Source organism: Lepidochelys kempii, chromosome 4 (genome assembly GCF_965140285.1).
Source record: "Lepidochelys kempii isolate rLepKem1 chromosome 4, rLepKem1.hap1, whole genome shotgun sequence".
NCBI classification, from domain to species: domain Eukaryota; kingdom Metazoa; phylum Chordata; order Testudines; family Cheloniidae; genus Lepidochelys; species Lepidochelys kempii.
In genome coordinates this window covers 110,132,097-110,204,185 of record NC_136383.1, presented here as the reverse complement: position 1 = coordinate 110,204,185, position 72,089 = coordinate 110,132,097, and the positions used below count along the sequence as shown (strand labels likewise).

General features: G+C 41.1%; 1 protein-coding gene across 1 annotated transcript; it reads right to left on the bottom strand.

Annotated features, from left to right (window-relative positions):
• Window positions 1-52,746: 52,746 nt before the first annotated feature.
• On the bottom strand, window positions 52,747-60,276 carry FAM200B (family with sequence similarity 200 member B). Its single transcript, XM_073343204.2, is given in 4 exon segments — window positions 52,747-53,385; window positions 53,388-54,027; window positions 54,109-54,638; window positions 60,172-60,276. Coding segments are annotated over 4 exon segments (1,914 nt in total).
• Window positions 60,277-72,089: the final 11,813 nt, after the last annotated feature.

Here is a 72,089-nt window from a genome sequence, read left to right as displayed (position 1 = left end):
TATTGTTGCAAAACTTTTAACTTCTCTGTCACATGTTCAAATACAACTCTGAGTTCCAGCAGAAAGGGGGACTGGGTTGTCAGGAAACTGGTATTGGCTCCTTGATTCTCTGGGCATCCCAGCATGCAGGCTGCTCCAACATGTACCAGCTGGCAATGGTTCCAAAAAGACTTCTTCAACTAGGGACTGCCAGACTTCATTGTCTGGCATTTTCACTCCCTGCCTTCAGAGTTGCAGGGAGGAGAATGGAGGAGCCAGTTCAGTCAGTTCTATGCCAACTAGGGACTCTCCAGCATTGGGGGTATCCCCAAGTAAGTGTTTACCGCCAATCTGTGTTTGCTTTGTGTGACAGACTGATGGTTTCCTGCAACATCCTGAATGGACTTTATTGAAATAAGTTAAACTTCATCAGATTAAGGTTAATACCTTTGGGGTCCATTGTATTAAAATGTGATTGTGTGTGTTATTGAGGAATTGGATGTATTTCCATGGGAAGGGTAAACAGGAGAACAGCAGGGGGTGATTAGGCAAGTTCATTCAGGTTGTGACATCCCCAGAGAAGACACCCTTCCCAGAGAGGTGCATATATTACAGGTGCAAATTGGATTCTCCAGGGAGCAGCAGACAAAGCAAGCTTTTATAGATAAATAGCTTGGTTATAAATTGGCTCATGGCCTTCTTCCTGATCCAGCAAATGGACAGGAGCCCAGTCCACAGATGGTCCCAATCCTTAGGGTAGAGTTGGAAGGACTGGGCCTGCCAGAATCCATGTTAGGGTTGGTGTTAATTCTTGTAAGCTTTTTAGTATTCATGTAGGATTCTTTTATTCGTTTGTAATGTTTTGTTCTGTAATGGTTTTATCTTAAGAATAAAATTAGACTTGGATAGAAAGAACTGTGTGGTACTGATAACTGTAGCAATTACACCTGTTAACTGTCATTGAAGAGAAAGCAAGCAAGTGTCCTTGGGCAACGTGTCTGTGCTGGGACTAACAAAGTGAAGGCAGGGAACTATACAGCTTGGAAAAAATCCTGGCTGCATGGGAGCAAGACACGGATCTCCACCCAGAAACACAATGGCTGGGGGTGGAAACCTGAGAGTGGGTGTCCTTGCTGGGTCACTAAGGGGAAATATGGGCACAGTTGTCCTGAAATGTGACACTTGGTACTACCAGAGAACCTGTTCCAGGTCATTTTGAACATTAAAGTCATTCACATTTGAAAAACATGAGAATTTACAAAATGTAACCTTTGTCATTACTACATAGAGGTGACAGGGTTCCTTCCCCACTCTGAACGGTAGGGTACAGATGTGGGGACATGCATGAAAACCTCCTAAGCTTACTTTTACCAGCTTAGGTTAAAACTTCCCCAGGGTACAAACTATTTTACCCTTTGCCCTTGGACTTTCGCTGCCACCACCAAACGTCTAACAAGGGTATTATTATTATTAGGGAAGAGTTTGTTTGGAAACGTCTTTTGCCCCCAAATCCTCCAAATCTTACCCCCTTTTTCCTGGGGAAGGTTTGATAAAAATCCTCACCAGTTTGCATAGGTGACCACAGACCCAAACCCTTGGATCTTAAGAACAATGAAAAAAGCATTCAGTTTCTTAAAAGAAGAATTTTAATAGAAGAAAAAGTAAAAAAGAATCACCTCTGTAAAATCAGGATGGTATATACCTTACAGGGTAACTAGATTCAAAACATAGAGAATCCCTCTAGGCAAAACCTTAAGTTACAAAAAGACACAAAAACAGGAATATCCATTCCATTCAGCACAGCTTATTTTCTCAGCCATTTAAACAAACAGAATCTAAGGCATATCTAGCTAGCTTACTTACTAAGTTCTAAGACTCTGTTCCTGGCAAAAGCATCACACAGACAGACCCAGACCCTTTGTTTCTCCCCCGCTCCAGCTTTGAAAGTATCTTGTGTCCTCATTGGTCATTGTGGTCAGGTGCCAGCGAGGTTATCCTAGCTTTTTAACCCTTTACAGGTGAAAGGGTTTTTCCTCTGGCCAGGAGGGATTTTAAAGGTGTTTACCCTTCCCTTTATATTTATGACAAGAGGTTACTTATATTGTAATGCATTTTATTATGTAGGTGTATGCTATAGGAAATTATCCCACTGAAACAGAAAAGCTTTGCTTTTAGGGACTAATTTCAGAACCATAATTTTCACTATGTGGCTACAAAATAATACTCAAAGTAACCATCAGTGATATTATTAAAATAGGCAATAAAAAATGGTAATTGCATTAGCTATATTTGCAAGGTTAACAGAAACAAACACCTTGTTTGCAACAATAATAGGGCCACATTCAGATTTTGGTTGTAAATGCAGAGTAATGTCATTGATTTCATGGAGTTATCCAAAATTTATACCCTTGTCTTTGAGATTGCCATCTGACCCAAAATTCATTAATCTAGAGTCAGTTTTGTAGTTCTATGTGTAGTGCACCTAAGGACAATGTCGATAAAAGCTTAAATGTGGGGGCTTTTATAGCTGTATATTTCTTTGAGCAAAGCATGTTTTTAAGATTGTAAGCTCTTTGGGGGTAGGGGCTGTTATTTACTATACATTTGTATTGTGCCTACCACAGCGGAACTCCCACCTGATCGATATAGTATGATGACTGGAACTGGAGAAAGAGCTTCAGGTTTCAGGAAGAACCTCGTTTTGTGGGACATCAGGGGCTCTGCAATGCAAGCTGGGGTTAGGCTGCTATGAAATAAACACAGGCTTCTCAGTATATAATTCTGGCCTCATTGCCTGCTCAGAAAAGATCTTCACCTACAGCTTTCCCTACTTGCTGCATCACTTATTGCAAAAGAAACAGTTGAACTCTCTCTGATATTGTAGTATAAATAACTAAATAATAATGATTTCAGGAATACATGGGCCATTATGTTCCATCAGAGATGGGGCTAATGAAGATCTCCCTCTGTGGCTCCTTCCTCAGGCCTGGGGAAGTTATGGTCCCTTCATCCCTCTAATCCTGGAAAGGGATAGATCATGTGCAGACCAGCTTCTCCAAGCAGACACCAGTGGAAGTGGTGAAACTGGAGAAAATGACGTAGCATGTGAATTTTGGGAGAAGAGAAAAGCATGTGCATGAGGAGAGAGAGTGAGAGAGACTGAGGTCAGAGGAGTGAGAGTGGGAGACAGGGAGCCCGAGGATAATGACAGAGGAGATGAAGGAGAGGAACAGCAAGGTAGAATGAGGCCTTGGCTACACTTACAGATGTACAGTGCTGTGAGTTAAACCTGCCTTCGTACAGCTGAGTAGGGAAAGCTGCCGTCTGTCCACGCTGACAGCGCACTGCCGTAGCCACATTTGCAGCGCCATTGGGAGCGGTGCATTATGGGCAGCTATCCCAGCATTCAAGTGGCTGCAAGGTGCTTTTCAAATGGGGTGGGGTGGAGTGTGACAGGGAGCGTGGGGGGAGAGAGAGTGGGGTTTTGGGGGTGCTGAGAGTGTGTCAGCACGCTCTCTTGTAAGTACAGACCCCTCTCCCTCCCCTGCCTCTCTCTCACTCACTGAAAGCAAATGGCAGCTGTTTCTTTTTTTCTCATAGACATGATAAGCAGCCGCTCGCCAAAATGGACTCCCAACCCCCTCCCGCGCCGCCTCTCTCTTCAAGCAAACATTAGCTGTCGGCACTCCCAACGGAGCCCCCCTGCCTGCCTCTCAGTCATTCAAAGCAAACAGTAGCTGTGTTTGTTTTTTTGAGAAGCAGCCCCTGGGACTTAGAAATGGCACTTCAGCATTCGGAGTTCACAACAAAACAAGAGAGGACGCTTCAGTTAAAAGGATTATGGGGAGTTTCCGGAGGTCAATCAGTGCGTAATAACGTTACTCCCCGTTTACACTGGGGCTGGAGTGTCTCAGCCAATGCGCAACAGCTGTTAATCCTCCCGAGGAGGTGGAGTACCAGGAGCGCTCCAGCCAGGGAGTCAGAGCGCTCTATGTGCCTTGCCAGTGTGGACGGGGAGTAAGGTAGAGCGCTATGGGAGGCTTTATTGCAGTACAACGTGCAAGTGTAGCCAAAGCCTTAGATCAGGAAGAAGAGAAAACTGAGGTGAGAATTAGGAGGAAAATGAGGTGAGAGAGAAATTAGGCAAATGGAGTGGCCGTAAGAGAGGAGAGAAACTGACTGAGGACAGTTAGATAGAATTTGCAGGAGACAGTGGGAGAGAATGAATGAGTAGAGTGAATAAAGCGAGAGGGAGGATTGTGATTGGGAGGAAGATGAAGAGACTGCAGTGATCAGTATTAAACTTGCACTCATTCAGCCTGACAGTACACATACAGAAGAAATATACTACAGGGAACATTGATTAAGAGCAAGGGATGGTGGTGTCTGGGTGGACCAAAATCACTACTTCTCCAGTTAACCCTGCCTGACATCCACTAATTTGTATGAGACAATGACAGCATTGCACATAGATTCATTATGTTCATTTCCCCACTTCATCTGCAGCTCTGGGAATTTGGTCACTGCTGGTCTGATTTGCTTGGGCAAATTGTATGTCCCTGAGTCCCAAGCCTGGGAATGACCGTGAGTTAGAGACATATTTTATTATTTAATAATGTACTTTTTGTATCTTTCCTTGTTGCCATGGTAGCTGCCACTTCAGTTTAGCTATACTCTCTTAAACACCTGTTAATCCCCTGACCTTTTCTGCAGGCTTCATCCCTTGATCACCCGGAGAGCAGGCAGTTAGTTTACAGAAGGATGACATCGTTCACTGTTCAGAGTATGGCAAAGCCTGCTGATCCCTCCCCCACGCTTCTAATTATTTTGTGCCTTTGTATAATGAGAGCATTGTTAATTAACTTCCCAGAAAGATGCTAACCTTGTGAATCGAAGGCGAATTGCTTTGTCTAAACCAGATGCTGATTCCAAAGTGAACCACTTCTTTCTTCTTCAACAATTAAAGGTTACCTTGATGAATGCCACGTCCTTGAGCAGCACAGCCTTGTTGGTTAGTGATTTTTATAACCAATCAAGTGTTGGACTCTGTGCACTGTATGTCACTGAGATACTGCTATGAAACTCCAGTTGCTCAATGATTGTTAAATGCTACCCAGTTCTTTCCCTCCCATGCCAGTACCTCCAATTGCCTGGAGTCAAATGTTCCCTATACTTTATACCTGTAACTCCTTTTTCATAGAATCATAGAATATCAGGATTGGAAGGGACCTCAGGAGGTCATCTAGTCCAACCCCCTGCTCAAAGCTGGATCTAATCCCCAACTAAATCATCCCATCCAGGGCTTTGTCAAGCCTGACCTTAAAAACCTTTAAGGAAGGAGATTCTACCACCTCCCTAGGTAACCCACGCCAGTGCTTCACCACCCTCCTACTGGAAAAGTTTTTCCTAATATCCAACCTAAACCTCCCCCGCTGCAACTTGAGACCATTACTCCTTGTTCTATCATCTGGTACCACTGAGAACAGTCTAGATCCATCCTGTTTGGAACCCCCTTTCAGGTAGTTGAAAGCAGCTATCAAATCCCCCCTCATTCTTCTCTTCTGCAGACTAAATAATCCCAGTTCCCTCAGCCTCTCCTCATAAGTCATGTGCTCCAGCCCCCTAATAATTTTTGTTGCCCTCTACTGGGCTCTTTCCAATTTTTCCACATCCTTCTTGTAGTGTGGAGCCCAAAACTGGACACAGTACTCCAGATGAGGCCTCACCAATGCCGAATAGAAGGGAATGATCACATCCCTCGATCTGCTGGCAATGCTCCTACTTATACAGCCCAAAATGCCGTTAGCCTTCTTGGCAACAAGGGCACACTGTTGACTCATATCCAGCTTCTCGTCCACCATAACCCTTATGTCCTTTTCTGCGGAACTGCTGCCAAGCCATTCGGTCCCTAATCGGTAGCAGAGCATGAGATTCTTCGTTCCTAAATGCAGGACTCTGCACTTGTCCTTGTTGAACCTCATCAGATTTCTTTTGGCCCAATCCTCTAATTTGTCTAGGTCCCTCTGTATCCTATCCCTACCCTCCAGCATATCTACATCTCTCCCCAGCTTAGTGTCATCTGCAAACTTGCTGAGGGTGCAATCCTCCAGATCATTAATAAAGATACTGAACAAAACCAGCCCCAGGACCGACACTTGGGTCACTCTGCTTGATACCGGCTGCCAACTAGACATGGAGCCATTGATCACTACCTGTTGAGCCCGATGATCTAGACAGCTTTCTATCTAGCTCATAGTCCGTTCATCCTGCCCATACTTCTTTAACTTGCTGGATGCATTCTTTCTTGCATTCATGCTACCTTTGATTTTGATCAGAGGTTTGCACAATTTTGGGTGCTGTATGAAGAGTACATTAAAAAAGCTATAATAGTAGAGAGGAAGAATGTTCTCATGGTTAAGGCACTGCACTAGAACTTAGGAGTTCTGGGCTCTGTTCTTGGCATACACTTCCTATGTGACGCTAGGAAAGTCACTTAATTTCATTGTTCTCCACCTGAAAAAAAGGAATAGCAAATTCCCTCTTACCCACCCTTTGTCTGTCTTGCCTATTTCAAGCTCATTGGAGTGGGAATGGTCTCCCATGGCTTGTCTGCACTACAGTGACACAGTTATGGTGCTGTAGCTATTGCTGTGGGTCATTACACCTCCCCAAGTGGTGGTAGCTAGGTTGACAGAAGGATTTTTCCATTGACCTAACCATGTCTACAATGATCAACAGGTCAGCATATATACAGTACTCAAGGGGGTGACTTTAGCGACGTAGTTATGTCAATCTCAATGTTAAGAGTAGACCAGGCCTATGTGCATGGACAGCCTTTGACACAGTTGGGCTCCAATCTCAGTTTGAGCCTCTAGATTCTCTTGTAATACTTCCACTACTACTACTAATTTATAGATCTCAGTCTGGCATCCCTGCTACCTGTTAAATTCTCTAAAACAATTTTCTTTCATTTCTCGAGCTGAGTGGATAATTCAATCTCAATGGCCAATTCAGTCACTGGTCTGTTTGATGGACACTATCAATACCAACAAGGATTCCAAATTAGTGCCAAATGTGCTGGTGGCTTTTGTTATATGGCTTCCTGTTCCCAGTTAGATAAGTTCATGGTAATGGCATTTGGCCAGTACCAAAAGTTTAAATTTATTTTTAAACTGATGACATGATAAAAATATTGTCTCTTGCAGGTAGAATTATATGAACCCTGAGCTAATCCCAGATTTGTTCTGTATTCCCCCTTTAACGAAGACAGATGGGAATCACTCAATACATAAATAAATTTTAACATTTTTTTAATATAAATTCTTTATCCCCTCTCTGAAATCCTCCTAGCACTTTCTGCTTTACTAAAATAGGCCAGAATGCATCATTCTGTAAAATCTCTGAGCCTATAAATTGCAATAAAATGTTTGGAATCAGATTCCTTTTTGAGAGTCTTTATTTTTAACTTAAGTTTCTTTAGAGCAAACAGATTGTCTCAAAAATAGAAATTATATCATTCCAAAGTGACAATCATGGGTATAATTTCTTGAACTGATCTCATTAGTATGAAATGTCGTGTCCATATACATCTAACCTTAACTTTATTAAACTAAATTAAATGTATATGAATGTCATATTCACCTTCTCCTTCAGAGCCTGTGTTCCATTCCGTTAGGCTGACATGTAGTTTCTTTGTGCTACTGCACTCACAATCCCATTTTTATTTATCAGACAAAGAAAAAACTTTAGGGTGGAGTTAAAGATGAGAATTTATATCAGTAACTTAAGGGCAAAAAGGACAGTTCATCATAAAACAATATTTAGAAACCCAAAGTATTCAAAATAAAGGCTCAATTTAAAAGAAATCACAAAAGGTAAAAATCAGAAAATGCATAATTTGATCATCCAAACAACCTTAGCTCTACCACTGTAATAAAACCAACTTCAGATCTTCCTTGCTTTACCCTTTCATACCTACTTAATATGATAATATTTTTGGATCTTTAAATTTTTCAAAGGACTTCAAATTTGGAAAAGTCACTGTACTGACGCAAAAAGAAAAGGAGTACTCCTTTTCTTTTTGCGAATACAGACTAACATGGCTGCTACTCTGAAACCTGTACTGACACAATGGCCATGATGTCACAGTCCTTCCTTCATCATTTTGTCTTCATAAGGGTTTAAAGAAATCTAGAGTCTCAAGCATGCTTCTTGTACAGTTTGTGGGTGGAATATTGAAATATATACTACAAAGGATTGGCTTTGTGATGTGTCAAAGCTGAAGATCCAGGAACATGGAGCTTTTATACAAATAATGCAATGCCCCAGTTTTCATATTTGGATATATGGTAGCTCAGGACTAAATTTGCATATGTGTCTTGAGTGATAAAGTTGTTTTTTATTTTCTGCTCCCTCATCGCAGTATCACTGTTCTGCTGCAATGATAGGAAGGCTATAAAGGTAATTTTAAAATATATTAATAGACCTAAAAGACTCTTTACATGCTAGTGAAACTGAGCATACATAAAAAGAAAAGGAGTACTTGTGGCACCTTAGAGACTAACCAATTTATTAGAGCACAAGCTTTCGTGAGCTACAGCTCACTTCCTCAGATGCATATCGTGGAAACTGCAGCAGGCTTTATATATACACAGAGAATATGAAACAATACCTACTCCCACCCCACTGTCCTGCTGGTAATAGCTTATCTAAAGTGATCATCAGGTGGGCCATTTCCAGCACAAATCCAGGTTTTCTCACCCTCCACCCCCCCACACAAATTCACTCTCCTGCTGGTGATGTCATGCACATTGTGTAAAGAGTTGTCACTTTGGATGGGCTATCACCAGCAGGAGAGTGAATTTGTGTGGGGGGGTGGAGGGTGAGAAAACCTGGATTTGTGCTGGAAATGGCCCACCTGATGATCACTTTAGATAAGCTATTACCAGCAGGACAGTGGGGTGGGAGTAGGTATTGTTTCATATTCTCTGTGTATATATAAAGCCTGCTGCAGTTTCCACGATATGCCTCTGAGGAAGTGAGCTGTAGCTCACGAAAGCTTATGCTCTAATAAATTGGTTAGTCTCTAAGGTGCCACAAGTACTCCTTTTCTTTTTGCGAATACAGACTAACACGGCTGTTACTCTGAAACCTGAGCATACATACAAACTGAACCTAAATACTGGATTTATGATTTTAAACATATTACTCACTAACAATATGACAGGGTCTCTCCTGCTGCAAGTGCTGTAGGAACCAACTACGGGCCGTGCTCCTCTTGACCTGCAGCTCAAGAACAGGGAAGAATTGGTAGGGGAAGTAGAGGTGGGTGGCAACCTGGGTAGCAGTGACCATGAGATGGTTGAGTTCAGGATCCTGACAAAAGGAAGAAAGGAGAGCAGCAGAATACACACCCTGGACTTCAGAAAAGCATACTTAGAACTCCCTCAGGTAACTGATGGGCAGGATCCCCTAGAAGGCTAATATGAGGGGGAAAGGAGTCCAGGAGAGCTGGCTGTATTTTAAAGAAACCTTATTGAGAACACAGGAACAAACCATCCTGATGTGCAGAAAGAATAACAAATATGGCAGGCAACCAGCTTGGCTTAACAGAGAAATCTTTAGTGAGCTTAAACACAAAAAGGAAGTTTACAAAACGTGGAAACTTGGACAGATGAGTAGGGAGAAATATAAAAATATTGCTAGAGCATGCAGGGGTGTAATCAGGAAGGCCAAAGCACAATTGGAGTTGCAGCTAGCAAGAGATATGAAGGGTAACAAAAAGGGTTTTTACAAGTATGTTAGCAACAAGAAGAGGGTGAGGTAAAGTGTGGGATGCTTACTGAATGGGGGAGGCAACCTAATGGCAGATGATGTGCAAAAAGCTGAAGTACTCAATTCTTTTTTTTGCCTTGGTCTCCACAGGCAAGGTCAGCTGCCAGACTACTGCACTGGGCAGCACAGTATGGGGAGGAGGTGAGCAGCACTCAGTGGTGAAACAACAGGTTAAGGACTATTTAGAAAAGCTAGACATGCACAAGTCCCTAGGGCCGGATGCAATGCATCCGAGGTACTGAGGGAGTAGGCTGATGTTATTGCAGAGCCATTGGCCATTATCTTTGAAAACTCGTGGTCATCGAGGGAGGTCCTGGACGATTGGAAAAACCTGAAACCTACTCTAAAGATTGTGTTGTATGTCTTGTTGTTCTCTGAAAATAGCGGTGAAGTTCTGAATAATTTGGACTTTAGAATGAACATACCAGTGGTTTTGTGCCCTGTGACTTTATTGACAAATAATGCCATGTGTACTTTGTAAGATGTTTGGTTTCTGTCCACAGTTGTACTAGTTAGCAGCGCTACCTATGGTACACCTGTTTTTAACTGTGTGTGTTAAAATGCCTGCTGAGCAACAAACTCATCCCCAAAGTCTTCAGGTGGCTAGCATCTGATCGGTCTAGTTTCTAGGTTACCAGTTACCCAGTTGATTACGAACAGCAAAGTACAAGTAACAATATCTTTTCCTTGCACTTAATTAATTATGTTTTCATATTCTACATCAGATAAGTTAACCTCACTGAAAACAAATATTTCATTCCAGGAAAAAGACTAGGTTTTTTCCACAATGTAAATAAAATACATCTAACAGTTTTATTTAATTGAGATGCAAATTCCTAACTTTGTTAAAAAAAAACAATTGTGCAGTATAATAAAGTCTAATATATGCCACCATATAATTATGCATAATAACTAGTGATCATTGTGGGCTGGGGGAGTGGAGAGGGAGATAAAGGAGGGGAATTGTGTATCCAGCTGGTCCTCTGCACCTGCATAAAGCAGACAGCTTCTTTTACTGCAGAGGAAACAAGATAATGACAACATGATATTAAATACAAACATTAATTTTCTGGAACAAAATACAAGGAAGAGGTCTATCAATTAAGATATGTTATTGTGAACAACTTAAATTATATTTCAAGCCACCTTTAAAGACAAATAGACTGGTGGAATGAAAATCTTAATTCGTTATTTACCACATTGCAGTTAAAGCCATTATTATTACTTTGGAAAAGATTTATGTGGGCTATTTAAGTTCCTGTTTGTGATAAAATATCTATATATGTATGTATGAGACTTAGATTTTGAACTAAATCATAATGAAATTTTCAGCCTGGTTGATGTAATGTTTCTTTTCTTGGAATAAAAGAGCGCTATCCTACTGGGAAAAAAAATACAAGTCCTTCTACTGAGGACTTCTTATTAGCTTTACTAATAAAACTGTGAGTTGGGTCTTCCTGCCAAGCTATTTGAGTTCATATGGGGAAAGAGATACCTGCCTCTTATGGATGGTGGAAGCCAATAAAGTATATATTGGGCCTACTACTGATGGAGATCAACAGAGCCTCCTTCAGAGAAAGCAATCGACTGACCACCCAGAAAAATGGTGTCATTCTCCAACCAGAATTTGCTGCCAACTGTCTTACCATCACTCTCCAGTCTCTAATATCCTTTATTTGGGCAAAATTGCTGAGAAGATAGTGATCAATGCTTGACCTTTGCCAACATTTTACATCCTTCCTAATCAGGCTTAAGACTTGGGACTTGACATGGAGATGGCTTGAGAGCTTTCATGAATGAGCTCCTTGTGGCCATGGAGAGAGAGGTCAATCATCAGGGCTCATGCTATTGGATTTCCCAGCAGCTTTGACACAGTTGATTATAGGTGCTGCAGACCAGAATAAGTGACATAGCAAGAGTGGACGGTGTAACACTAAGCTCCCTGGAATCATTCCCCTCAGGTAGATTGTGACAGTCATGATAGATGGGCAAGGGATTCTTTTCCTCAAGATCTCGCACATGTAGAGACTTCAATGGCGAATTAATTCTCCTCACCTTTTAATACGTATGAGGCCTCAGTGATCATAACATGCCACAGGCTCCAGTGCCCCCAACATGCGGTTCCATCAAGCTTTACATCATCTTAAGAGCAGATGCTACCAGTTAGCTACAATTGGGTTACTCTGGATTTACACAAGTGTCCTGAGAGCAGAACCACAAGTTAGCAGAATGGGATAATTGCTTTTGTTGCTATGTGTGTGTTCTACGATACTGAAGATGTTAAACCCTGCAAGGTGGGAGGGTCTCAGAGCCTAGGGCTGAGCCCAAATGTCTACAATTCTATTTTTCGTCTCACAGCCCAAGCCCCGCTAGTCCAAGTCACTTGACCCGGGCCATGAGTTTAGGTGTCATCAGCTTTTTTGAAGTGTAGACATACCCTAGTGTCACGCAATTGCCACAATAACTGTCTGTGAGAGTGGAGCACATGGTTCAAGTTTAATTCAGATGAGACTGAGGTGATGTTGGAAGCAAGAGGGAAACAGATCAAGCAACTGTCTGACTTCACCCTTAGTATCTAATTGTCAAGGTAGTTTGCAGTATAGAGCTTTACTGGGATCACTGTTTAACATACTCAGTGCTGTTGAAAATGCAACTAGCCTCAAAAGCAATTACCCTGCTCCTGCTAACTTGTAGTTCTGCTCTCAAAATATTTGTGTAAATCCAGAGTACTCCCACTGGAGCTAACTGATTTACCCTGGATTTACACCAATATAAGTGAAAGTAGAATTCAGCCCCTACAAATTCTATTCACCATTATACAATCATGTCTTTTTAGTGCAGGAACATGGCAGAGGAAAGCCGTTTATTGAATTGCCCACCATCTCATAATAAAGAACCCATTAACAATAATTAAATACAGTAGAATCAAGAAGGTGAACACAACTTATGCTCCCATTATACTAGAAGATCATTACTACACAATTAACATTCATATGCAATAATTATCTTCACAAATTGACAATCCCAGTCAGCACTGTAAAAAATATACAATTAAAGCATCAATGTAATTAAGAGCAAAGCATTTTTATACACCAGGATACAAACAAATGACTATAAATTTGAAGAGTGTTCAGCATGACATTAGGTGGCTATAAATCTGAACATAGTGTTATATCAAATCACAAAATGAACAACATATAACTTAGAAGATGCCATGAAATTGCAACTGTGTTACTGAGGTTAGTGAGAACTCATTTTAATGTAGTATACTGCAGCGATCAGGAAATCCTAGTTGGAGCACTTCTTTTTGTTCTTAGACATTTAACTGTGTGCACAGGGAAAATTTACTCATTCAGTCATCTTTATTCTCATAGACTTGCATAGGAGTACATAGAGCGACTCATGTTGTCTGGTTTAAGTCCACCAAGCGGTATAGTCTTTATATTATTCTTTACTGACTTCAAGCCTGGTCCAAAGTCCACTGAAGCCAGTTAGTGTTTCCATTGACTTCAGTGGGCTTTCATTCAGGGCCTTGCTGATCTAAATGAATAGCAACAAAGGGAATCATTTGTTTTCATACATTCTGTCCATCTGTAGATGACTTGGGAACCAACATAAAGTTTAGTAGATTATTATTAGTAGTTCTTGGGCATGAATAGAAGATTTAGTGAATTTTAGAATCTAGAAACTAATCATCAACATTAGGTTAAAGTCTTCCATGAGGCTCATTGACAATTTATTCCTAGCATTCAAGAACTTCGGTTTGGACTCTGTTAGTTCATAGATGTCTACCTTCTGGTTCTGGCTAAGAATAGAATAATACTATAAGGTGTTTATCTCTATTAATGCTGTTGTCCTTGGAGAGATTAGCATGGACATCTCTCATACTGCCATGTGTAATGCTGAAACTTTCTTACTTCCATCAGTTTTATTTTGCCGACCACTTATTCTTGGGTCTTGTTTCCAGTCTCACATCAGTTTTATACCAGTGTACTCCATTGACATCTAGAGAGTTATTACTGATTTACACTAGTGTTTTTAATCACAAAGTTTCATGTCAGTTTGATCCCTTTTTTTCTGTTTTATGGTTACAGCCATCGTGATGCAGAAGTCAGAAGTGGCTAGTGAATACAACAATAAGCATCAGTGACTGTTAATTAGTATGTAAAAATGTAAGGAAATAATGGTAACTTAGAGCGTTTTCCCTCCAAAATGACATTAGCTCACAATGGATTATTTGGACTAATGGACTGTTCTGTGCACTGACAATTTCTGATTTTGATTAGTATTGTAATGCCTCAGAATCCACCTACTTACTCTACAAGAGCTAGTGGGAAACAGGTCTAGTTCTTATCCCTCTGCAAATCATTGTTGGAATTTTTTGGGGTGGACCTGTAGCAAGGGAGCCAGTTCTAGATGGGGTAATACTTGCTTATAGGATGACAGAGATTTATTGGAACTTTGCAAGTGGCAACATCAGCACAAAGGACTGAACTTCTTGCTAATCTACCAGGTCAGATCAACAACATAACAATATACAAGACAACAACTTAACACTAAGATAAAGATACTGCACCATCTATTGGTGGAAGTGCTATCTACACTAATCATTACAATAGTTGGACTTGGAAGGATTAGATTTTTATCGGTAAATGTTGATACGTTGATTTCACCACTCACTCAAACCAATGAAAAAATATTTCCATCAATAATAACTGAAATTTACAGATAGGCAAAGTAAAAATAATGCTGCGGCAGAACTTATTAGTTTGATTTAAGGTCACTTACTTTGTATATTTTGATGTGTGATGTTGACAATTTGTGTTTTAACCAAACACATCACAATTATAAAAAAATAAAAATCAGATTCTTCCAAGCCTAACACTAGTCTACCTGGACAACCACACTGTTGGAGACCTCCAGAGGGAGAGTCTGCTGTGATCTTGCTCCCCTGCAAGTCGTTAGAAAATATTGATACGAATGGTTTGAGACTTTTTACCAAATTATATTACTTAGGTAGTTGCCACCACCTTCCACAGTGGCAGCTAGTTGAGAAATGAAAGGCTGCTGCCATGCTTGTGTTGGAAACATCACAATGTCCCCACATCAGCACTATACCACTGTTTAGATTCATCCAGGGCAGAGGGAAGGATATCTGATTCAGCAGTGTAAAATGTAGTGGAACAATACTGAAGAGATTTTGCTCTCAAGCCCTGTGACTCTAGTGGCTTAGTAGAATTTAAGGACTGAATGGAAATGCATAAGGGTAAATTTCAGTGGCAAAAGTTGGGAGGAAGTTCTGCCTCCTACAGCCAGAATGCTAACTGAGCTGGATAATGTCTGTTAGAAGTTCAAAAAGAAAGTTGATCAGGTGAGAAGTAAGAAGGGGTTTGAAAGGCAGGTTAGTTGGAGAGAAGCCTTTGTCAGGATGAGTCTACTAGGGATGGCTGTAGATAAACTGGACCCTGGTTCCATCAAAACATCAACATGCAAAAATGTCAGGGTCCTTCCTCAACTCTGCAGATCCAGATTCTTCCTCAAAGTCCAGCCACTATTTTTCATCCCAAACACTTTGGGGAGAAACCCTATGGGAAGGCTCTTTGGCCTTGTAGAGACTAAGCTGTAGCCTCAGAAGGCTGGTGCATATTTTTTGCCTGCTGATTTGTCCTCTGGCTGCTGGCCACTACTGAGCAAGTCTCTCTCTAGTGCTTTCTACCTGTTGTTATAGACGTATGAAGCACTAGTGTGAATGATGCTCAGTAGCAGCTGATGAGCAAGGCAAAGCAGGGAAGATGCATTAGCAGCTGGCCACTATTGCATAGTATCTGGGAGGGGAAATGCAAGAGGCTGATGTGCATAGTATCTGCCTCATCCACCGGTGGAGACAAGAGGAGTCTAGAACCTCCAGAGCTGCCAGAGACCATAAAAGGGAAAATAAAGTATCCTGAAATAGGAAGAGCAAAAAACACCCAAAATGAATAAATTGAGTGAAACAAATACATAAGTATCAGGAGTACCAGAAAGTCCTTTCAAGAATTAAGGAAAAATGATTTATACAACATCCAAAATTGTGCCATATTCTTTACAGAGCAATTCCTTATTTCAAGAGTTTATAATCTAATTTGGGGAACTCTTCAGGCCAGGACCCATGTCTTCATACTTCTGTTCATTCTAAGGGAAAGCAGCTAATCTTAGAAGAGGAGGTGGAAAAAAGAAAGTAGTTTAAACCCTTGAAAGGTGAAGAGGGTAATTTACCATATTGGTTTTGTGTGTGATGTTGATCTGTATAGCTCACAGACAGGATAAGGGACTTAATACCACTGCCGGCTAAGGGAGATCTCCTTTATCTCAAATGGTAGAGCAGAAAGCCAAAGTTGCTGATCCTGGTTCCACAGGCACATGTGTAGTAATTATGTCTAGTGTCTGCAACAGATGGATTTGTTACAGTAACCTTACAGAGAAAGAAAAGTAAAACCTCAATTTTTGAAGGCTCCTTTCATACATTTTGTTAGGATGGCAATTCTAGTAGTGATTCTGCTACCTCCCAATTGCTATGCATTAAAGAAACTAGGGATTGGGGAGGGCAAGGGGGGGAAGACAAACTTCATGTGGTCTCCCCTGTTACATTCAAAAGCACAATGAATGTAATCACATTGGCTACTAAACTTTGCTGGTCAGAAAAGCAATGGCAATAACGGGCCATGTCAGAACCAAACCTTCCTTCAAATAGACCCATCGCTGTGAGTTATGCAGCTCAACATTGAGGGCCTTTCCAACACAAAGTACGTTTATATCTCAACAATCCTGCAGATTCAAAACACGATTCTGCAGATTCAGCGATCCTGCAGATTCAAAAGTCCTTGTGCTATAAGAAACACATCTGGAGAGTGAAGGCCATCAATTGAAGATCAGCAGATATGTTCTTGTATCTGCAAGTCGTCACCCTAAATATGGACTTATGACATATGTAAAACATGACCTTAAGGATTCCTCTGGGTCATGACTATCAGGAACCCCTTGCTCAATCATCATCAGGATTGGTGATCTGATAGTTGTAAATGTGTACAAGCCAATGGCAATGAAATGGCCACATCCAGTGTTCCCAACAGCAAGCTATCCTACCATCCACACTGGTGATTTCAATAACCATCATAGCCTATGGGGCTATAACAAGAATGACCATGCTGGAGAACAGCTGACATCTTGGGTTTTCACCAAAGATCAGCACTTCCTCTATGGTGCCAAAGACCATAGCATGTTCAGGTGAGCCCGATGGAGGAAGTGCTACACTCGTGACCTTTGTTTTGTGTTGCGCAACATCAGTGGCTACCCAATACCATCCACAATGTCAGTTCTTGATGATATTCCCTAAAACCAATACCACTCAGTTGTGTAGGCCTCCAAGTTTCACTGATTCAGTCCCTCCAGAAACTACACGGGAATCTACAGTCTGCTGACTGGTCTTGTTATGGGACCACTGTAGAGAGCTCAATCAACCAGATTCCACCATATATGGCTAATTACCGCTGCTTTGTAGGCCTACTAATATCAGCCACCAAACTGAGCACTGCAAGGGACTTCAGAAAAGGACTCACTCCTTGCTGCACAGAAGAGAATGAGGCATTCTTCTGGCAATATCAAGCCAACAAAAGCTGTGAAACTGCAACAGCATTGCTTGAGCCTTTGAACTCAGCAAGAAGAAAAAGGTGGTGCGAAACAGTGACAGCTCTTGACTTCACAAGGTCAAACTGCAAAGCCTGGAAGCTCCTCCATCTTTTAGACATTGTGGCTCCAGTAGCCTACAAACCACCTCGAGTAAGTGCAGATGCCATCTCTGCACAGTTAATGGCCAACTCATGTGCAAATGAACAACATCATCAGGGAGCAAGTCCACAAACAAATTTACCATGCACTAAACCAATGTCAGTTGTCTTCACCTTTTCTGCCCTCTAAACAATAGATGAAGTGGACAAGAACTCTCTAACACTAAGTCTGGGAAAGCAGCAGGAATGGATGGAATATAGCCAGAATTCCTGAAGAACCTTGGTCTGAAGGCAAGAAGGTGTCTGGCAGATTTCTTCAGAAACATCCACTCTTCTGACATAATACAAAGAGTGCAGGGTAGCCATGATCTTACCCAGAAAAAGGCCGCTGACCCCAAAAGCTACCAACGCACCTCCCTCCTTAGCTGTTGCTATAAATAGTTGGAGCAGTTCCTACTTCAAAGGTTACAGCTGCTAGTGGAGCACTTGAAGAACAGGCTGGATTTAGAACCAGTTGCAACTGCTATGACCAGGTGCTGGTCTTCACCATCTACATAGAATCCAGCTATCAGTGAATATTAAAAACAACAGCAGCATTCATTGACCTTTCTTCTGCATACAATATTGTATGGTGCAAAAGTCTCCTGCTGAAGTTATCATTAGCTTTCCCATGCCAATCAACCATCAGAGCCATCACTGAGACACTGAGCAACAGAAGATTCACTGTACACCTTGGTGAATCTGCCAGCAGACCACGGAGTTTGAACAACAGCCTCCCACAGGGATCTGTTTTAGTTCCTGCACTATTCAGTCTCTATTCCAGCGACATTCCAGTCACATCATCTTGTAAATTCATCTATGCAGATGACATTGCACTAGCAATGCAAGCATCCTCTCTGAAGACTCATAGAAAAGGTCATTAACAATGACCTCCAGACACTTGAGATGTATTTCAAAGCTTTGGCAGCTGAAACCCAGCACTCCAAAAGCATTAGTCTTTGCCTTCCATTTGAATAACCACAAGGCCAAAGTGCCATTGAAAGTGGACTCTTGTGGTCTGCCTTTATCATAGAACCACAATTCATGGTACCTTGGAGTTAGCCTTGATTGGATGCTGAGCTATCACCAACACCCTGACAGTACCAAAAAGAAGGTAAAGAGACAAGTTAACATCACCCAGAAGCTCACTGGCACATCCTAGGGATGTGATGCACTCATGGTTTGAACATCGGTACAAGCCCCGTTGGTCTTGCCAACAGCAGTGTGTTGCCCACCAGTTTGCTGCAACAGCTCCCACACCAATCTCGTTGATGCTGAAATCAATGCCAGGGTCAGTGTTAGTGGCTCTCTCAAATCAACGCCAATACTGTGGCTACCAGTTTTGGTGAGCATCATGTCAGCCTACCTCAGGTGAGATGCTATTGTGGTCCAGGAGTACAACAATATTCTGGATGCTCTCGACCTGCCGAGACACCAAGGCCTCAGTTTGCTGCCACTCTCCCAACTCAAATCCAGGAAGCCCATCTGCATCCACATGTCAACTCTACAGGTGAATAGAAAGGACACCAGCACTTGCTGGCTTGAATTGTGAGCTGCTTATGATGTCGCGGGCAAAGAGCTGATTGAAGATCTAATGAAAGAAGTTTGGGATTCTGTCTTCCCAGTAGACAGTGGACTGCACTCAAATGCTTTTGAATATGCACAAATGGAAAAACCAAAGAATCAGCACATTGTGATTGTGGTGATGTACAAACTATGTGATACACCATGGACAACTGCCCTATTTACCCTTACCGTGGTTGCCCAAGGGAGATCCACCTAGTTATCCCAGAAGCATTAGAATGGCTTTCAAATCTCAAGATTCAATATCAGTTCCTGCCCATTGTTTTTCAAATGCCAGATGAAAGAAGAAGACAGCAGGGACTGCAAGAAAGGGAGTACCAGTGAGTTTAATGTTTGTTACCTAGTCATGGTGCTATATTAATTCTGCAGGCACATAGCACTTCTGGGTTATGAATGGCTCTGTACCTTGTGGATGCAAAATATTTCCAGGTCATTACAGTTGTGTTTTCAATCATGTGGGTTTACCATTATATAAAGACATAGACAATGTTCTCTGTAGGCAGCAACACAGAGATAAATTTGGGACCATCTGTGTGTGGGGGCAATATTTTCATGCAAACTTGGAGAGAATAATAATAAGCAATACTGCCATCTAATGGTAAAGCTGGAACTCTACAGCCTAATCACTAGACCACAACAAATACTGCACATTTTCCCCTGCGGCTATTCACTGACATTTTTACATAAACTCCTTTTGGCTATGCTCATGCTCTTTTGAAGCTGATTTCCAACAACTTTCAGCGGATCAAATTTTATTGGAACTAATGTTCTGAGTAACTAAAGTTTCAAAACTGTAGGCTTAAATACCCATGAAAACTCCATTTTAAATTCTCGCATACAAATATCTTCCTCGGATGTTCTTGAACGCTCAGTGACCAGAAAAATGCCATGTGACTTATCTGAGCAATTATAACTAAGGAACACTTCCCAGATTTTGAAAGCTAAGTATCAAATATTTGTAAGGAACTGTTCATGATCTAACTAAACTGGAGTATAAATGTTAAATAAAGCTAAGAGTGAAATTATATTTTAAAATAATGTTTCTAATAAATTCAAGTAAATTGTTATCTGCTTGCAGATAGTTTGAGAGCAGAAAAGGAGGCTGTCAAGGTTCCTTCCCCACTCTGAACTCTAGGGTACAGATGTGGGGACCTGCATGAAAACCTCCTAAGCTTACTTTTACCAGCTTAGGTTAAAACTTCCCCAAGGTACAAACTATTTTACCTTTTGCCCTTGGACTTTCGCTGCCACCACCAAACATCTAACTGGTTTTATTTTATTAGGAAAGAGCCCGTTTGGAAATGTCTTTCCCCCCAAAATCCTCACCAGAACCTTGCACCCCCCTTCCTGGGGAAGGTTTGATAAAAATCCTCACCAATTTGCATAGGTAACCACAAACCCAAACCTTGGAACTTAAGAACAATGAAAAAGCATTCAGTTTCTTAAAAGAAGAATTTTAATAGAAGAAAAAGTAAAAAGAATCACCTCTGTAAAATCAGGATGGTAAATACCTTACAGGGTAATTAGATTCAAAACATAGAGAATCTCTCTAGGCAAAACCTTAAATTACAAAAAGACACAAAAACAGGAATATCCATTCCATTCAGCACAGCTTATTTTCTCAGCCATTTAAACAAACAGAATCTAAGGTATATCTAGCTAGATTACTTACTAAGTTCTAAGACTCCATTCCTGTTTTGTTCCTGGCAAAAGCATCACACAGACAGACCCAGACCCTTTGTTTCTCCCCCGCTCCAGCTTTGAAAGTATCTTGTGTCCTCATTGGTCATTGTGGTCAGGTGCCAGCGAGGTTATCCTAGCTTCTTAACCCTTTACAGGTGAAAGGGTTTTTCCTCTGGCCAGGAGGGATTTTAAAGGTGTCTACCCTTCCCTTTATATTTATGACAGAAGCTATGCTCTTTGAATAAATTATTCATTGTGCATGATTTGCTCTGCTTTGCTTAACACTCCAGGTCTCATCCTGTTCTCAATGAAGACAAGAAGTGCTTTGCTTCCAATTACAATGGAAGCAACATTGGCTCCTTCTTCAAATATTTAAATGAACACCACTATTACTATGGGGATAGCATTCAGTAGTTTCTGTTGCAAAACCATACTTCTAAAACAAAAATTATTATTTGTTATAGGCTGACGGTATGCTTGGAGCATTCGATGGCCCAATGAGCGTACTATCTAAATAGACAGGCAGCAAAAGCACATGCTTGGAGACCAAGAGGAAGATATTTTTATTTCTTACATTTTAAATACTTGAGCTGAAGGAGAATCTTTGTTAGCTGTAGCAGGACCTATATTCTCTTTGTAGGCCAGCCACAAGACAAGAAAGACCTGATCAGACACACTTGAACAGGTCTGACCGTCTGATGAAGGCAGAGTTATATATACAGTAAGTCTCCCCAGTTAGTCAGAACTTGCCCTGTAGAGTCTGGAGTTCACAGGAGTTAAAATCTAACAATAACATGCCAATTATAATGATTCCATGGCTACATGAAGTTTCACAATCATTATTTCTACTGTACAGGACTTAACAGTTATCAGCAGGATAGAACCCAGAATCTTCTGCTTCAGCCCCACCGATCCCTACCACTTGAGATAGAAATAAAGAATGATCTCTCTGGTAGCTGTAATAGTTGAACAGGTAGATATCCTCTCTCTATGCCAGCTATAGATTTATTTTGTCCATGGTAAGACCCAAAACACTAAGTCTCGCTAGTCAATTGCCATCTACAATGCTTTCTTCTTTAAGAGAAAGGGAAAGATAGGAATGTGAATGGATATAATTTTAAACAAAAATCCCCACCCAAACAAAAACATACCTTTTATAAGGTAACAGGCCCACTCTGTGTCTTGTCTTCGATCTTAAATGTCACCTGGCAGGCATTGTTTTATGTGTACCAAGCATATTATAAGGCCTTAACAAACAGTAACAATTATTGCTGTAAACAGCAACAAATATAAACAGAGTGTGACACTATATATATATATATATATATATAATTCATATTAGGAAGTGGAAATCAGAAATTTATTTCTCCCTCCCCCCCACTAGTTTAATTACTGGTCCTATTCTAGTTAGTCTGTACTGAAAGCTTTTAGAATATGTGCAGACCAAATCCAGCAATCTTCCCTCCTTCCATCACCCATACTGGAATTTCAATGTAATTAAAAAAAAAAAAAAGAGAGAGAGAGAGAAGCATAATAAAAACATATGGAATATCGGTTTTCAAAAAGCAGCAGTTGGCAAAGCCAAGCTGCTGATAGCTGTCAAAATTTCAAGCTTTTAGCAGGCTTTAAATAGAACAGATTGGAAAAGTCAAAACTGAGAATGGTCTTTCACAATTAAAGCAGTAGTGGAGATTAAATCTGTAATGCATTCTTGCTGGAAGCTATTGTATTTATTTTATGACCTCTGCAGAAGGAATCTTTTCTTGCATACTACCACTTCTGTACAAATAGAGCCCTGATTCCACAAGGGGCTTAAGTATGTGCCCAAGTTTAAGTATGTGATCAGTCCCTTAGACTTCAATAAACATATTATTACTCCCTGTTATTTCAATGGGATTACTCATGTGCTTAAAGTTAGTCATATGCTTAAATATCTTGCTGAGTTGAGGGCCTAGCTGAGGTAATACACCTCTGTAGTGAATTCTCAGGTTTTATAAATGCTGCCTGCAGGAATTCAATCTTCATAATGATTATTGATTATATTCACTGAACAGTGGGTCGTAGATTATACTCTAATGGATCTTTAGGATTTATAGCTGTTGAGCGTGGGGGAATGTGTATGGGGATTCTACCTTCCACGCAAGTAGCACTTAAATTAAACAAGAACAGGTAAGGGGCATGGTTCTCAATTAATTAATTACTACGGATTTATAGCACAGTGTTTCAATTGATGCAAGAGGAAAATATCAAATAAAAGATGTTGAAAACCGGTGATCCTGATTCTGATCTTACACTACTATGACTACATTGATTTCAACTGAGTTATTTCTGATTTACACTGGTGTAAGTGAAAGCACAATTTGGTTCTCATAAGGCATAGAGAACAGTAATATTATGTTTATAGTCTGTGATTTGGGTTGGTTATGGCAACAGTTCTGTATAGTGAAAAAAAGCAGTTGTTCCTTTGATCTGCTTGTTGTAGCAAAGGTGACTTCAACTCTATAAGTGACAAACTTTTACAGTTCTCTCTACACATGGTGTAAGAACCCTCACTAGTTATGTTCCATCTTTAAGATTAAAAAGAAATGTTGACGGGAAAACTTACTGCAATGTACTGGGTTATTGTGTATGTGGCTCAGTGCCTTCTGCTTGCCAGTTGTGAGTATACGGCTAAGGAGGTTGCATATATAATACCTAGGCATATACCGTGAGTTCAAACTCTTAAACAACATCACTTATCCTTGCCAAACAACAAATCAAAATTCAGCTTCAGACAATCCATGTGTCCATGGTAATTTTATAATATGGAATTTGGGTTCCTCCATGTTTGAAATGTCCAGAGCATATTTATGAGGGCCCTGTCCTGTGAAGGGTGAATTTTCTTGTAGGGTGTTCCGTGTCCACCACTCCCACAGATTTCAGTGGAAATGGAGGAGGCTGAACACCTCATAGAACTGGACTATGAATAGATTGCCTTCTTGCCTACAGTGACAAAATGATTTAGTTGACAGCTAAAGGCCCATCGAAAAAGGCGTGGGGGGAGCTAGAAGAATATTGGGGTCCTGAATTCAGAACTCAGTCAAGAGATTTGAAGTGAGTCATGAAGCTGGTTCTAAAGGACATATCTGGTGTGCCAAGGTAGTAGTTAAAACTAGTACTTTCTTGTCCTTAGAACAGAAGAGCTTGCTTTCTGTCGTGGACTTTAGTTTCTTTGTTGCTTAACTGCCTTTCTACTGCTTTTAAAGAACTTTATTATTGTGTTGCAAGTACAGAAAAAGGAAAAAAGGACAAAGGCAATGCTGTCTGGGCAGTGGCAGCAGAGTTGCTTCATGGCTGCTAAGGCAACCTGAGTTCGGCACTTTTGCTGCTACTCTGTCATCTACCTTATTGGCAGGGGAGGTTTGGCTGGCATATTGATGATGGGTAGTTGGCCAGCTGGTGATGCCTAGGCAGGTAACCAGCAGGGATTGCAATTGTTGTGAAGAGCTATCACTTATTTTGTACCTTTAAAAAACAATGTACAATTTTGTGCACAGAGCTAACCTATGCAGTCACATGCACCGATCATTGTTACTCTTCTTCTCCCTCCCCAGCTCCTTCCAGAGGCATGTTACATCCACCTGTCATGTCGTGTTTTGTCTTAACCTAAACTGTCAGTTCTTCAGGGCAGGGACAGTTTCTTACTATGTATATATACAGCCTCCAGTGCAAAGGGACCCCGATCTGATTCAGGCCTCTGCGATCAATGTTCTCTCTAATTTTTGACCGGCCACGTGCGCAAAAAATTTCCTCTGTGCAAATTGTGCTTCTGTGCAAATTTTTGTGCGTGCAGTGTTTCATCATGTGCCTGGGGTTTTGGATCTGTGTGCGTGCGCACACACACACACAGCTTAGAGGGAACAGTGACTGTGATAATAATAATAATAAAAAATAAAAAATGGTTACTGCTTCTTTCACTGCATAATAAGGTATGGGGAGTCCCTGAAAATCACAGCTCAGCAGGGTGCATTTGGTCCATGCAACCTGCCCCACCTGCACAGTAGAAAGCTCACTTATGGCTCTGTGCTCAGAAGTGTCGGGGGGCTTCCCATTGGCCTAGTGGATAGAGTATCGGACTGGGACTCAGGACTGGGACTAGTCCCAGCTCTGCTGATGGTTGCATCCGTTTACCCATCTGGGTGGCGATAGTGGTACTGACCTCCTTTGTAAAGCATTTTGAGATCTACTGATAAAAAGTGCTACATAAGAACTAGGTGTTGTTATTATGGTTCTGTGCCCAGGGAAAGCTAGGTAAAATGGACTCCTAAATGCACTAATAACCTCTACTGAACCCACCAAAGTGTGCCATGGCAGATGGACACAGCTTTCTAACTCACCTGGCCAAAAAATCCCCAATTTTGAGTTCATTCAACAGTAACAGCCTCACCCAGTTTTGTCAACGTGGAACAATGACAATCTCCAGAGCAGCCATTCACTGGAACCCAATAAATGTTTTGTGCCATGGCATAACATTCAGCTTTTCCAAACAAATTTACTTAAATGGGGACTATAAATAGACGTCTCAGAATCAAGAACAAAGGTGAAACCATTACAGGAGAAGCAAAACCTGTTAGGAATGCAATGTGTATCTTGGTGTGTGTGACCTTGAGAGAGCAGCTTTTCCACCACTAATTTCAAAACATGCAGACAAAGCTATCAGGGTATATGGGGGTGGGGTGTGTGTGCAGAGTAACACCCAAAGCAAACCCACCTCCGAAGGAAGAACTTTCTTTTCTACATTTCCCCAGGATCCATGGAGCTTGAAGGCTGCACTCCCCATTACCTCTTTTCTGGTCCCTTAGGCTACTCTGAGGGGAGAATGAGTCAGAAATTCTGCACTGCTCTCAGTTTTCTATCTCTGCTTCTGAAAATGTTACCAGGGGAAGATAACAGCAAGGTCTTTAGTCTTTGAATAAGTTCTCCCAGGACGGGATGATACTGCAATATTTATTATATCAACAAGTGTTGGAGGAAACAAATTAATGTGTATTGAACATCATTTATACTGCATGCTATGTATTTATAAAACACGTGGTGCAACAGAACAGGATGGCATCATTTTGGTTGTTGCTCCCTTCCTTAGACCATATTTTCCCAAATTTTAATTGGATTTCCCTTGACCCTGCAGATAAGGGTACAGAATGGAAAAAAGGCCACAGCCTGTCAGAAAGAGTTATTTTTATGATGTGATATTTGTAGTATCTTAATTAATTTTAAAGTATCTATCGCTGTAGCAACTAAAGGGATACCTTGTATCAAAAAGCTGTCATCACTTCCAAGTGGCCCTGAAGACTGGGACTCAAGGAGCAGGTTGTTTGCGTGTTGGGAGGACAAATGAACATACACACATAATGTATTTTAATACTCCACATGCCGTGAAACCTTTCATCCCATCACAAGACAGTGGTGTTTCCAGTCCTTCATTTACTCATAACACTCCTTGGCATATCATTCCTTCTTGGGGGAGCAGGGCAGTGTGATATTTCCCATATCAGGAAAAAAAAAATCTTCCCTATTCCACACAGTCTAGTTTTGCATCCTTTCCCTTATCACCTTTGTCAGTGATTTGTTTCATTAGATGGTAGGTGAAAGGAATTATCTTCTTGCATGCCTATAAGGCACGTACAATATATTTGAGTGCTATGTAAATAGTAATTATTTATAATAATTTCTGATGTTTTGCACTGCACACTTCCCTTTTTGCTGATGACATATCTGAGGGTAGTTACTATTAGCACCCTCTCTGTTATTTACCATTGCATTGCCCGTACAAACAGTTTGATACTACTGTTGAGGGCAACAGTATCTTTATACTATGTAGTTTTACCATCCATACTTTCTGATAACTCTTCCATAGTAAATATTGTAGCAGATAGTGCTATGCATAGCTTTTCCCAAGTTTCCCCTGGTTATGCTCACCTTTCAAACATCTGCAGAATCAATGAGCATGTCATGTGTGTTCTTAGCCTGGTGGTGTGATTGTGAGAACAAAGAATACATAATTCTGTTTTCCTCTCAGTCTTGTTCTGTGCTCTCTCATACAGATCTTACAGTTGTCCCTTTTGGAATGTGCTGCATAGCTATGTGTCCTATGCCTCTTAGTAAATAAGAACTGTAGAACTGGGCTCAAAGTGTTTTTATTTCACTCTGTAAAATTTGTTATGTTTTTACTGAAATCGTTCGATTTCAGTAAGTGCCATTCAGTAGGTAAATACTACAAGAGTCCTCAAGGACTCTACAGTATATTCTTATAGTATCATTCCAGAGGTATAGATAAACATGAAAATATATAGATGAAGGGGGAAAAAGTCACAGAAGTTGGTAGTTTAATAAAATAACCAAGAATATATCATAACATGTTTTTAGGAAAGGGCTTGTACTTTATCTGAGCTTTTCCTTGAAAATGGAGCTGTTCAAACAGTTCCAATGTGCTGGAGAGACACAAAAGGAAAACACAGATAGTGAGAATCATGAATATTTTTTAATAACCATTTTTTAAGTGTTAGGTTTAGTGAATTTACCAGCATTGTTCTTAGCATATACCTGCAGTACTGTGTAGATATGTTTTCATAGTTCACTTGACAAAGCAGGTCTCACAAAATGCCTACCGAAAGATCAGTTGAACACTCAGTTGATTGGAAAAATCAACACAAAACATTTTAGAAAGCTTGATCAGTGCTCATTGCTTTGTTCACTGGAATGGATGTTAAAGTTCTCTGACACTGAAAATTCAAGGTAAAATAGAAGTGAGAAAAAGATACCTAAGGATCAGAGTTAGAATTTAAGCCATAGGAAATCTACCTGGACTTTCTTTGGCCTTTAAACTTAAATATACTTTAATAGACTGTCCCAAAAGTAATGACACTAAAAATAGTTTGAGCAACCTGTAATCCATGCATAGATAAAGTTGTACAATTTAGCTCAAACTTTTGCATTTTAATACAGTTTATTGTAGAACAAACTCTCAACGGAAATAAAACATTAACAGGAAAAACAGATCTGTGCCAAATGATAATATATGCCACAGTACAGGTAAGTTAATAATTGAAAAAGGAGGGGGTTTTTTGGGGGGTAAAGGGGGGGAGGTTGCACTGAATCATATATATTAACACCCAGGATATTTCACTTTTTATAATTGGTTCGAGAATACCTGCAAATGACCTTAGCACTATTAATTTAAAAACTGAAACTAGAAAGGTTTGAGACCAGAGTCCATTAATCGTACAGTCTATAGAAGTACATATATCCAAATACAAGTCAGGGTTCAGCACTGGGAATACACAAAGCTGCTGGTGTCCATATGTTTTGCGGAGATGAGATATGTTTTGGTAATTGAGGGAGTAGTTTATTCCCAGTGTGGTAGAGTTTGGAAAAACACCAGAAAACCAGGATCTGTTTTGGATACGCTAGTATCTCCCAAGGGAGTGGAACTGAATTTCATGCCAGTGAAGAGTGTCAATATAAGGCCTAACAATGCTTAGACTGCTGGTGTGCTGAGACCACAGCCTATTATGCTGTTTAATATTGTCTCATTGTTTCCTTCTCCTGTTGGTCATTCTGTATTCAGCTGTTGTCTCTTGTCTTTGTGGCAGGGACTGTCTTTGTTCTGTTTGTACAGCATCTAGCACAATGGGGTCCATGCCTGGGGCTACTAGGTGCTATGATAATACAAATAATAAATAATAATAAGGCCCCAAACCCAGTTGAGTCCCACATAAGGCCTGCATTAAAGGCTTATGTAATGCAGTGGGTCTTATGTTGACATTCTGCATCAGGGTCAATTTCACCCTTAATGAAGTTCACCCAAATTGATAGATCTGCTGTTTTTAACTGCTGCTAATCAGTATTCACTTTCCAAATAGTGGACTTGGATTTCATTCCCTTTTAGAAGATTCCATCACACAGATCCTTTTTTATTCCTGTATGAGAAGTTCTGTGGTTTAAATTTAAAGTATTGTTTTTACAGAGCCAACATTGGGGAAATCAAGTCCTCCCCTGACCCTCAACTACACATCTCAACAGTATAGGCTATTGTGTGGGTCTAGCCATTGTAATGACAATTACCACAAACGTTATGTTGTGCAGTGGCATGGCCTAGACTAATGACTGTGCTGATGACATGTTAAGAAAGAAGGAAGCTCTTCAGCACCACCTCCTCCCCATTATCACTGGTGGCACACTTTGCCTCCATCAGAAAGGGCTCTGTTATCTGTGTATCATATTTCGGAGATCTTTGGTCAAGGAACTTTAAGATTATTGTTAGGTGTGACTGTGTGAGATCTGTTTCAGAGTAGCAGCCGTGTTAGTCTGTATCCTATGAGTGCAATTTAAGGTGCAAATAATCCTCTTATGTCATCCAAAGGGACCCATCTCCCCCACATTTCTCTGTGAAATGAGGGAGGAAATACACACATGTGCACATGCCACTACTTCCCTGATATCATCCACTTAAGCCCTGGGTCAAGGGAAGGGATTGACAGCAGAGAAGATGCTATATGACTGTCTGGAAGTAGATTGCCCCAGCCTCCTTTGTGGGCTGGAGCAAGCCAGGCAATCGCTATGACCTGACTCCATATCAGAAAGGTGCAGATGAGGATTCAGTCCCTTTTCTTAAAGCTCATAAAAAAAGAACAAGGACTTGTGGTGGTGGTGTTTTTTTAACTTTGAATGGTAGAAGCTATTGGAACGAACAGGGATGTGGTGGGTGGGAGACAGCATTTATAAGAGAGAGAAACATGAATGGTCCCAATGATTTGTATAGTTTTGACAAAAGCCTGATAGGGCTCAAATGGTTCATGTCTTGCATGGAAGGCTTTGTCTAATTTGTTTAATACATTAAGTGTCTTGAACAATGTAACTTTTGGTCCTGGCATTTTTTTCCCCACAGGACCTTTCCACGTATTAGATTTCTCCTATGAGGCTGAAGCATTACTGGTAGCTCCTACTTGATTTATGTCAGTCTTTAATGGGGGCTGATTATTTTTCTCTCTAGGGGAACATGAGAAATGCTCTTATCTTGCCTTTCACTTAATTGCCTGGAGTGTAAAGTAATTTTAGGAAAACTGCCATCCCACTGGCATCCGTGCACCTGGGGTGAGCCTAACAGATCAAAACAGCCTTGTCAGATATATGTGAACTATTGGGGATAAGTACCTAAATGGGTTGGTCTGCAGTTCACTTTTACTTTACCCCAGTTTGAAATGGTCTTTTGGACACTTTTGTCCCTAGCCAGCACAGTCAGAGAAAAGCATTTGACAAAGGACACTCTCCAAAGCCATATAAATATTGCTGATTTCCTGATTTACTTTACATATCATAATAATGTGAGCACTGAAACTAAACCTCTTTTCTCTGGTTTCACACTAAAGATGTTTAAGCAGTAGGTGGATATTCAGCTATGGAAAATATGGCATGGTTAGGGCCTTAGGTTTGTCATGGTCCAGAAAAAAGTCATAGATATCCTCATTTCCCATTTGTCCGTGTCTCTCTTTTTTTTTTTTTTTTTTTTTGGTATCCGTGACTCGCTCCCAAGTGGCAGCTCTGAGACTCCTGTCCCACAGGATGGGGTTTAGCTGCCTGCTCCGGGTGTTGCAACCTGGCACACGAGGTTGCAGTGCTGCTCTCGTTTGGCCCGGCTGCCCCTCAGTCATGAAGGGAGGGCGAGAGGGCGGGCCAAACCAGAGCAGTGCTGTGACCCCATGTGCTGGGTTGCAACACCTGGTGTAGGGAGTCTGGACCAACAATGGGGGGACACGGAAGCCACCCCTCCCCAGGGTGTGTGTAGGAGGGGCTCATTCTCCAGCCCCTCCAACCCGCTAGGCTTTCCCTCGGCACTTGGCCAGGATTAGGGTTGTTGTGCTGGGGCAGAGGGTGCTGCTGTGGGTAGTTGGTGCCCCTTATATGTCAGGGCATTTGTTACCAAAACCCACGGACCATTCATTAAACCTGTGACTTTCACTACATTTACCATGACTGCTGCGCGGTTTTTGATTGAAAAAAAAAAAAGCTGTAACAAATCTGCAGCCCTGGGTATGGTATTTCGTTAATGAAATATAGTTATGTTACTTTAATTACATTTTATCTTGTTAAAATAATCTGGTCCTGATTCCTAATAATGCATTACAAATGAATTCGCTTTTACTTAATTTGCTTCATGAAGACACCTACCAGATGGGGACAGGTTCTCTGCTGCACCTGGTACAAAAGATCCACTGGTGGCTTCCTAGACATCAGGCCAGTTCCACCTTGGCTCCGGTGTACTCTAGAGCCTCTTGAGGGAGGTAGTCTAGGATCTTAGAACTTTCCAACACTGGGGGAATCCTCAACCAGCTGAGATCTGTCTAGGTCACAAACCTTTTGCATTGCCAGCATAGCAAAACAGCACACTCCCCTGGTGTGGCTTTGTCTTCTCACTGTAGCCCTGCCTGCTGCTGGGAACAATAGTGGCAGAAGGCCTTTCTCTTGTTTTTCAGAGAGGCAGTGGAACGGGGACCAATCTACTGCTTTCTCCCTGCCAAGCCCTCTCCCAGGAATGGCAGCAAGGTCCCTATTCTCCTCAGAAGGCACAAGAGCTATAGCAGGGGTCCCTTTTTTCCCCCAGAGGTGTAAGATCAGTGACAGGGGCATCCCAGTACTTCAAAAGCTGGGGTGATCATGCTTGGGTGGATGTTCTGGGCCTGCTGCAGTCTTCTCCTGCCACAAAATCCTGTGCTGGTGTTGGGGCAAGGGGTCCAGAGCAGTGAGTCTTGGAGTTGATATTGAAATGTATGGGGCAATTCACTCCACTCAAAATTATTATTCAGGCTGTCTGCAGACTCAGGCATGTATTACTGCATTGATAACACTCAGTCCATGTTTTCAAACTTTTCTTTGCAACCCTGGGGGATAGAAACTTCATTTTTTCAATGAAAACCTGGGATTCTGATGTAATCACATGACTCTGAGAGCTGGAGCTCAAGCTTTAGACATATAGTGCCTATCCCTAAATTTGGCCCTTTTAGTAAAGTGATCTTTATAAGTGGGGCTGGTAACATGGCCTGTTACTAAGGTTGCCTAATACTACCCATTAGGGACATGTCTACACTGCAACACTCTGCTCCCCCCCACCAGCAGCAAGTCTCAGAGCCCAGTTGTATGGACTTGGGCTCATGGAATGGCACTCATCAGTCCAAGACACAACTACATGGCTATATTTAGCACAGGAGTGTAAGCCCTGTGAGCCCAAGTTTGTAGACCCGGGCTTCCAGATTCGCTGCCATGGGGACTTTTTTTTGCAGTGTAGATGTAATTCCGACAGACTCTGGTCATCGGGATCGAACCTGGGACCTTTGGAGCTTTGCATGAGCTTCTACCTCATGAGCTAAAAGCCAACTGGCTGTTAGCTAAAGCTGTAGAGCAGACTAATTTTCTCTCTCTCGCTAAGTGGTCTTGGTGCTACTGGATGGGACAAAACACCACACCCAGAAGGTGTGTGGGTTACATAGGCATACTCTATAAGAGTCTGTTTTCAGTTGGTTATAACTTTGCCAGTTATAAATAGCTTTTTTAAAAATATGGCCCTAAAAATCTGATCCAAACCCCACAGGAGTCAATGGAAAGACTCCCATTGACCTCAAAGGGTTTTGGATCAAAGCCAAAATACCTAGAAGAGAATTTTTTTGACAAAGCAACATTAATTCCAATTTAATTTGGATCATGGCCTTTTGGTGTTTGTCAGGCTGAGATTAACAATAGCATAGTTAAAAAAAAACAATTTAAATGCAAAAGTGTAAACTATTAATTGACCTTTGAGAATCTTGCAATGCTGCTCATTTTCATGAGTTGTGACCACAGTTTTATATAGTCTGATGTAAACTGCATGGTGTTAAAGTCATCTTAATTGAACACCAGGCTAATCTTGTGTGCTCTGTAAATCCTTTCCTCATACTCATCAGGTCCTGCATCAATATTACATCATACAAATTATTAGGGCTATGAATAATTTCATTGAAAAATACAGTCAAAATTGATCAAACCTTCTCATGGTTCACATTTATCTGCAACTTCCATGTCTTGTGCAGAAAAATGACATAATAAGTTAAGTAGTATCTAATGCAACATATTTCATGGGCAGCACTTAGGTAAAGGATGGTTCAGTGGTTAGGGCACTAGCTTGTGACTTAGGAGACCTGAGCGCAAGTCTCTGCTCTGCTACAGGCTTCCTTTGTGACCTTGGGAAAGTTGCTGAGTCCTCCTGTGCCTTAGTTCCCCATCTGAAAAGTGGGGATAATCTCTATCTCACAGAGGTGTGCTGTGAGGAGGAATGAGGTGCTCAGAATCTACATTAATGGTGGCCATGTAAGTATCTAATCTAGAGAGAGGCTGTAATGACAATTCCAAAAGAGGAAAAAAATCTTTTATAGGGTTTGGATCTGATATGGGCACTTGATGCAGGCACGCTACTCATTATTTCTAGCCTACTCCATGGAAAATATAGGTAATTAAATTATAACTACTGTCCTTGTTTTGCTGATGGTTTTCTTCTATGACTTATTCCTGTATTCTGATCAGAAAGCTTGTATAATAAAATATCTACCTGTGGTGACCTGCAAGCAATGACCCTCAGATCTTTTTGTGGTTAAAAGACCTACACCCACAGGAAATCTTGCCTGCGGCAGCCACATAACAAAAAGAGATTTTTGACACCATCATTCAAAACATTTGCTTTGAGCTATGCCAGATGATAAGAAATGGGTAGGGTGAAGCAACTACTAACTTGGCCATGGTGTACAGTACTGCTAAGCCTCCTTTCGGTCTGGGAAGAAAGATTTTATGCACAATGGTTGGGATTTTCAAAAGCACCTGTGCAATTTCAGAACACAAGTCTCTTAAATTTTTCAATGCATTTCACATTTCAAAGCACTGTGCAGATATGAAGTAATTAATTTTCAGCACACCCCTTGGAGGGAAGGTGAAAATACTACTACACAATTTTACAAATCAGGGACACTAATGTAGAGAAGTGAAGTTACTGGTTCAAGTGAATCAGTTGTACAGCCAGGGTGAGAATACAGATCCTCCTGAATCCAAACCCAGCCATTAGTCCTCTAAATCACATTGCTTTGAAATATATCCATTTTTTTGACTTTGTAACTGTGCTGGACTGAAGGGTACAGTCTCTCATAGCTTACTTTTCTTTTCCCAATGAGCAGTTCAGACTCCACTTTCGTTTTATATTTTTTGTACTTAGTAAATTTTTTAATCGGACTAGTTTTCATGCATACTGAAAGTAAACTAAGTCAAGTGAGGGCTGAAAATTATTTGCATATTGATTTGGCAAGAGGCTGAGTTTATAAAACTTTTTTTCTCTAAAATTTGGATTAAAATTGTAAATAGATTGCCTTTGAGATTTGTTGCTTGATTTACAAGGAAGCTTTTCAAAATAACAATTTACAAAGGGCATGGGAAAAAAGTACATTTCTTTTAAATATGTGACTCAAAGTGTTATCCAGATGATCCCCAGTAAACTGTCAGGGAACTGGGAGAGGCATAAATTGCTAGTTCTAAAATGTGACTTATGTAAGCAGGGGAATAGTCCCGCTATTGTGGGGAACTTTCCTGGCTTCTGCACTACCCCGGTGAAGTGGGCTAGCGAAAGGATCTCAGTCCTCGCTCCCACTTCCTTTACCCAGTGGCCTCCCTGCCCTTGAGGACTCCCCTTCCACTCTCCTGTCTGGCAGAGTCCTTGTAACCCCAACAAGGCTGTGCCCAAGATTCCTGTGGGGCTCGACCCCCAACCCTGCTGCAGTCACCTAGGACAGGGGCTAGGGTGTCCCCACTCTGGGGTACTCTCTCTGCATTGGGCACTTCTCTGACCTACTGATTATTACATACGATTTGAAGCAAATGCAAGTTATTTAATCAACAATTAATTTTAAAAAGAATAAGGGGAAATGGGAAAGGTTAAAGGGGAAATGGGAAAGGTTCATCAACCCGCTCTGTGGCAGGGAACATCACAAACAGTGTCTCTGGAATGTCCGGGCAGTTCACAGTCTGTTCCTTGTAAGTCCCAGGCCTTCTTCTCAGGCCCTGGCTGTGCTGCAGGGATGCTGTGGGTTGAACACTCGCTCTGGTGGTGGCCACAGGCTCTAAGTGGCAGGGCCCTTCTTCCCAGTGTTGCCCCTGCCCTGTCGGCGTTACCAATCCCCCTTCGAGTCTGGCCTGCAGAGCCTTTCTGGCTGAGGGGTCTCCCTGTGCTGTGCCCACTGCCCAGGGTCCCCCCTCACTCTCCCCAGCTGCTCACGACACCTGGCTCCGGACTGCTCCAGCCCCAGTTCCAGCTCCACTCTGTCTTAGCTCCAGCTCCACTCTACCACAGCATGGCTGCTGTTCTGCCTCCAGCTCCCTGGGCTGCTTCTCGGGCCCCTCTGGCTCTGGTTGCTGCAGCTCTGCTCCCAGGGCAAGTCTGCTCTCTCTGGGCTGTGCCTCTGGCTTTGGGGTTGCAGCTCTGCTCCCAGCACAGGGTCTGCTCTCTCTGGGCTGCTTTTCTGGTCCCTCTGGATCTGGCACAGCTCTGCTCCCCAGCTCAGCTCGGGCCCCAGCTTTCTCCTTAGCTCGGCCCCACTCTGTCTGACCCAGGCAATTCCAGCTCACATGGAGGACGGGACCTCTCTGGCCTCCTGACTCCCTGATTAGCCTGCCCGCCTTGTCATTCAGGCTGACCTGGAGCATTGGCCTCTCCCCATTGTTCCTGGGGACTATCAGTCTTAGGGTCCTGATTCCCCATAGACCCTTCCCCTTTTAGTACTGGGAACTAGCCAACCAAAACATCCCCACTGAATGTTAGTAAGGGGGCAACAGTCCCCTTACACTTAATAAGTAACACAGAGGACTGGAATAAAATCCCAGGATCTAGTAAAATACTTTCTCAAGGAAATTAAAAATCTTTGGAGGGAGCTTTTTCCGCTCTAGTGTGTTTTATTTAAAAGAACACTCCTCCCAAAAGGCACATTTTTAAGGTACTTTGACACGGTATACCAGGGGTTTGCTGTCTCCTGCTGGAAGCCTTGCTGTCTTGGCATGCCCTTCCTGAAGAAGGTGTCCTTTTGGAGAAAAAGACTAGTGAATTCAGACTTCTGAGAGCTGCCTAGAGAGGTTAACCAGGATCAGCTGCTGGTGAAACCATCAAGAATTGGTCCTCCAGCAGCTAGAAAGGCGAAGAGCAGGCAAAAGCCAATCAGGGTCCAGTGGGCAGGATAAAAAGGGCTGGCTGTTTCTCCAATAGTTAATTCTCAGTGAAGCTGAGGTAGGAGAGGAAGGATTTCCCCTGTCTTAACATAAGCTGGTCAGGGACCTTACTTTGATTGTCCCTTTTGGAGCAGCAAAGGACTGTTTCATGTTATGGAATTTAAAGACCAGGTGACCATCCTGAGTTAAATATCAGTTTATTGTTGTAAAATTAATGTGAGCTTACTTTGTGAGATGCCCCACTGGTGCAGGTGAGCCTGTCTCAGGTACAATATGGGTATTTTATGAAACTTAATTTGGCCTCTTAGGAAGAGGCCTTCAGTATTTTGTCCAGTCCTCTTTTATGGTTCCTAGTGTGTAAAGGGAAGTGGCAGACTTCTCTAGACTCTCTTGGGCTGATAGTATACACAGAAGTGAGCCAAGCCAATTTTTATTTAATATAATGCAACAGTGAGGACAAGAAAAATGGCTAGAGCTGCTGGAACACATGCTTGCAAAAAGTTGTCCTGCTTTGTGAGGATAGAGCATTGGATATCAAAAGTATTTATAAAATCAGTGGACCATACAGACAAGTTCTCTACCTGTGCTAAGGTAACTGCAGATATGGGCTAATATGATTAATGTAGGTTAAGCAAAAAGGTTTTAAAACTGTGTTAGAATGCCATTTTCCAGACTAAAGCCCTGAACTTTTGGACACTTATGCATGTACTTAACTATTAGGCTAGTGCTTTTGATTTCAGTAGGACTGCTCCTACTACTGAAGTTAAGCATGTATTTGCAAGACTGAGGCCCACTTATATTGGTGTAAATGAGGGCAGAACTTGGTCCAACATATCTAATAAAAGGTTCATGGAACACAATGTTATAGGAGAACTGTATTTCAAGAAAGCAATTTGAGAGCATATAAGAACTTAGTGAGTAGGGTGTAATCAGGGGAAGAGATATTAAATCTATCTGTGGAAGAAGGTTGGTGTATGTGAAAATGATTAAAGTACAATAGATTATATAATTCCCAAAGTAGCCTCTGTTATTTTATAAAGGACAGCTCAGTGATCTAAGATTAAATGAGACCATGATAAGAACCAAACACTATCACACATGACTTTCAGAGGGAAAAAAAAATAAGGGCAGCCAAAGAGAGGGAGTTAATGCGAGCAGTTTACAGGGATATAGGAGGAAGAAGAAATACTAGGAAGAAAATAGAACAATTAGAGGAGATAAAATCACCTATCATTCTAAAATGGATGAGCTACTGACCTTTTAAAATTGGCCTTTAACAAGAAAAGTAAAGCAAAATGGGTATATGAACCATTAGGGCCATATCTTTTCATTGTTCTCTGCATAAAATTCTCACTGAAGTCCATGGGAGTCTGGCACAAGGATCAGTGACAGTAGATGATCCTTGGAGAATAATGGAAGCCTTTTAAATACTATGTAGCTGGTGATTAAAATAAGGTAAGAGAATACTTGCAAATTTGCACCTGTTCTCTTCTGTGGATAGCAAGCAGAATTTTTAATGCCAATTTGATACCACTTTGGCATGTTACTTCAACACTAAGATCCAAATCCTCCCATCTAGTGCAGAGACTGTGGGTTTTTCTCAAAGGGACTAGGAGAAAGGAATCCTGCCGACCTGGGCATGAAGCAGGTGGAAGTAGGATGGGTGAATTCGTGCAACAACAGATGCTCCAGCCAGGTGCCTTTGTGAAGTTGTGGCAGTGGACAGCTGATTTCATTCTAATTCTTTTAAATACATCTACCCTTTTCACCTTCCGCTCCCCTCAGGCCATTTCTTCCACTTTTCCTGTGCTGGATTTTCTCTTGTTCAAATATAGAGTTGCCTTACTGGCTAAGTCCCCTATTTGGAATAATGCTTAAGCATATGTTTAAATCCATGCCCCTTTGGGAAAATACTTAAGCATGTATTCAAAGGGAAGTGCTTTCCTGAATAGGGATCATTTCCTTTGGGGCCTAAAAAGGGAGTTGAATAAGTTAGAAACAGGACTTGCACTCATATGATATGGAAAAAATGGGCAACATACAATTCAAATATAATCTCATTGCCCACTGACAAACTCACAGCAAAATGTTGTTTAGGTTTCATTTGTCTAAATATTAATGATTACTTATTTGTATCCTGGTAGTGCCTGGGAGCTCTAGTGATGGATCAGGACCCCACTGTAGTTAAGCGCTGGAATAGACTTCCAACCAAGGTTTATAAGAACATGTTACACAAACACCTGTCAGGGGTGATCTAGGTTTCTTTGGTCTTCCGAAGCTTGGGGGGCTGCACTTGACAACGTAGAATCATGGAATTATAGGATGGGAGGGAATCTCAAGGGGTCATCTAGTCCAGTCTCCTGCACTCATGGCAGGACTAAGATAAGAAGTGCGGGAAGAGACCACCCTGGCTTAACCAGGAGATCTTCGATGATTTAAAAATAAAAAAAAGAGTCCTACAAAAAGTGGAAACTAGTTCAAATTACAAAGGGGGAATTTAAACAAATAACACAAGTATGTAGGGACAAAATTAGAAAGGCCAAGGCACAAAACGAGATCAAACTAGCTAGAGACATAAAGGGTAACAAGAAAACATTCTATAAATACATTAGAAGCAAGAGGAAGACCAAGGACAGGGTAGGCCCATTACTCAATGAGGGGGGAAAAATAATAACAGAAAATGTGGAAATGGCAGAGGTGCTTAATGACTTCTTTGTTTCAGTTTTCACCAGGAAGGTTGGTGGTGTTTGGACATTTAACATAGTGAATACAAGTGAAAATGAGGTAGGATCAGAAGAGGCTAAAAGAGGGAAAGAACAAGTTAAAAATTACTTGGAAAAATTAGTTGTTTTCAAGTCACCAGGGCTTGATGAAATGCATCCTAGAATACTCAAGGAGCTGACTGAGGAGATATCTGAGTCATTAGCGATTATCTTTGAAAAGTCATGGAAGACTGGAGAGATTCCAAAAGATTGGAAAAGGCCAAATCTAGTGCAAATCTATAAGAAGGGAAATAAGGACAACCCGGGGAATTACAGACCAGCCAGCTTAACTCCTGTACCGGGAAAGATAATGGAGAAAATAATTAAGGAATCAATTTACAAACACCTAGAAGATAATGAGGAGATAAGTAACAGTCAGCATGGATTTGTCAAGAACAAATCATGTCAAACCAACCTGATAGCTTTCTTTGACAGGGCAACAAGCCTTGTGGATGTGGGGAAGCGGTAGTTGTGGTATATCTTGACTTCAGTAAAGCTTTTGATACTGACTCGTATGACCTTCTCATAAACACACTAGGGAAATGTAACCTAGATGGACCTACTGTAAGGTGGGTGCAAAACTGGTTGGAAAACAGTTCCCAGAGAGTAGTTATCAGTGGTTCACAGTCATGCTGGAAGGACATAATGAGTGGGGTCCCGCACGGAACAGTTCTGGGCCTATTTCTGTTCAATATCTTCATCAATGATTTAGATAATGGCATAGAGAATACACTTATAAAGTTTGTGGATGATTCCAAGTTGGGAGGGGTTGCAAGTGCTTTGGAGGATAGGAGTTAAATGCAAAATGATCTGGACAAACTGGAGAAATGGTCTGAAGTAAATAGGATGAAATTCAACAAGGACAAATGCAAAGTACTCCATTTAGGAAGGAACAGTCAATTGCACACATACAAAATGTGAAATGACTGCCTAGGAAGGAGTACTGCGGAAAGGGATCTGGGGGTCATAGTGGACCACAAGCTAAATATGAGTCAACAGTTGCAAAAAAAAGCGAACATCATTCTGGAATGTATTAGCAGGAGTTTTGTAAGCAAGACACAAGAAGTAATTCTTCTGCTGTACTCCAAGCTGATTAGGCCTCAACTGGAGTATTGTGTCCAGTTGTGAGCACCACATTTCAGGAAGGATGTGGACAAATTGGAGAGAATCCAGAGAAGAGTGACAAAATTGATTAAAGGTCTAGAAAACATGACCTATGAGGGAAGATTGAAAAAATTGGAGTTGTTTAGTCTGGAAAAGAGAAGACTGAGGGAGGGACATGATAACAGTTTTCAAGTACATAAAAGCTTGTTACAAGGAGGAGGGAGAAAAATTGTTTTTCTTAACTGCTGAGGATAGGATAAGAAGCAATGGGCTTAAATGGCAGCAAGGGAGGTTTAGGTTGGACATTAGGAATGATACTTAGTCCTGCCATGAGAGCAGGGAACTGGACTATATGACCTCTCCATGTCCCTTCCAGTCCTTTGATTCTATGATTATCTAGACCATCCCTGACAGGTGTTTGTCTAACCTGCTCTTAAAAATCTCCAGTGATGGAGATTCCACAACCTCCCTAGGCAATTTATTCCAGTGCTTCGCTACCCTGACAGTTAGGATGTTTTTCCTAATGTCCAACCTTGCTGCATTTTAAGCCCATTGCTTCTTGTCCTATCCTCAGAGGTTAAGAAAAACATTTTTTTCTCCCTCCTCTTTGTAACAACGTTTTATGTACTTGAAAACTATTATCATGGCCCCCCTCAGTCTTCTCTTCTCTGGACTAAACAAACCCTGATAACTACTTTTCAAGGTCCCTTCCAGCTCTACATTTTTATGGTTCTGTGATTATGCTAGGTGCTGTACAAGTAACAAACAGATGCCATGGCTTCACTTTCTAAGCAATAATTAATATTATTGCAAACAGTGTGGTAGACACCTAAAAGACAAATTAGGACTAAATGAAATTTCATTGTTTGCTGCTTCCCTTGAATCCACATTTTATTTAATGTTTGCTGCTTTCCTGTACCGTAGAGTAAAATATATTGCATTTGTTCTCAGAGCACATTGTAAGCAAGCAATTGTTTAAAGGGCATTAAACAGCTAAACTAATAACCTCTATTTTAAAATGTTATTAAGCTGTTGATTACAACATTGAGCTTCCCTGAGCTTGTTTCTGTCTTGAGCTTGCTGTCAGGAATTGTTTGAAGTCAGAGCAAAAATTGTTTGGCAAAAACTGATATCCTGTTTAGATTTGGGGAATATGATTTGTTCTTAATCTAAACTTTAAAATGATAGCATTTAACCTGAAAATGAAATAACCTAATCCTAAACCACACTTTAATTTATATTACTGTAATTAATTCTAAAGTAAAGCAGAGGCCTATTAATAGCCTTGTGTGTAACAAATGACGCTCAGAGGAACGGATGTTGAGTGTACACACTCATGCACGTACTTGTTTGTATTATAAATTAATGTGGATGCATTTGATTGGTTAAATGGTAAAGCCAACCATCTCCTATCGCATATAATGCTGGAAGCACTGGTGAAACTAATTATGCAGTCACTAGTATGTAGATGAAAAAGGATTAACTCCTTATGTGCTTCTTTTTTCCCCACTAACTGCAAAATACAGTGTCACTTAACATTTAAAATCTGAAGAAACTTCAGAAAAGAATATTCTGTGTGAAATATCAGATGGAAGAGCTATGAAATACTGTTACATTGTTTTATACTTTCTACATGATGAATAGATCAGTTTGCTGTAAATTGAAATTGCCCACTAGATTGTTTATATACTGATGTAAATACAAAGAGCAACGCTTCGAAGCAATTTTTAAATATCAAAATATGTTTATCAGCCATTTGTATAATCCTAAACTTAAACATCAATATGACCTGTGCCCTTAGCTTGTTTATATGGTTCCCTTAGCAATGCATAAATGTTGCAATGAAAATCTTGAACTTTTCTCATTCTGTCTGGCTTCAGTTTATGAATTAATGAAAATCATCCTTACACCTTCTTGGTTTTCCAGTATTTTTGATTAAAAACAAACATGTACAATTTGTTTCATTTAATGTTGATATATTCAATATTCCTTTCTGATATTATGTAACAAAAATAGGGAATTCTTCTGTAGATGCCCATAGATATATTATAATTTTTCTATCCAAAACAAACATCTTTTCAAAATATATTCTTTAAAATTTTGAACTCAACACTAAATGTGTGTAATTATGATTCTAATATCCACCACTGGCAATTTATGATCCCATATGATACATTGCTGAGAATACTATAAATGATGGCAATTAGCAAATAATAATTGATAGTTATATTGTCTCTGTCTGTGCAGAATTCCATCTATACTGGGCAGTCAGAGTTAATCCCATGATACTTTTGGAAGCAAAGTATGGAGCAGATATGCAGCTGTGTATCTTGGCAAGGGAAAGATTGAGGATGAATAGGGGTGCAATGTGTTTCTGGTGAGAGTGGCACCGGAGTCATAATCACAGGCATAGATTTTGGTGGTCACAGCTAGCTAAGACACCCCTGTGCAATGTAGTGAATGTGCAGCTGTTGAGCACTATGAGGGCCAAGTGTGAACACCATCAAGCAAGGGCAGCCTGTTCGTATAGGCAAACTAGGCGGTCGCCTAGGGTGCCAAGTTAAATGGGGTGCCACATTGGAGGAAAAAAAATCAAAGAAAAAAAAAAGAAAAAAAATGAGAAATGGAAAAAAATACAAATAAAGTAACCAAGATGTCATTATTTCAATTCCCGTGTGCGAACGGAGGGAATTTTTTTTCAATTTACGATGTAGGGTCAAGATAACCCACTCTGCAATTTTGATAAGCAATAACTCAGCCACAATGAAACACATCTGCCAGCAGCAAAAGCTGCAATGCTAGTGACACCTAACTCGAATATACATCAAGTTTGCATAGCTGGAAATTCATGTAGAGCGGAGATATTGCGAGTTGATACATGTCAAACGGTCATTTTAACACATGTCATAGGTAGATGGTTAAGAATCGAGCTAATACTGTGGAAAATTATGTTTCTTGGTCCCAAAGAATAAAGAATAACGTCTTTCAGCATTATAAATCCAAAATGTGAGTATCTTTAAGCATTATTAAACCTTAGCATTATTATCGGGCTGTCTCAGAAACATTGGTTGGACAGACAGATGGACGGACAAACCAAATAATTAAGCCTCTGTTTTTAAAAAAAAAAGGCTTAAAAACATTAAAAGAAAAAAGGGGCAAAATATTTCCCAGTTTACCAAAAACCTCAGCCTACATCTGCCCTTGGAGTTTGGGGGTGAGGTCACCGATGGCATGATTTGCCTAGGGCACTGGTTGCTGGCAGCTAGTCTAGGGCCGCTCCTGCCATCAAGCCAAGTAGCAAGAGAGAGAATATTTCTCTCAGATCCCAACCAGTAGTGTGTACATGCACATATCCCATTCAACAGATACTGGGAGAAGAAGACCTGTCTCTGTATTTTCCTTATTCTCACTGTGGCACAATTACACTGATATCCAATGCTGACTGTTACAATACATTTATTTGCAGTAAATTATTCAACAACTAGGTATGTCTGTGGATGTGGTCTCTGGTATGCAAGGCAGACAAAGGATGGAATGCGAACTGAGTGGAAGCCCATTTATACATCCAGTTATAGCTGTTTTCTTTCATAAATGCCTCTATTTAACAATGATTCGATATTTTGCGATGCTTTGAAAAGATAACTGGAAGGAGACTAGAGTAGTGGGTTTAATTTGGGCTAGGTAATCCTTCTGTCTCCCCTGAATGGCCCTTGCCATGGCCTGCTACTGAGTAAGTCATCATGATACTCCTCTGCCTTCAAGCCGGGAATATCTTCTGAGACCTGCTTCACCCATTATACAGCCTGTAGTCTCCTAGCAGAATCATAAGTACCAGCATTGAGGTGGTGTTCTGTCCACTTCCTACTTTTGACGCTGTCTGTTTGGCCATTCATTTTTATAGCATGCAGGGTTTATTCATGTCTGAACCTGTGGATTAGTTACTCTACTTGTCAGGAAATGTGCCCAGAAGCAGTGTGCATTTGAACTACCTCAGATGTATGGGCACTCTGCCAATACAACTTATTAGTGAATAGACCACATAGTGTGATGTACAAACCATTCAGTGATTGATTCACTGGATTGCGAAAAAGAGTAAGGTTCATATTTTCAATAGTATCCACTAATTTTGGCTTCCTTTATTAAACTGCATTTTCTGTGGCCCTCATTCAGGAAAGATTTAATTCCGTACTTAACTTTAAGTGTGGGCTTAAATCTCGTTGACTTGAAGTTAAGCAGTGTGTGTGTAGGTGTTGTCCTGAAAAAGGATACTTTCCTGAATCAGCATCTATGTTTGTGGTGATGAGCTATTATTTTTGGATCTCTCAGTTGCAGCAGAACCTTCACAATGCATAGCTTTCAAATGCATACTGAAAACGTTTGTTAGAATGTCTTTGGCTGCAGCACGTCAGCAGTGAAAGAGATGTTGCTTATTATTGAAAGTAGTATAGTATTTCCACTGAAGGAAAATACAAAATTGTGTGTGGAAGGGGCATGTGGGTGGGTGGGTGGGGGGGAATACCTTATTTCGGACAGTACAGTCGCTGTCATTTTTCCATACCTGTGTGTCTGAAAGGACACAACAGTTTTAAACAGAGGATTAGCAATACTGCTTATGGGAATTCTTTGGAATACATTGCCATCTTGTGTCAAAAGGGAGAACTGCAGTCTGAAAAGACTTCTGAAAAAGGGCTTTATTCCTGAAATTGTGAAAGCCCAAATGTGTGTGATTTAGCAATTAGCTTTCAGTGATTAAAGAAACATGTTTATTGTGTCACAAGATTTCTAAATATTTAATATTATCTTGCATACAGAAGTGGAGTCTTAAGTCTATATAATTATTAACTCCTTAGTGCCGAGAAGACATAAGCTAACTCTTCTTGTGATATTTTGACTGCTGAGATGAACTGGAATTTTTGAGCTTACAGTACTATAATTACAGGTTTCAGAATAGCAACCATGTTAGTCTGTATCCGTAAAAAGAAAAGGAGTACTCGTGGCACCTTAGAGACGAACAAATTTATTTGAGCATAAGCTTTCGTGAGCTACAGCTCACTTCATCGGATGCATGCAGGTGCCACAAGTACTCCTAGTACTATAATTGTTACTTTAGGATCTGAGGCCAGAATGTTCTCCATGAAAGGCCTTTATCTCTGGAATTTGCTTCTCATTCTAATCAAGCAGAGCTTTAGTATATTTTGGCCAAAACCCCCCAAAAAACAGATTTGGTAATGTTGAAATGTTTCTCGAATTTGTGTTGGTTTTGTCACATTTTTTGGGTAAAAAAAACCCACCCCCCCCAATCCTCTCAAACTGAAACTGTTTATTTTGACACTTTTAAATGAAATATTTTGTTTTTTTAGTCCAAAACTATTTTTGTTTCAAAATTTCCTTTATTTTTTTTAAATGGTTGAAATTAAAAAAAGTTTTGATTATCAAAAGAAAACATTTTGTTTGACTTGAAACTTTTTTTTTTAACTTCTTGATTCACTGAAAAATTCACAAGTTTTACAGTTATGGGTCAACCCCAAACCATTTTTCAAATTTTTGGAATTGACACCAAAAAATTCCATTGTTTGCCACTTCGAGTGCAGAGTATACAATATGCATTGTGTAGAGATTAGAGATCATCAGTGCAGGTCAGAGGAGAAAATTATGCCATATATGTGCATTCATTATTTCTCACTTGCTCCATGAGAGTAATGTAGCTTTTTTCAGAAAATGATCTTGAATTATTGTGGTTCTTGGAGTCTCTCTGTTTTCTGTTTGATAACTTGTTCTTTATCAGAATCCTAATTGAATTTTCAAGTCATAAAGCCTCCTGGTTCACTGATTATTATCTTCTTTTGTAATGAGATCCCTTTGGAGGATACTTAGAGGTCTTTGGGACTTGAGGTTTGTTTCTGCTCTGCCTGGAACACTTGCACCTTTAAACAAAGGAATTGGAAAGCTCTAAAATGTGGTGGTATCATATAATTATCTACTCTGGACCTCCTGGGAAGGTGGGTCTGACCTCAGGTGGCTAGCCTGAGCCTCCACTGGTGCAGCAACATCCACACTGCCTTTTTTAGCAGGCTGCCTTGAGCTCTGTTAGTGCAAATCTATCTACTGAGGCTGGAAGGCTCGCTCCTGTGTAGACTTATCTTTACTATAGCATCTGAGTGCCTGTTTTCTGAAGATACGCAGTGTTGTTGTAGCCATGTGGATCCCAGGGTATTAGAGAGACAAGGTGCGTGAAGTAATATCTTTTATTGGACCAACTTCTGTTGGTGAGAGAGAAGATGACCTAAAGGAGAGCTCTGTGTGGCTTGAAAGCTTGCCTCTCCCACCACCAGAAGTTGGTCCAATAAAATATATTACCTCACGTATCTTATTTTCTGAAGAGTCCTTCATGTTTTCTTCCTATCGATTTTATTTGTACATTTTTCCCCTTAGACTTACTGGTAAAAGTTCTTGAACCAAAGAAGATTGTCTCTCCTAAAGTTATTGTACCATTCATATTGCTCCATGCAACACGCTAGCATTAATACTCAACCTTAATGTTGTAATGAAGTATTCAGAACATTGAAACCTTAACTCTATCCTGTTAGATTTAAAGTATGGTCCTCTGAGCCCATGGAAAATATTACACAGATATCAAAATAAGTCTGACGCTCCACTGAATGCATCCGATGAAGTGAGCTGTAGCTCACGAAAGCTTATGCTCAAATAAATGTGTTAGTCTCTAAGGTGCCACAAGTACTCCTTTTCTTTTTACAATGGGAGCTGTTTACTGACTATTAACTGAATGGAACTGCACCATTAGTCTGTGTCTGTGAATACAAATGGAACCTGCCAGTACACTAGCTGTCAAAATGTCTGTTTCCCTGAATGAATGTTTGCTTTTATTTAATCCCTTCCTGGGAATGTTATAGTGGTAGCAGGGCCACAGCTTGTTGCCAGCATTCATGGTGCAGGTAGGAAAGGGTTTTGATCTGAGAGCTAAAGTCAGCTGGGGATCATCAGGCAACCAGGCTGAAGTGCTTTCTATACCTATGAGAAAAGTTTGAAAAATGGATATGTTTAATCTATGACCTGGTCACAGTGTTCTAATATGTTAAGGCCTGTTATAAAGAGGATGAGCATTGATTGTTCTCTGTGTCCACTGAAGGCAGCACAAGAAGTAACGGGCTTAATCTGCAGCAAAGGAGATTTAGGTTAGATATTAGGAAAACCTTTCCAACTACAAGGGCAAGTAAGCTCGGGAATAGGCTTTCAAGGAAGGCCATGGAATCCCCATCGCTGGAGGTTTTCAAGAAAATGTAAGACAAACATCTGTCAGGGATGGTCTAGATGTACTTGCTCCTGCCTGAGCTGGACTTGACCTTTATACTTGGCAGAAAGTGTGGGAAACACATAGCTGCCAAGTTTTCTGACGCTCGTTATTGTGACATTTATTTACAAACTTGCATAGAACCATAAACTTCAGCTTCTGGTAAACACTTCCTGCCCCAAGCAGTACTGGGGGTAGGATATGGTGCCCACAAAATTTGGCAGTAGTAGCAGCAAGACGGGTGGCTGGGACAAGGCTGATCTTGGATTTTTTATTCTTGGTTCCCAGTTCCTTATGCAAAGGTCATTATTTTTTTCTAAATGTTCCAGTGACTTCAAAACAGTCTAATGGTCAGAGCAGAAGTATTTTACATCATTTATACATTTGTAAAGGTTTGTATATCATTTTATCCCATGGTGAATATATGTTATAAAATCAAGTCTCATTTATTTTGATGACATTTCTAAAAGCATCAGCTGAGTTTTTTTTGCAACCACCCCCACAACTCTTTTGGGTGAGGATCCCTACAATTACAACACCTTGAAGTTTCAGATTTAAATAGATGAAATTATGACATTTATGATTTTTAAAATCCTATGACCATGAAATTGACCAAAATGGACGGTGAATTTGGAAGGGCCCTATCCATAATCATAGTGCTGCCAAATGCATGAGTATCATGTGAGATGCCTGACATTTGGCAACCATAAAGAGCCTGCCCTGATCACAGGAGAAAAGCAGTTGATTCTCATCCTAGAGCAATTTCCCTTAATTTGGGGATTGTATTTATCCCTTGGATGAAGAGCCTGGGAGTACCAGCATGTAGACTTGGACGTGGTATCTCCCATTTGGCCTGAACTCCTTTAAGCTTTGTTTCTTCTCTTGTCCCCACTCTCTCCTCTGTTCTGTATCCTGTTGCCACAAGATGATGAAAATTGATGCATCACCACATAAAGCTGAGCCCCATGACAACAGTCAACAAAATTGTTGAGTTCACCTTCTATTTTGATCTGCTTTAATCACTGTAGTCCTTTATTCATGCTTGAGAGCACTTAATATTAGTGGGACTATTCGTGTACAACATTGGTGCGAGTAAGGGTTGCATAGTGGTCCTCAGTTTGGAGAAACACCCAGTTGAGTGGATGGTTATCAGAAGTGTATCCAAATGCTTCCCTACCTTTCTCCCTCCTGCTTCCCAATCCCCCGCACACTCTTGATGCCGCATAGAGTCAAGGAGGCACTCCTCTATCCCAGTGTCTGAATAATGCTCCTTTGTGGGGAGGCAGGCTAGACCCTGGATCTCTGGCTAGGTCTGTGCTTCAAAATGTGATAGTGACAAGATGTGGCCCAATGTTGGGTGTTATGGTGTGTTCAGTTTATTGCATCAGATATGTTTTTTCTTTTTGCCATTTCCCACCCCCCCTATAAATCCCACTTGCAAAGTGTTGAGATCAAATGTACATACAGTAAGGCTTAATGGAGCTTTTGGGGATTGTGTCATTGGGTGTATAAGCCCTACATGGGGGAACCAAGGGTTAACGTACAATTCTGTGGCCCAGAAGGCCCTGCCCAGCTGGGCCTGCTCACGATGGAAGTAGCGCTCAAAAGGAAGTGGCCCAGGTCAGTCAGGGCAGACAGAGTAAGGGAGCAATCCTGCACTGGTAGCTTCTGCAGAGAGGCCGCACTACTTGGACCAGACCTTGCTGCTGAGCCGCCAAATGCTCCCGTGGAGATCAGGAATGGTGGGCCATGACTGACAGAGTAAGCCTCCGGATCACTGCCAGGGAGAATCCCCCATTTGATGAGTCCATAAGAAGATTCTGCTGTGACTTTAGAGGGGCAGAGGCCACGATAGGAAGTGATCCAGGGACCAGGCTTAGGGGTGTCCACCCTAGGCTGCATATCTGACCTGCCAGTCACAGGGCCCTAGGTTAGAACCCGGTGGAGCAGGGAGGGCCTGGGTTCCACTATCCCTGGTCCCAGGGGTGGCTCTACCAATTTTGCTGCCCCAAGCAGCCGCCGCCGAATTGCCGCCACCGCAAGAGTGGTGGAGCTGCCGCCAAATTGCTGCAGCACCCGGAAGAGCGGCAGAGCTGCTGCCCAAAAGCTGCCGCAGCGGGAAGAGTGGCGGAGAAGCCGCCAAATTGCCACCGCGGGACACGGACGGCTGCCCCATTCTGAATGCCGCCCCAAGCACCTGCTTGGAAAGCTGGTGCCTGGAGCCGGCCCTGGCTGGCCCCACTGACTCTTGCCACTGGGTGATAACATTGCAGACTCTCACTACTGGGCGATGCTGCTACAGACTCTTGCCACTGGGCCATGCAGTCACAGACTGTCAGGACTGGGAGACACTACTGGGCTCAGACACCGAACTCTCTGACAGGTTGGCTTATTTTTGGTCTTTCTGATATTACATCGCATTCTCTCATTACTTCCGGTCTGTTTAATCTTTATTATAAATTAAAACATATGGCTGATGTGCTGCATTTCTTGATCCTGGACTCATTAGTTACAATGCTTTTATTTCCTTGACCTGAAAAAAAGATACATATTTTTTCCTTTTAAAGGCTGGTTGTCTACATTGTACTGGTTTTCAAATAAGATCTATTCTTATAAACTTGGCTCCATATAAAGAAGTAAACCCACACTCCATAGTTACTGGAACATTACCCCCAAAATTTGTGTATTTAAAAGATCTCTGGGTAACATTTACTGTACATGTATCTTTTCCACAGTAGCAATATTTCAGCTGTTTCATTGCTACTTTCCAAATTAGATATGTATAAACCAGATGGCAAGTGGTTTGACATTTCAGTTTGATTTATACCAATTGAAATTGACAACCTCATGTCAAAGTATGCTAATCCTTAATTGGAAAGCATATCCCTCTTGGACTACTGAATTTTTTTAGCTTTAATTGAAGAAGACTGCTTGAGAATCTCTGCAGAGATCCTCTGACACTGAGCAGACTAGACAAGCTAGGCAAACAGTGCCTTTCTTTGAAAAGATATTTGGGAAGAAATTGATGCTTCCTTTTTTGAAAAAAAATCGTGTAATATTTCATCCAGCAGCAACACTTTTCCCAGACCCTAAAATAGAAGTAATGGTGCCAAAGACATGCTTTTTAAGTGCAAGTGGTTTGGAGGTTTAGCTTATGCTGACCTCTTGGATTTGCAAAACTAGGCTGGAAATACGGGTGTTAATTTCTCCACAGCAGTGCAATTGAGGTCCTTATGTCGAGAAGATTAGGGGGCTCTGTAAGAGTTACTGCTGCTGCTTGCTTCCTTTCTCTGATTGGCCTGTAGGGAAATGAGACAGAAAGGAAGCAGCAGGGGATACCAGAGAAGAGGACCAGCTGGGATTGGGTCTGTACCCAGTTATCTGGGGATCTGAGAGACAAGCTGGGTTCTGTTCTCAAACATCATCACCAATAATACTAATTCTATAAGCAGAATTTTGTCCTCAGTTACAGCTGAGAAACTCTCATTGCCTTCCATGTAGAGCCATTGGGGGAACAAGAGGGATAATTCATAAAAAGCTTTGAGGGGAAAAAGGTCATTTAGATTTGTGTGTGTGTGTGTGTGTGTTGTGTTGGGCGGGGGGGAGATCATGGAAAAAAATGTTGATCCCTGCTTTCCTCCTGTGTGTTTCTTCCCCCCCTTCTCCACCTTATTTATTCTCTTTCCTGTCCCTCTCCCTTTGTCTTCTGTAGCCTAGCTTAGGCAACCAATTCTACATATTTTGCAACACTGCTGTAAGCCTGTCAATAGAAAGGCAGCAAAAATCAATGCCCTAAGTAGCCCAATGCTGGTACAAGTTTGCCAGGTCTCAGAGTGACTGATAAGCCTATGCACTATGCCTGGTTTTTCCAGCAGTGATATTGTAACTGAAAGTCAACACCAGAGACAGAATCTGCATTTTTGATCTCTGCTGTTCTTTTTTTCTCCCTGTTTGTATGCATTTGTCTTATTTTATCTTCTATGAAAGGGGATGGGACTTTAACAGTAGGTCCCGCGCATCTCAGCTAACTCTGTTCTTTTCACCAAAAAGGACATTTATTATCATCTTTAATACCAGCTAAGACTGTCAAACAAGGGGGTATTTCCTTAAAAAAACCTCTACAGGGAAAGGGAACAAGGGTGTCACAGATCTACGGGGTCTACAGCCATTAACCAGTCCTTTTTGGGAGTGACCCCTTTAGTGTGCTGGGCTTCAAGGACCCATACAGTTCCACAGGAGCAGGCCTATGGCCTCAAGGACCCTGAAACTGGGCCTTTGGGCACCAACAGTCCCTGTCTTTCTGTGGCCCCCTGCAGTGAGTCCAGCCAAGCCAGACACATGGGAGTCTTGTACTGTACCCCTTCAGGACACAATGCTCTTAGTGAGTATTTGCAGAAACACCAGGCAGCCTGTTCAAAACTAGGTAACAATTTATTAGTTCACCTGGCATGCACAATCTGAAAGTCCTTAGGTCAGCACAGAGATGCAAAGGTTAAGACAGAATTCAGACAGTCCAAAGCCAGGTCAGGGCTCCCTTGAGCCATGCTGCCGATGAGGCCATCTTGGATCTCTTTCATCTATTCTCTTTTTCTTCATCCCAGGTGTGTGTCCTGTTATTTCTGTGCACTCCACTCTTAATCCAGCCACCTGACACCTTTCCCTTTTGTTCTCCAACTGGGGCCTTTTCTTTGCTTCCCTCAGAGGGGTGGGGGGAAATCTTCCTCGTGGCTGTTAGTTGATTTGTGTGAATGTCCCAGCCATTGGAGTTTCCATTGTCTTTCAGGACCTTCTGTTGGTTTCAACCAGTACTTTAAGGACCCATTCATACCAGCCCAGACAGTTATGTGACAGAACATCTTGGGTCCCCTGCTCTGCTCCAAGAGCAGCTTTTATTCATAGCAATACAAAGCATGGAGGGAAATTGAGGCATGCATGGGAATCATAAAAATATTACAAAAATTCCCACTTTGTCACAAAGCGATGTGGTTAAAATGAAAGCCTTATTTAATAGTTTATATTCCAAATGCTTTAACTGTTTTTTTTCTTTTTCTGCATCTTTAATAAAAAGTTAAAATGATGTGTAATGTGTGTTTGCCATGGTGCTAAATAGGCTGAAGTCTCTGTATACCAAACCCTGACTCTTGTTTAAATGTTGTACAAGGACAGGGCCATGTCAATATCTTTGACTCTTTGGGCCCATTTATTCCATCTAAATCATTGGTTCCCAAACTTTTTGGCATCCCGCCCCCTTTTTAATTTTCGCGAAACCCTCATGCCTCCCGCCTCTCCTTTACCATCATCCAACCCCCCATTTTAACAAATTCAATTCGTAACTTAAAATTAAAAATAAACACATAGTTTTTCTTGGCACAAAAATTTAACAACAATGTAATTTAAAATAAGAAATAGCATAAACAAAACAAATTTAATGTGAAGGATGATGCTGCATTTTCTTCACGAGTTGGGAAATCCTAGGTTTGAAAGATGAAAGTGCGCAACGCAAATAATTTTTGACATCCAATCGATTCTTTTGTTTAATTTTTATTATGACTGAACTTGAAAAGCTTTTTTCACAGAGGTACGTCAATGAAAACAGAAGAATAATATGTAGCGCTTCTTCTCCAACTTTCACGTAAATTGGGAAATATTTTATCCAAAATTTCTCCAGGCTTAAGTTTTCGAAAACATCTTTCATACTTGAATCGTATTTCATTTTGAGTGCTTGTTCTTGTTAATTAATTGCCAGAAATATTGCATCAACATTGAACAGATTACGTGCTAATTTATGAACAGGGTTGCTGGAAAAGTTGTCTGGAAAATAGTGAAAGAATTTGTCAGCAAGGCAGTCCAGATGAAACACAATTTTGTTCTTTGCATCCTCTTTACAAATTCTTGGAAACTTTCATTTTCAGCAAGTGATGAAATGTTGGAAAAGACAAAAAGTTAGTGTCTGAGCTTGCATTCGATGTTTCCAAAGCTTGATTTTTTCCTTAAATGCTTTGATGGCATCGTGGTGCGCTATAGAGTTTGCAGTGTTGTTTCCTTGCAGCTTCAAATTGAGAGATTGTTCAAAGATTCGAAAATGTCCACCAGGTATGCCAGTGAAAGTTGAAACGTTTGGTCCGTAAACGCATGATATAACTCTTCTTTTTTCTGTTGCTTGAGGAAAATTTTCACTTCATCTTTCAGTTAGAATAATCTCGAAGGCATGTTCCCTTTGGAAAGCCATCGTACCTCCATGTGAAACAAAATAATTTTATGATCCACTCCCAAATCAGTGCAAAGAACTGCAAAAAATCTCGAATTAAAAGTGCTGTTCACAAAATTGACAACTTTGATGGCCAAATTCAACAAGTCACATAGGTCATCTGAAAGGGTTTTAGCAGCCAACGCTTGTCTGTGTATGACACAGTGAGTTGTGGTTACAGCTGGATTTTTTTCTTTTACTGATGTCGCAAATCCAGAACAAGAGCCAAGCATCACTGGAGCATCATCTGTTCATACACCAACAAGTTTTTCCCAGGAAAGTCCATTTTCTTCAAAAAAAAAAAAAAAGTTGGAAACTGTTTTCATAACATCAGAAGCCTTTGATATGGTCGTCAATTCCTTCGAAAAAAGCAGTTCTTCTTTCACAGTTCCATCATTATCGAATCGAATGTAGACGAGCAACTGACAGCATTGTGCTACATCAGTGGTATCTTAGAGACTAACGCCACAAGTACTCCTTGTCTTTTTGTGAATACAGACTAACAAGGCTGCTACTCTGAAATCAGTGGTATCGTTGCACTGAATTGCGGAAAAAGGAGAAACTTTCACTGCCTCCACAACTTGAAGTTTTAGATCTTTTGCCATGTCATCGATGCGATGTTTCATGGAATTGTCAGAAAGCGAAATTTCCAATATTTTTTTCTTGCTTTCGGCACCAAGCACAATATCAGTTGCTTTCAACAACCAAGGCTCCACAAGAGTTTCTCCTGTTATGTCCGCTTTCTTGGCTTTAGCGATGAGCAATGACAGTTCATAAGATGCTTCTACCACTTTGGCTGAGGCTTGATGAAAAGCTCCAGTAGTGTCCAGCTTCATGCGTTTTAAATTTTGAAGTTTAGCAGCAAAAATCTCTTTTGGTTTCTCTTTCAAAGCGCTGTGGTTCTTTGTCAAGTGTCGCTCAAGATGACTAGGTCTCAAGGCATCATTGCTGAGAACTGTATGGCATACTACACATTGAGGATGATCGATTCCGTTTTTTTCCATGATGGTGAAACCATACATAATGTAGTCTTCATTGTACTTCCTTTTCTTAATCACAGCCAGAATATACTAATACAGAAAAATCTATATAAATAATTTTCCTGATTTGTGAATAGTAACGGACGCAAGTTAATTTGAGTTATTATGAATGTTTATTTACTACTACTACTATTACATGCGGATGCGTGCTGCCCTATATATACCCCACCACCAGTCTGGCAACTAGCCGGGCTTATGCGGTGAGTGGTGGAGGTAACCACTCCCACGATAGAACAATCTTGAACACTCTCGCGAGCAAGCTAGGAAGTTTTAAGAAGTTCCATTGCTTTCTACATCGTTCTTCGGCCTCCCCACCAACCGAAACAGCACTCCTACACGTCGAAAAGCAAAATATTGTTTACACACACACACACACACACACACACACACACACACACACACACACTCGCATTTCATGGTATGAAATTTGAAAACACTGCAGTTATATACTTTTATAGTTGTATTTTTATTATTATTGTACTTTGTTATACCTTTATTCTTGTCTACTTATATTCATAACCAAAAATGAGAAGACTGTTAATACTTTATTGTAGTTAAATAATATAGGCCTGTAATGGACAATTTTATGAATAGTTATTATTATGTACACAGAATATGTATAATTTATTGTCTGTTGGTCTATTAAATAAATAATTTTTTATGCTGATAATTTTTTTTTCCATTAAATTCTGTGTAAATTTCACAGCCTCGCGCCCCCCCCCCTGGAATTTCTTCACCCCCTGCCAGGGGGGCGCACCCCCCAGTTTGGGAACCGATGATCTAAATTAATACCGCATCTCCTCTCACCCCTTTTCCAGTAGAGAGGGATGTTTTTTCTAAAAAAAGAGAGAAAGTGGGGAACCTCTCCAACCCCCCCGTTCCAAAGCTACATTTTTCAGTGTGAAACAAAAAAAAATTGTTTTAAAATTCTTTGAAAAATTTCAACATAGCAGCTTTGTACAAAAATGTAAATTTTGGTTTAAAAGGCATTTACTGTGCAAATAAAGTTTTAAGGGACACATTTTGATGGGCTCTACTGCTGACAATTTCCACAGACGCAGCTGGTCAGATGGTCTTTGAGATGGTGTGGTTGCCTGTTGAGGAACCTGGGAGGACCTATCTCTGTCTCTCTGTCATCTGTCTGAGAGTCTCTCTCTCTGTGGAGTCCCTCCCTCCCTGTGGAGTTTGGCTCCAGACAGTTCTCTGTCTCTGTTTTTTGTGGTGATATCTCTGTAGGTTCTTTCTGGGTGTTGTGGCTGCTGGCTTGTAAGTGTTCCCAGTTTCTTTTGGATCATGTGTCCCTTCTATGACATGGTGCCACTGCACCCCTCACGACACCTTAAGTCTATTCCTTCTCACATCTCTCTAATGGCTGGATTTTTATAGGAGTGCCTGTCTCCAAAGCCAGTAGGTCCTTGGCTGACTTGTTGTATCCTAGTGCCTGTTTTCTCTTATTATTAGACATCTCCTTTTCACAGTCTCTCCATCCTTTTGGCTGCAGCAAGTCTCCCCTCATTGGGAACAGGGTTATGGTCCTTTGTCCCATCAGTGACTACTCTGGCATCCCTGTGATGGGCTATTCCTGTGTGCCAAAAATGCTAAAAAGGAGTCTGAACTAGAAAAAACAGCCTTGTGTAACAGTCTTTCAGCTGTTTCCACCTTACCATTACTCTTTAGGTATGTTCGAGAGGAGACCCAAACTCCCATTTGTGTGCAAATTCCTTGCATTCTTCTGTGGCAAATTGGGCTCCATTGTTCGTGAATACAGTGTCCAGAATACCATATTTCACAAAAAATTGGCCCTCAGTTTGCCAATCACTGACTTGCTTCTTGTATCAGTCAGGGCATTGACTTCCCAGAAATTTGAATAGTAGTCCACTGTAATCAAGTGCCACTTTTCATTGAAGGTAAATAAGTCTGCTTCTACCTTTTTCCCATGGCTGGGTGGGCAGCTCAAGTGGTAAGAGTCTCTTTCTGCTGGTGGTTATCACAGAACTGGCAGGTGTCACACCCTTTCATTAAGGAATGGAGATGTGTATTCATTCCTGACCAGTAAACACACTCTTGAGTCCGTCTAAGACAGCTGTCAGTGCCCAAGGGCATGTATTTTTTGCATGTTCTCCTTTTGTAATGAGGTGGGGACAACAGCTCTATGTGCTCAAATGATGGTTCCATTCTGCTCACTTGCCTCCTCTTTAATTTGGAAGTATGATTTTGCTCCTATCAGTACTTGGCTTTTGTCTTCTGGACACAGAATGACACTAGCAGGGTGGCATTGCCCAGGGTACAATCTGGACCAATGAACAACTGTGTCCCTTCAGTTCTCCAACCGGGGGTGCCCTTTACACTGCTTTTTTATGAGAGCTACCACTCCTGATCTGCTCACATACAGCCTCCAGCATGTAAGTCACTCCCAGTTGTACTGTATGAGTGGTATGGCCAGCCACTCATGAATTACTCTGCAGAGTAACACCAGCAAATTCCCAGTTCCAGACTTTCCCCCAGAAATGTGTGTGTTGTACTGCCCAGCACCCTCCTGGACAATGCAAGTTCATATAAAGTTTGTCATTTTCTTACTAGAAAATGATATGCACAAATCCTGTTATCTCAAATGGAGTTTTCCAAACACTTCAATCCAAACACACTGTTGTAGATAAAACAATAGAACACATTTATTAACTACCACAGATAGATTTTAAGTGACTACAAGTGATGCACAAAAGTCAGAATTGGTTACAAGAAAGTAAATACAAGTAATGCATCTAAATGCAACTAATACATAATTTAACAAGCTGAGTGAATTCAAAGCAAAGGTCTCTCTCACCACATATTTGAGCAGTCTTACTAACTGATACTTTTTCAGTCAGGATCCCTCCCCAGGCTAATGATGCTTCCTTTGTCCTTCAAGTGTTGCTGATGCCATGAGTAGAGATGAAGGGAAAGATGATTTGGGGCCTTTGTTCTCCCTTCTTACATTTTATTTTTTTCTCTTCTTTGAGAATCATCTGCAACTGAGGTTCAGGAGACAGAAGGTCTGTGTGGATGGGAACCCCCAGCTGTTTCTTTGTCAAAATGTAAATCTTTGCCAATACCCTTTTCCCTGACAAGGAATGGCCATTTGCTGATGCTGGGTATATATGCCCTGCTCAGGGTGTCAGCTAACATTAATAGTCATCTTGGACAATATCTGATCTCTTCACGGTAGCGCTGGAGGTGTATCAACATGAACTTCAAGTTCTTTGTAGCATTAAGAGGGGTCTGTGCCATGATTGTCTCTATGGGTTTGTAGTCTAATTGCACTATTACTGGGTGGCCATAGGTATACTAATGGAATTGGAATAAGGGAAGGAGGAGGATCCTGGGAACTACAGGCCAGTCATCCTCACCTCAGTCCCTGGAAAAATCATGGAGCAGGTCCTCAAGGAATCAATCCTGAAGCACTTACACGAGAGGAAAGTGATCAGGAACAGTCAGCATGGATTCACCAAGGGAAGGTCATGCCTGACTAATCTAATCACCTTCTATGATGAGATTACTGGTTCTGTGGATGAAGGGAAAGCAGTGGATGTATTGTTTCTTGACTTTAGCAAAGCTTTTGACACGGTCTCCCACAGTATTCTTGTCAGCAAGTTAAAGAAGTATGGGCTGGATGAATGCACTATAAGGTGGGTAGAAAGTTGGCTAGATTGTCGGGCTCAATGGGTAGTTATCAATGGCTCCATGTCTAGATGGCAGCCAGTATCAAGTGGAGTGCCCCAAGGGTCGGTCCTGGGGCCAGTTTTGTTCAATATCTTCATAAATGATCTGGAGGATGGTGTGGATTGCACTCTCAGCAAATTTGCGGATGATACTAAACTAGGAGGAGTGGTAGATACGGTGGCAGGTAGGGATAGGATACAGAGGGACCTAGACAAATTGGAGGATTGGTCCAAAAGAAATCTGATGAGGTTCAACAAGGATAAGTGCAGGGTCCTGCACCTAGGACGGAAGAATCCCATGCACCGCTACAGACTAGGGACCAAATGGCTATGCAGCAGTTCTGTGGAAAAGGACCTAGGGGTTACAGTGGACAAGAAGCTGGATATGAGTCAACAGTGTGCCCTTGTTGCCAAGAAGGCCAATGGCATTTTGGGATGTATAAGTAGGGGCATAGCCAGCAGATCGAGGGACGTGATCGTTCCCCTCTATTCGACATTGGTGAGGCCTCATCTGGAGTACTGTGTCCAGTTTTGGGCCCCATACTACAAGAAGAGTGGAAAAATTGGAGAGAGTCCAGCGAAGGGCAACAAAAATGATTAGGGGTCTGGAACACATGACTTATGAGGAGAGGCTGAGCGAACTGGGATTGTTTAGTCTGCAGAAGAGAAGAATGAGGGGGGATTTGATAGCTGCTTTCAACTACCTGAGAAGTGGTTCCAGAGAGGATGGTTCTAGACTATTCTCAGTGGTAGAAGAGGACAGGACAAGGAGTAATGGTCTCAAGTTGCAGTGGGGGAGGTTTAGGTTGGATATTAGGAAAAACTTTTTCACTAGGAGGGTGGTGAAACACTGGAATGCGTTACCTAGGGAGGTGGTAGAATCTCCTTCCCTAGAAGTTTTTAAGGTCAGGCTTGACAAAGCCCTGGCTGGGATGATTTAATTGGGGATTGGTCCTGCTTTGAGCAGGGGGTTGGACTAGATGACCTCCTGAGGTCCCTTCCAACCCTGATATTCTATGATTCTATGAATTGCTTCATTCTAAATACCATAGCCAGAAGCTCCTTCTCTGTTTGGACCAGTGTCATATGAAGGAATTTAAATTTCACCACTTTTGGACAAGCATGTTCTGTGTCCCTGCCGTTGGCCCCAGGGCTGGAGGAACTGTTAGCTCCCTCCATAGCCCCAGGGTCAGAGGAGCTTGTTTTCCCTGATGTGGCCCTGGGGCTGGAGGAGGTCACTCTCCCTGCTCTGGTCCCGGGGCCAGAGGAGTTCTGTGCCCCTGCAACTGGGGGAGGGCTGTGCCCCTGCTTGTCCCCCCTCGTACATGGTCCTGGTTTGGACATATCTCTGTTCAGTCTCTGACTTGGCTCTCCTGGCATAAACTGCAAGAGAGCTACACCCAGTCCTTTCTTGATGCATCACAGTGGAGTGTCACTGACTCTCCTGCCTGGTATTACATCAGGACAGGGACATCTGTTATCCTTTGTATCAGTGTGTCAAATGCTTGCTGTTGGCAACCTGCCTAGTCCCACTCAACATCCTGCCTTGTGAGCTGACATATGGGTTCTGCTGCTGCAGCCAGGTGTGGACAAAATTTACTCAGCAAATGTATCATTCCTGTGAAGTGCTGTAGCCCTTTCATCCCTGTCAGAACTGGCAGGTCTCTGGCTGACTTGATCTTGTAGGAATCTGCTTTCAGTCCTTCTGCTGTGAGTAGATGCCTAATATATTTCACCTCAGGCTATTTGAATTGCATTTTGTCTGGGCTGAGTTTTATGTTCTTGGCCCTGCATTGCTTTAGAAAAGCTTGTAGTTCTCTGTCATGGTCTCTGTCAGCTTCTGTATCATTGCTCCCTTCACATACAATAAGGATATCATCTGGAATTATTTTCTCCACAGGCAGTCCTTCCAGTGCTTGGCTTGAGTCTTCTCTGGTGCTGGGCTTATGCTCATCGGCATGAACAGTCATCTGTAGCAACCAAATGATGTGGCAAAGGCCCTCAGCATGCTGGACTCTTTATCCAGATGTATGTACCAAAACCTGTTCCTCACATCACAGACCATAAACATTCTGGCTTTGGAGAGTTCTGACAAAATGTCATCAGTTGTGGGCAGTGGATAGGACTTTTTTAAATGCCCAATTTAATGGCTTTGTGTCTATTTAGATGGCTTCTTTACCACCACCAAGCTGCTTACCCAGGCTAAACTGGTCTCTAAAGGTGTAATGATACCTCTGCCTGCAGACTTTCGAGCTCCTTATGTACTGGATTACATATTTCCACTGGAATTTTGCTTTGTGATAAGCACGTGTTCCACTGTGGGGTCTACTTCTGGTTGCAGCTTTCCTTCAAGGAACCTGTCACCTTTGAAAACAACCCTATATGATTTTAACATGGTCTCCATTGTCCACAGGACTCCCCCTTTTGCTTTTTTCATTGCAGCTATAAAACTCTGATGCTGCTCCAATCAGATCAGTGGCTTATATAGCTGTATTCCTTAAGAGTGGTCTGTGATGCTTACCATCTACCACCACAAACGTCAGTTGGTCCTGTCTGTCATTTTTCAGGTTAGTTACTAAGAGATCACATTTTCCTGTGGGCTGCGTTATGCTCTTATTGTATGTTATCAGATTGCATATGCTCTTTGGAATGGGTGTGTTTGAGTCCTATTCACTCCAAGGAATCACACTGCAGAAGGCCCCGCTATCCAGCCGAAATTGCACATGGTATTTCCCTATTACCATTATTGAATGCATGGAGGTTGGTATTGTCCAACAGCCCGAACAGATATGCTCTCAGACACAAGGAGAGAGTAATGATGTGCTCGTATGGCTTGCATTCCATCCCTTTCATCATCTTTGTTGCTCACCTCTAAATCCTTTCCAGTTTCTCCACATTCTTTCTATACCAAAATTGGACACAGTACTCCAGCTGTGGCCTAACCAGCTTTTTTGCTCTTCCTCTGCTCTTGCACTCTCTGCTAAAATAGGTTCACTTCCCACACTTGACAGCCCACCTAATGAAATCATGTCACACACACATGCACACACACTGCAGTAATAATTTTAGCCATGTACAGACAGGCAGAATTAATCCTCTCGCTCAAGGGCATCTACCAGTGTGACCGCAGGCTGCAGCTGTACAGTCAGTCATATATACAGCTTTCAGAAAAGAAGAGTGCTGGGAATATGAAGCAAAATCTGCTTAAACCCTATCAGGCCAATTTGTGTGTCAGTCCATGTAAGTATTTTATGTATTGTTGTCTAATAAAGTGTCTGCTCAGTTTTGTAACATTTGCTAGATAAAAAATGAAATATTCCTTAGTTCCCTATACACTCGGCATCCTGTTCATTGTGTTTGTATCTTTTGGACTGAACACAGAAAATAATCTGCATACACAGATGAAATAGTAACAAATAATATATTACATATTGATAAATAGCCAGGAATGTGACAATTTCCTTCAGTTTATCCTATTCATTTATGTGGCATGATACTCTTTAAAATTTTCTAATTCACACATGTACCAGTTGGTAATGTTAAGCCTTTAGATGCTTTTTTGTTTTTGAAGGATCAATTTTTTATCTGTTAAATTAACTCTTCACTCAAATTGTTCCACTGCTTTACTAATGTAGCCACATCACTTAGAAGCCTTTGCAGGAAAATGTTAGGATCCAAAGAGAACTCACTCTGCTGTTCAAAAGTGCATTAGCTCTTTGAACTCCTTTGTCCTGGAATTTATGTACAAATGGACATTCCAAAACCATACCATAGGCATTAAAATCATATTGAATGCATCACTACTCCAGCACTTGTCATTTGCTTTGATCCTTACTTTAGCTATGCTGGATTCAGTCCAATAAAATTCTAAGAAGTATTTAGCCATTTTATTTCATATCTAAGAGTGTAATCCTAGTCCTCCTTATGTCAGTGGCAAAATTCCTGTTGACTTTAATGGGGCCAGGATTTCACTCTAACTCTTGAGTCTTATAGAAATAAAGGATATCAGCTGGAAATAAAAATACAGGCAAAGAAGGAATTTGTGAAACTAAAATTACTTAATGAATAAATACTGCACAGAGATAGTTTGCTATTATCTAGTGAGATCATTTTAGAATTCTCAGTAAATGAGAAACTTGAGAGCAAGATCCTGCAAATAGCTAGGTATATGCTTATTGTGTGTAAAGTTAAGCCTGTGCATAAGGGTTTGCAGAATCTGATATTGGTTAGTAATTCATATTGTTCAGGAAAGGTTAAAAAATAAAAAGCTATGTGCTAATACTTCTGCCTCCCTTACATTTGTTGCCAGGCACAAAGATTCTAATCAAGAAACAATTGGATATCCATTGTTTAACAGAACATTAGCCTAATGAGGTTTGTAAATGTAGCACAGTTTTTAACTTCTATACAAGTTGATTCCTAAAAGAGTAATTGAAGTTGGCTTGTTCTAAATCCAGATAGATTTATAACTTGTCCTTTGGCTCAATCTTCTTCTGATGAATACTCAAATACAGTTCATTTGACCACTTGACATCTGATATCAAAGCCACATCTTGACTCTGTGCAGAGGGCTGAAGGAATGTTAGATTCATGCATGTTTGTGACTGGAAGATCAAGATTGGTGTGCTCCAAAATGTCTGTCTAGCCTATGTTATCTATGTCTATTCCTTTGCCAGTCCAATTGGTCCATTCTTTAAGTGGATGCTTTGAAAATATGTTTGAATGAATATATAGTCTGAATATTTTTCAAAGTTTCTTGAAAGCCATTTAGTTCCATGGGAGAGAGACTGCTTCAGCAAGCTGAATCCTGTTTTTTGTTCAGGGAACTAGTAGTTCAAAGCTACAATCAGAGTGTCCAAATAAAGCACTTACAGGCTTTGTCCACACTTGCAGCGGCATGTAGAGTATGTGTAGTTACATGCCACAGTGAAACACAAGCTGCTAAAAATAGCAGTGTAGACATGTAGACACTGCTTGGGTGTGTAGAATCAGGGGACTGGAAGGGGCTTTGAGAGGTATTCTAGTCCAGTCCCCTGCACTTAAGGCTTATAACACTCCTGCTAATACATGTTCGCTTTTTTTGCAACAGTGTTACACTGACTCAGTTTTAAAGAGCTGTGTAGGGGTACATACTGAAAGATTTTGGCAGGTCCGTACTTGCTTAAGCACTACACTACTATTTAGACCTGTGCTAGGTGGGCGTGCGTGCAGTATATATACTCTGTACGCTCTGTAAGCAGATACATAGCTGCAGAGGGAGAAGCAGTGAAACTCTACTGTATAATTATTATGGCTGCTCAGTGCTGGAGTACACCAAATCCCCTTACTCCCAGTGTTCTTTTCTGTCAGAGCAGCAGCTGCAGTTACACCAGCTTAAACTAAAAATGCTGCCTCTAAAACAGTAAGACACATCAGTTACTTCATTCTGGATATGGGAATGTTTCATGCTGCACTGGAGCAGTTTCCAAATTCTTCCATAATACTTTGTCACCTTCCTTCATCCATGTGGAAACTGAATAGTTCCTGTGCAGTCTCTGGAGCAACACGGACCATGGAGTGCATGTCTTGTGCATCACAATGAATGATGGTAGACAACTGGATGCTTTGTTCTTGGTCAGGAGATCTAGGAGGTTGGTTGCACGCTCATGGGAATCTTCACTGACCTCGGGTTTTATAGGATCTCTTTCTTCATTGCACTCATTGTATTTGATGAAACTTCTGCAAATGAAAGCACCTTGGGTTACTTTTAGTTGGAAAACACAGTGCTGGCAAAGGGCTCCTTTCAAAGTAGAAGAGTGGGGAAGCCAAGGTGAATCTGAGACAAGTCAAGAATGGCAAAAAAGCTTGTCATTTTTGAAATCACAAAAAGCATGTAGAGTCCTTTCCTTAATAAAGAAGTCCTATTTTAATTCACCAATTTATGGTGGAATCTGACTTGTGTCATACCCAATGTCAAGACATGAATATGATTCTTAGCTGAGTATCACTATGCTTTGCTCTGCAGTCTCAGTCCCTGTTGATTTTCATTGTTGAAATCTTCCAGTGTAGAATCTGTGACTGTTGTCTCTGTCATCTGTAAATTGCTTGCTCCTTGACAAAGTTCTGAAAAACAATGGTCAACCTGAGGAATTAAAAATAGAAGATGTTAGAATTTTAAAAGATTAAGAGCCCATTTTTATTTTTAGATATTAACCCTAGTATTTGCAGGGATCTGTTGACAGAAATAACTAGTAAAAGGATTGTTCTAAACATCACATGAGGCACTAATATGTGAAAATGAGTTCTACACAATTTACATTAAAATATTTAATTGAACACATTGAATTAATGAGTGCGTATAGGACATGATAGAACCATTACAATTAAAATCCCTACATTTCAATGCCACCACAGAAGCTCCCCATCTGCCTCCATATCTCAGGACTTCATCTCTGCCCTGACATTGTCAAGTACGTTAAGGCTAAGGTTAAGTGACTACAAAGCTGGTTTCTAGCTCTGAAGTCAAGTTCCAAAATGAAATTTAGAACAGTGCAAGCTGGAGTAGGTATTTCTTTCCATACTCCAATTAGTGTCTGATATGTCTGTTTATTGTCTTCCATCAATATAGTCATTGCAAAAACATCTGGGCTGGCCCACTGGTTCAGCTTCCAACAAGAAGCCCTGGATTTATATGACTTTCTGACCCGTCATAAACTGGAAATGCTCCTGTCTTCATATTGACATTGGCACTGAAACCACAATATTAAAAACAGTAAAAAATTAGACCCAAAGGAGACAGTAAAGCAAAACCAAATATTACAGCAACATTCTGAGAAAACTATTTCTAAGAAATAAAGCATTAACTCTTAAGTTTACAGTCCTTTGAAGAATAATTAGGAGGACTATCAATGTGATCTCCCTTGCTCCTCTGCAAAATCTCACTGACTTCTTCAGAGAGAAGACTGGCAAGTACAGCTGTGTGAGGTACAGCTTTTTCGTTTTGCTGGCAAGGGTGGAGAGTAGGCAACAAACCTCAATAATAGTCACAGGAGAGGAGGAGAGAGGGTCTCTCTTTTTTTATTGGGGGAGGGGAGATTGACAGGTTTTGCCCCTAGAGCTGGACAAAAAGTTTTAATCCAAACCTTTTTCCAGAGGGAAACAAAAATGTAGTTTCAGTGGCACAATTCATATTGATTTTACCAAAATTGTTTCAAACAAAAAAAACCTTTAAAAAATCCAAAAATCAGAGTGTTTCATTTTAAAATGTTCAGACTGAAACATTAAGTTTTTTATTCCAAATGACTGTTTTAAAATTTTTTTATATTTTTAAATTTAAAAATGTTTTAAAATGCTCAAAATCAAGACAATATTTCATTTTCTTCAGCTGAAATCTTTCCACTTTTCATTTGGCAAGATTTCTATTCGATCTGTAACTAGCTTTGTTCAGTTTTCCAGAGTGGCCAGCAAAACGAAAAAGCTGTACTTCATGTTGCATTGACTTCTTCTTCCCTAATTCCATCTTGGATTCCATCCAGTCTGGCTTCCCCACTGCTTCATTTGATTGAAGATGCTCTCGCTAAAACTTTTAACATTTTTCTTGCCAAATTTCAGAGTCTTTGCTCCATCCTTATCCTTCTGTCTACCTTTTGACACTGTTGATCATCCCCTCCATCTAAACAGGTTGTCCTCGGGATTTTTATTATGCTATCCTCTCTTGATTCTCTAACCTGTCTGGCCATTCCTTCAGCAAGTCTTTTGGTAGGTCTTCTGCCTCCTTTTCCTCTTGCCCAGTGCCTGTTTGAATATCACTGACTGACTGGTTCCTTCCTATTTTTACTTTATACCTCCTCTGGCTTCAACTCCAAGCTCTATGCTGATGACTCAGAAATGTTCTTATCCACTCCTGATAAGTTGTCTACATTCTTCCAAAACTGCGTCTCACCACTATCCTCCCTCTGACTCAGAGCCAGACCCCCAGGTTATGGGCCGTCTTTGACTCCACCCTTCCCCTTTTCCCACCCATCTAAACAATATGCAAATCCTGCTGCGGCTTTGTCAATAACATATGTAAGACCTATTAATCTTTTTACCTCTACAGCAACACTCTTGTTTCAACTCATGATGTTGCCTCTTGACTTCTGTAATCTCATGTTCTCTGGGCTTCCTGACATACAAATTGGCCACCCAGCCCACCAGGCTACATGCAACTGCTAATATAATCTTCCTTGCCACTCACTCTGACCATATAACTCCCTGCTTTGAATTGTTCCAGTGGCTTCCTGTTCTCCACTGCATCAAGTTCAGGCTTCAAACCCCTAGCTAATTCTTTCCTTCCCTGCATATTTGCGGTCTTTCCTCATTGTCCCATGCACCACTAATTTGACAAACCATTTGTCTGTTCTCCCACAGTTGTCTCCATGCTGTCTTCCATTCATCTATGTATGGAATGCCTTACCTGTTCTGTTTCACAAATCTGTCCTCCTATAGCTACTTCTACAATGATGCCTACAAGAAACTAGCTGGCTGCTATGCCTTTACATCAAGGACATAACTGGGAAAAAATATAGATCTCCCAACCATTGTGTTAAATATTGCATTAAGAGGATCTGGCCAATCATCTCCTTGGTCACTTTCTTTTGTAACTCTTCTCCCTGCCACCCTGCATTGTCTGTGTTTTTAAATTGGGGCAGAGACGATACCTTTTATATTTGTACAGTATGTAGCACATTGTTGACATATAACAAAAAGTGTCTGTTATTGTCATTTCACTATCAGTTGAGTATTATGAACTGTTAATATCTCTGGACATCTCATCCAGTCAAAACATCCAATCAGAATATTCTAGCAAAAACAGAAGAGATCTTGAACAGTCTGTGACACTTAGGGCATATTCTTTTGCAGAAAAAACAAGATGGAAGCATAGTCAAAAACAGATTTGCAAACCTTTCCATAAGGGAACATTAATCCTTAGGAAGCATAATAAACACAGGCTTTGATTTCCCTTTCCTTCCTTATACAAGCAGGAAAAGAAGTGCTGTAGCAAATTAGGAATCCAGAAGCCAGACAGGAAGTAATATACAGAATCTAAAATACCTTGGGTCTTGTTAGCATTAGATAACCATATGGTTCAGCTGAAACCATAGAAAAACAGACATACTAATTATAGCAGCAGTGATGAAAGCAAGCTTAACCCTAACCTTCATTAAAACAGCAGCTGAAGAGATCTCATCACAATGGAAAAATGGTCTAGAATATAAAGGATACCCTGGGTTTGTTACCCAAGGACCACATGATAGCAATCCGTATACAGTTTTTAAAAAGTCATGACCATTTGATTTGGTTTTAGTACATACTAGCTCTGTTGTCATAATTAATGTCATGAGACTGAAGAATCAGAATCTATATGCCAGAACAAAACATTCTTCAAACATAATTGTAAACTGTAGTACCTTGATCTTCATAACCTTGTTTTTAGATTTGCTGCTGGTTCTTATTTTTACTTGCTTATGGGATCACTACTAAAAATTAGAGTGGGTTGGGAATTTTTGGACAAAACAGCTTTTTCATCTGAAAACGCTGATCCATCAAAACCAAAACATTGTGGAAATGTATCCGTTTCAAGAGAAAGATAGACCCCAGAATAGCTGATAGCCCAGTGGTTAGGGAATTCACCTGGGCCTCACATATCTCAGGCAGGAGCAGTAACCACCAGGCCATACAGTCAGTCTCTCTCCCCGTCTTCTTCCCCCCCATTGGAACTGTTGCACTATGTATCCATAGTTATTCACTGGGCCAGATAGCAAGAGTGACAGAATAACATAGTTGTGAGTGCACACTCCTGGAATGTAGGAGGTCTAAGTGAGTGCACTGAGTACAGTCCTGGGCTATTGGCTACTCTGGGCACTCTCTCTCTGGTTTCCACCAAAATAAATAAGTAAGTCTGTTTTCTTCTAATGCAGAATGAAAACACAAGTTGCAATCTCAAAATTCTTTATGGAACAGAATTCTTGTTTCTTTACTAAAACCCAATGCCTAAGAATGATTAATGCAAGTATCATTAACTTACCTTTGCTACATTTCCATCACAGTAACAATGGTGCTCCATAAGCTCTATTTTATGTGTAAAGAGCATAAAAGACTTCAGGAAACAGAATAGTTTTTACCTGTTTTTAATTTAATTTAAAAAAAAATAAAATACAAATAAAAAACTAATACATGACAGCTTACCCTGCCTAGAATATTGTTTAAGTAGAATTTTGCAAACTAGAGGTGGGCTAATGAGACGGTCTTTGGATCCAGATCAGATACAGATTAGAATCTGGGGATCAGGCAAAGAGTGACGCACGGCCTTAAATTTGACAGGACCCGACCCTTGCATTATTTGAGATTTTGCCTCTAAAAGAGAAATGAAGAAAAATCCAAAATCTTGCAAGAGTATGACTTAGTAATATGGTATCTGAGCACATGGATTAGTCAGTCACTAAGTTAAAAAATGTTTTCATTTCAATAAAGCCATTTTTCTCCCTATAGCAAAATCTTATAGAATCATAGGCCTGGAAGGGACCTTGAGAGGTCATCTAGTCCAGTCCCCTGCACTCATGGCAGGACTAAATATTATCTAGATCAATGGTGGGCAACCTGCGGCCCGCGGGATGCACGTGGCCGTCAGGCACGCACCACTTCCCACAGCTCTCATTGGCTGGGAATGGCGAACTGCGGCCACTGGGAGCTGTGGGTGGCTGTGCCTGCGGACAGTCGATGTAAACAAGCTGTCTTGCGGCCTGCCAGCGCATTACCCTGATGGGCTGCAGGTTGCCCACCACTGATCTAGACCATTCTGACAGGTGTTTGTCTAATCTGCTCTTAAAAATCTCTAATGACGGAGATTTCACAACTTCTCTTGGTAATTTATTCCGGCACTTAACCACCCTGACAGGAAATTTTTCCTAATGTCCATTCTAAACTGCGCTTGCTGCAATTTAAGCCCATTGCTTCTTGTCCTATCCTCAGAGGTTAAAGAAAACAATTTTTCTCCCTCCTTCTTGTAACAATCTTTTATGTTGAAAACTGTTGTCATGTCTCCCCTCAGTCTTCCCTTCTCCAGACTGAAAAAACTGGGTTTGTTCAATCTTCCCTCATAGGTCACATTTTCTAGATATTAAATTATTTTTGTTGCTCTTCTCTGGACTTTCTCCAATCTGTCGACATCTTTCCTGAAATGTGGCACCCAGAACTGGACACAATGTTCCAGTTGAGGCCTAACAAGCATGGAGTAGAGCGGAAGAATTACTTCTTGGGTCTTGCTTACAACACACCTGCTAATACATTACAGAATGATGATTGCTTTTTATGCATCAGTGTTACACTCTTGACTCATATTTAGCTTGTGATCCACTATGATGCCAAATACTTTTCTGCAGTACTACTTCTTAGGCAGTCATTTCCCATTTTGCATGGGTGCAACTGATTGTTCCTTCCTAAGTGGAGTACTTTGCATTTTTTCTTTTTGAATTACATCCTATTTACTTCAGATCATTTCTCCACTTTGTCCAGATCATTTTGAATTTTAATCCTATCCTCCAAAGCACTTCCAATCCCTCCCAGCTTGGTATTGTCTGCAAACTTTATAAGTGTATTCTCTATGCCATTATCTAAATCATTGTCGAAGATATTGAACAGAACCAGACCCAGATCTGAGCCCTGTGAGATCCCACTCGATATGCCCTTCCAGCTTGACTGTGAACCACTGGTGATTACCCTTTGGGACCAGTTTTCTGACCAGTTATGCACCCACCTTATAGTAGCTCCATAGGTTGTATTTCCCTAGTTTGTTTATGAGACGGTCATGTGAGACAGTATCAAAAGTCTTACTAAAGTCAAGATATACCATATCTACTGCTTGCCCCTATCCACAAAGCTTGTTATCCTGTGAAAGAAAGCTATTAGGTTCGTTCGGCACAATTTGTTCATGACAAATCCACGTCGACTGTTACTTATCACCTTATTATTTCTAGGTGTCTGCAAATTGATTGCTTAAGTATTTGCTCTATTATCTTACTGGGTACTGAAGTTAAAATGATTGGTCTGTAATTCCCTGGGTTGTCCTTATTCCCCCTTTTATAGATGGGCAAATATAGTGCCATTTTCCAATCCTCTGGAATCTCACCTGTCTTCCATGACTTTTCGAAGATAATTGCTAATGGCTCAGATATCTCCTTGTTGTGAGCCAATAAGCAAGATTCAGTTTTGATTAGTTAATGGATGGTTGCATTGGTTCACTGGACCTGAAAGTGGATGAGACATCAGTGGTAACGCAAGAACAAATCTCTGATTTCAGGGTAACAAATTTCCTCATGTAAAACTGAGTTATAATTATTATGTGAGCCAAAATATAAAGTAATAATGAGAGAGTGTTTCAATAGCTGAGGGAATTATAAAAAAAGTGTTTAGACCTCTGCCAGCAACACTCAGACTAGACCTCAAATCTGATGCAATAAGAGAATAATCTCAAGGATATGTTCCTGTCTATAATTATGTGTGCCAAAATATAAAATAATGATACAGTTCCAGGTAACTAGGGAAATTTCTGAAGATACTATAGTTCTAGGCACGGGCTGCCAGAATCAGTTAGATGCAGGGGCTGGGAGGAAACATCTTCACCCCAATTTTTCCAACTACTGTACAGTAGATAAGGGAAGTCCACTAAAAGACAATTTTTTTTCTAATAGAAAAAGTGAAAATAGCATCTACTGAACTCAGATTACCTTCCTAGTCACATCAAATAGGCTCTACCAGTTGAGAATACAAGGACAGTCACTATGTGACCTCTATCATATGACTTACACCATTTAACCTCTCAGCGCAAACCATGTTCAAACTCAAAATACACCATGAATAGCAGCTTGAAAAAAGACTAGTGAATGTTCAATCACAGCAAAATGAAAATTCACTACAAGTTTTTATGAATGGTTTGAGGGTATGAAAGTAACATGGGAAACCACTGCTTGTTCTTGGAGGTTGGAGGAACTTGAATTGAAGCCAGTTTGAGGAACTATGGATGATCAAGTACAATAGTCTGCACAGCTGCAAATTTCAATGAAGTTTGTGTGTATGTATCTGTCTGTGTGATAGGATGGATCTGCTAGGCAGGGGACTACAATTCCCGTTAGCCTCCTCCTCCCCGCAGCACATCCCCTTCCTTTGGTCAGGAAAGGGGAAAGGTCATGAACCAGGACATGGCTGGGCCCTGTTTGAGGAGCAGAGGCCACATGGCAGCGCAGGAGCTGCAGGGAAGTCCCAGGAATTGCAGAGAGAGCTGCATGTGGAACAGGATGTGACTGCTGGACATTACAGTTGTGTGCAGATCTGTGTGGGACTTAGGATGGAGCAGCAGTGGTTGGACAGGGGAACCAGTGCAGATGGGCCCCAATGAGCCTGGTCTGGAAACATATTTATGCCTATTTGCTTGAAATAGAGACTGGACTGGAGGCACTAGGCCTGAAGAGTCTTGACTCTTGTTTGGGCCCCTGGGGTAGTCCAAACAAAAACTGCTATTGTTCACTTTGAACTGAAATAGTTTAAGCCTCCATAGCTAAGGTATTTGCAACCTTTCCCCTTCCTGCCATCCATAGTAAAACGACTTTTCCTTAGCCATATGTCTGAGTCATTATTGGGACCTACCAAGACTAGTGCCTACAAGACTTGTTGCTGAAGCATCTACAAGTCGCAGTACACCTGGCTCGCTACTGGCACCCTAGGGAGTAGCCCGAGTAGTTATACTACCTTCCTATCCCTCCTGCTGATC